The sequence below is a fragment of the Vicia villosa genome, unplaced genomic scaffold (assembly GCF_029867415.1).
Source record: "Vicia villosa cultivar HV-30 ecotype Madison, WI unplaced genomic scaffold, Vvil1.0 ctg.003593F_1_1, whole genome shotgun sequence".
Classification (NCBI taxonomy): Eukaryota; Viridiplantae; Streptophyta; class Magnoliopsida; order Fabales; family Fabaceae; genus Vicia; species Vicia villosa.
Window position 1 is genome coordinate 87,251 of NW_026706249.1, and position 72,089 is coordinate 159,339.

The following is a 72,089-nucleotide window of genomic DNA, read 5'->3' on the forward strand; positions in this document are numbered from 1 at the left end:
AAAAAGAGCAGTACCCTGGAAGCAAAACAAAACAGCCCTTCCCCAACCTAATAAAAATTGCATAATCCCCCTGCCGACAACAAGCCAATTAACCTTAAAAAACTAGAACATATAAACCAACCAACAACCAAAAATCAAGCCTTGTCCCACTAAGTGGGGTCGGCTACATGGATCAACTTGCGCCATAATGTTCTATCCATAACCATGCTTTTATCCAAATTGTTAAACTCGAAATTTTTCTTAATAAATTCTCTTATAGTCTTTCTAGGTCTTCCTCTACCTCTAGTTGTTTGACCTCTCTTCATCTGATCTACTCTCCTTACCACATAATCTACAGGTTTTCTCTCTACATGCTTAAACCACGTAAGTCTACTATAGGTGTTACCTCAATACTCTCTCTAATATTTTCATTTCTAATCTTATCATTTCCAGTCTTACCACACATCCAACACAACATCCTCATCTGCACTTACTAGAACAGAAACCAAAAAAAAAAAGAAATAAACCACAAAGTTGTGGTGGACCGAATCAAGGAGTCGCAAAGCTAATAAAGCACCAATGGAAACCAAATCCATTCGCAACACAAACAGAATCTTCCCTCTATATCAGACCTCCCCCAAAGCACATACAACAGCCATCCAAAAACAACCATACCATCCTAAGCTTCCAAACACCTAATCGGATCTAAGTCTCAGTTACAAAAAAGACAAGGACTGTTCGCAAGATTTCCTAAAAAAACATTACCAAGACATCACCTTTACTTTGTTCATAACAACCACCACTAACTCCATCCTATTGTTACAAAACCGATTGTTCCTAGCTTTACACAACAATCAAAACTAAAAATCAAACCGTGGCTAAAACCAAAAACACTTAATTGCAGGTAGACTAAAATCATATGTTTAAAGCTAATACTAATCCAAGGCCAAGCTTCATTTCATACACATTTTTTTAATAATCAAACAGAGTAATAATTCTTGAAAAAATAACAGGGAAAAATAACAATGGCGTTACAATCATCAAAAAGAGATTAAACAGAAGAAGCACCTTGAGAAAGCCAGCTCCAGCAAGTGGAATCAGAGGCGATATTAGAAGTGAGTCTAGCATCAGCAATGGCACTATGAAGAGGCATCAATGATTCAACACTTCCAACAACCGATAAAATCCTTCAAAACAAAAACATCAATGACATCAAAATTCAACTCCATAAGCACAACTGAAAAAATTGAAGAAGAAATGTGTTGCTCTACCTTGAAACACGAGGAACTTGCGAGGAAAAAAGAAGAGGAATCGACGGTTTCTGAGCGAAGGTTCTAGAACGATTGGCGAAGGAGCTGGAGGCTACTCTCGCCGCTGATTTACAGAACGCGGAAGCCATCGCCGATGACAGTTACCGATTGCACAGCCAACACTACCAGTAGTAGCTTGAACCCTAAACTCAACTATCACTGGGCCGGCCCAATAACTCACTTTTAAAAATAAAATAAAATAAAATAATTTCTTTTTAAACCCCCTAGTCTTCTTAGGAGCCTCTGGGGAAATTTTCTTTTTACCCCCAGAATTTGGAGATACATCTCCAAACGCACCACATTTCATTTTTAAGGGTACTTTCAGATATGTATTTCTGAATTCATCTATTGGTGGATTTCGGAATTACATCTCCGAAATAATAATTTCTAGTAACAAAACCTAAAAATCAGAGAAGCTTAACATAAATAGTCCAAATTACATAGATATTGAAACAAAAATTTAAAATTACATGTTTTTATTAGTTGAGGACGTTGCAAAATTTTAATGACATCTTATTCAAATCTCTTAATCATCGCATTGACTTCAATCGGACCCTTAGTGCAGTATCGGCGAAAAGTACTCCACATAACCTTTAAATCATCATCCGTCTTCAGTGCAAACTGGGTGAACTGCACCTTTTATTCGATGTCAGGTGATGGTGAATGATACTCGATCTTGACTATCTTCCAGTTTTCTAGATATTGTAGGAGAGAATTGAGTATGATAATCAGCTCGGCGAGCGGCGTGTCCTCGGAGAACCTAAATTCAAGTGGCGGTTTCACCCCATTGAAGTAAACAAAAGCAAGATGAGGCTATCTTTCAGTTAGAGACATATCTTTGATTTATGGTGTGTAATATTGAAGAATTGGTTAGAGACCCTATTTATAGAAGATTTGGAACAATTTGGTCCTAAGATTTTATCTTGTGTCAGGGCATGTTTCGGAGATACACTTCCGTATTCACCCCTTATTTTTTAACGAAAAAAAAGAAGGTGTTTTCGGAGATGCATATCTGAAATATTCCGTAATAGTTTTTTAAAAAAACATTTCGGATATGCATTTCCGAATTATGCAGAAACATAAATATAAATTATTTAGGCAGAATCAACACCATGGAAACGTAGAAAATAATTAAATCGGTAAAAGCAGGCAGCGGTAAAATGTTGAATAGATATGTTATACATGTATTGAATCGTATATAATTTACATTGTATACAACAATACATACAAAAATGGTTCAATTACATTCTAATTTATACCAAATGAATTGTCACCGCTTAAATCTAAAACCGATTCTTTCTTTGACTTCTCCCTATTTGATTATCTCTCAATCTCTGTCAACTTCGTGAATTCTTCCATCCTTTCCAAAAAGTGATCCGGCCAACTTTCCGTCTCTTTTGCGGAATGAGATGTCCACTCCACTGGCGTAGCCGGAATAGGACACCCTGATTTCAAATAAACCTGAATAAAATGGAGCAATCTAAGATACCCAATACAAATGATGCGGTCGGATTGATCTTGAGGTGGCCAACTCCGAAGTGGGGAAAATGTCTCCAAAAAACCATATTTCGTCAGATCGATACGCATTCTGTCATATGCACTTGCTATAAGATAGCCCATTTCAGGGAAGCACATCCACTTTTCAGGTGGTGCAGAATCAATAACGCATGGAACAAAGGCATTGTGAATTTTATCAAATCCTTACTTATTCCCATATAGTCGTGTGTAATCTTCCATAGGCACCGTCAACTCCGAAATAAGTGTTTGTCGCATAAGAGTGTGGTCCTCTTCTCCTTTACCAAGTAAACCGGACACAGCCCGAAATCCGCAATTACCATGACCCCCACATCTTAGATCCTTTCAATGTGTTTGTGCATAAAAAACAGCATCTCATCAATGTGAATAATCGGTGGTGGAATTGGTGGTTTCTTCATGTACGAGGTGGTTTAGAAATGTGAGCTCCCTCGAAAACACTTTTTTGGGATTTTAGGGTTGGAGAATCCGGGAAATGTGAATTAACAACTTCATGGTAAGACAGAGTCCGCTTTGTTGAACTATCATCTTGTATACTTTTCACCTTTTTTGGGGCACCTTTGGTTTTTATCAGTTGCAAAGGAGGTTTAAAATCAGTGGTTTCAAGATAGGCAATTTTTCGGAGTTGTTCTTTAATGAGCAATCTCATAGTGTAATCCGCTTTAGAAAATATATACATGATCACTTCCAACTCGATTACGACGATTATACTCGATGTACCGTCCTTCGTCGGACCGTAGTCATCAAATCAGAGTCTTTTCCAATGAGTGTAGACCTTGTCCATGCATGTGAGGGTATTTAACTTCATTTTTTAGACAAGAGACAAGCACATGGAAGCCCGTAAGTTTTCCTAAATGTACATCGACACTTCGAACTATCCAACCCAATTGTCTTCGCACGCTTCGCTTCATGAAAAATAAAATTCAATCTCAATCGGGATATGTTAAGAACCAATTATGCTCCGACCAAAAGTTGTTTGAATTTCTTTATGTTGGTTTTAAAGCATTTGGTTCACTGTGTCCCATTCTCTACACAAATCTCTCTTGCTATCACCCAATCATTTCTTCAACGCTGCATGTGCAGATTCGACTCTATTAGTTGTTGTGTTTCCTAATTGTCTAACCCGGTCCGTCCAAGCATACACAAATTTCTCTTTCACCCGATCAAGAATAGTAGATCCCACATATTTTAGAAATTTTGGATACTTGACACGCAAACTCCTGAAATGTACAACATTCTCAACATATCACTCTTTTGTAGACGAATTTAAAATATTTACCCATGCATCCATTATATTCTCCACCACAACACAAGATTTGAGCATGTTTCTGTCTTCTCCCTTGAAATCTTGGGTGTCGACCGTAGGTTTGAGCTTGGCTCTCATATTTTTTTGTTATATGATACCGACAAAGTAATCCATAGGATGTAGGAAACACACTAACAACCACATTCATATGGGCTTCATATCGATCGGTTATAATGACACTATGCATATTTTGTGGATCCTTCAACAAACGTTTGCATATGTCCAATGCCTATGTAACATTGTCTTCTTTCTCACATTCAAGAAATGCAAATCCAACCGAAAATGTCTTCTCCATAGAAGTGACACCAATAATTTCTAGAAGCGAAAGTCTATACTTGTTAGTCTTGTACGTTGAATCAATTATAAGGATGGTTGGAAAATTTGTTGAACAACTTAATACTTTCTATATGAGTCCAAAAAATGTCACAGACACTGACTTTATCATCACACACTCTGTACCTTGAAACATAGTGGTTATCATCCAAAAGTTTCAAAAGTTGTTGCATTTCTGACCTTGGACCTCTGCTCGTAATGTTCTGTTTATAACGTTTATTGTATACCGGCTTGATATTTGACACATTTTGTGGTCTTTTCCGTTTCAAAATTGTAAGTATGTTTCTCGGCGCAACTTTGATTATCGACATTTCCAAAATAATTTCTTTCTCCTCCGGCTTAATTCGACCTACAATTGGATGACCTTGTAGCTTGTTGTCCAACGCATAATTATGTTTACCACAAATGACACTAAACTACCACGTATCATCCACTCTACATGATCTGCGCAATTTAAACGGACACTCACGTTTTCTCGATTTGGTGTCATCATGTTTTAACTGCCGAACTTTTGAAACATATTTTCCACCTCTCTCATATCATCGTTACAAATGCTTGTCTTCTATTGTGACATTGTCGGACCTTCCAATCACAACACCAAACCCGAGTTTGCTAGCTTCCATTCGGACTCATTCAAAATCTGATTCGAATTAAATCAGACAGTCCTTACCGGAAAATGCAGAAAAAGTATCTGAATTCGAATCAGGTTCAAAATTTGGTTCGAATTAAATTGAGTAGAAAAACATAGGAGGTGTTTTATTTTAATTATTTTCAATTTTTTATTCGAATCACGTAGTTGAAAACTTCCTTGAACATTTATGTCCATTTTGATTCGAATCGGAAAGCTAGTTTAAATCTTATGAGTTAAATCGATCAACTAAAATCCCAAATTTTGAAGTTTTCAAGAGCCTTTGAGAATTTACATATCGCTTTCTACAAATAAAAAAACACGAGATGTTCTCATTCCACCCGCTCATGCAAATGACTAAAAACCTCATTATCCCGATTGATTATTATCAAGGATTCATGCATGCTAAAAGATTTACGAAACGATTTCAACCTTACTCACGGTGTGTAATTTGTGAGGAATACTCAATAAAAGATTATAAACAAAAATGATAAGACACACAACAAAATAATCGTATTCAAGAAATTCCCCCTGCATATGATACGGACATGCAACCAACTCCCCCTAGGGGTATGCAGTTACATAATTTTGACAATTTTACATATATTCATTAAGTACAATCATAATTTGAATAATTCTAAAAATAAAGATCTTGGACCATAACTTGTGACAATGAATCCTTGTGAAATCTTTACTCGACTTTAACTTCAATCTTCCAACTTCAAGAATGTTGCTCCAAGCTTTCATTCTGGAACGACCTTTACTCAAACATACTAGTTCCTTGAGCCTTGAACTATTTGAAGATGAGCAAAACTCTAAATTTTCCTGTAGGCTTCCACACAGTTCTATCGAAGTAATTATGGAGAGAAGAATCTCCTTTTTTCTGGATGGATTATTGATCCATACCACAACACTACACAACAATGTCAATCCCTGAAATCTTCAAGAATTTTCACAAAGCATTAACACAAGAAAGATCCTCCTCACATATATCTGACACCCTAATATGAGAACTCAATAAAAAATATAATGGAACGTGCAAGAAGATGGAGACGAAGATAAATTTCGGGTCCAAAAATCAACAGTATTCAAAATCCTTTTTGAAAGTTGAGAAAAAAATGTGTGTTGTGAGTTCTAAATCATAGAATGTTATAAAATTAGTGAGAGGGTTTTTTAGAAAACAATATACATGTGTTAGAGCTCAAGCACAAAATGAGATAAAGATGCCATTTGATTCAAGTCATAAGTAAAAAGTATGAGACTAGTTAAGAGAATGAATGATTTGAATGAAGATCCAAGAAACAATAAAATTTCTCCCATGATTCTAATAAACCCTTTTTTATGATTTAAATCATGTGATTCGAGTCAACTAGATTTATGATTCGAATTAGGATAACATATCCAAAATCTAAAATTTGTTATTTGAGTCAAACATGTTTGTGATTTGAACCAAACCTTTCTAATTCGAGTTATATATTTTTGTTATTTGAATTAAAATTACATAGGAAAAATCATGTTTCTCTTAAATGTGATTGATTCGAGTTAGACAATTCTTGTAATTCGAATCAGACTCATGCAAGCCAAATTTCAATTTTACATAAAAATTTGATTCGAGTCATGATATCCTATGATTTCAATCACATTTTCAAATTTTCCTTAAAAGTGATATTATGAATTGAGACTTGGCACGACTTAAACCATTCTCAAATGTGCTTCTTAATTCAAACATTTAACTATTTACAACAAGCATATTACTAAGACTTTAATCAAACAAATTATGCTTGCGTAAAATGATTAAGCAATCAACCCTATAATGAAAAACTATGTGAGGAGGCTTAATTTCGACAAATAAACCAAAAACTAAACTGACAAGCAATAAAACATAAATATGTAAATCCTATGAGGCAGAGACAACTTCATCGTCCCCTTTTTATATGTTTAGTGTGTGAATGTAGCACGAATTCTTAGCAAGACTTATAGCACTAGTGTTATCGCATTTAATTGGAATGTAGTTGGGATTTAAATTATAATTCAATAATTGTTGCTCTAGCCATATGACTTGATCTCAACAATTATCAGTGACTATATATTCAACCTCAATGGTAGAAAGAGCAATGCTATGTCGCTTCTTATTGTACCAAGAAACTAAATGATTTCCAAAGAAATTACAAAAACCATTAGTACTATTCATATCCGATTTGGAACTAGTAAAATCAGAATTTGAGAATCCTACTAAGATACACTTGTTTCCCTTGGGAAACCAAAGACTATGATACGAGGTTCTGTTAAGATACCCCAAAATTATTTTAACAATCTTTAAGTGGGATTCCATTAAAGACGTTTGAAATCGAGCATACATGAACATACTAAACATTATATTGGGCCTATTCGTAGTTAAATGGAGTAAAGATACTATGGTACCTCTATATTTGGTAATATCGATCTCAACACCTTGTTCATCTTTATCTATCAACAAATTTAAAGTTGTAGAATATATATATATATATATATATATATATATATATATATATATATATATATATATATATATATATATATATATATATATATATGCTTTTTGAATCTTTCATATAATTTGTATTTAAGAGCTCCGAGCAATACTTTGTCTGGATGATGAACATGCCATCTTTTTTTTGCTTGATCTAAAATCCTAAGTAATTTAGTTCTTCCTTCAATGACATTTCGAACCCTCTACATCATACTAGCAAATTCTTTTCAAAGATATTCGTTAGTGGATCCAAATATAACATAAATTTGAACTAATGAGATATGATTTACTTTATGTTTCATAAATAAAGTAGTATATACCTTACGATGATTAAATCATTTCTTAATCAAAATCCACTCAGATGGTCGTAACAAGCTTTAGGATCTTGTTTAAGACCAGAGAGTGCTCGTTTAATTTAAAAAAAAATAAAAAATTTGTGGTCCTAAAAAATTAGGATCAAGTGCAAATCTCTTTGCTTTTGGTGATCACTTTTGAGGTACGTAAAACCCTAATATTTCTCTCTCTCTCTCTCTCTCTCTCTCTCTCTAAATCTCAAAGAGTCTGTAGATCATGCTGATCTACTCATTTGATACTCCAAAATTGCATAAATAATCTCAACTTCCTCTATGTTAATCACACCATTCTCTATGATCCAACAACAAAGGGTCATAGAGTCTCTCTCATAGTGGCATATATGTATGTGACCTCTTGTCTCATTTACTATGTGATGACAACCTGTGAAGATTCAAGTATGAAAAGTGGTTAAATGTACAAGCAGACAAATTATGGTTCGATGATCACTACAAACATCCTCTGATGATGGCATTTAACTTAAAGGTATCTCAAACTCATCTCCAAGAAGACTCAACCAAGTGCTTGTATGATCAGTATACTCGTTATGTCTTGAAGCTTTAAAGTGTTAAATAGAGGAAGTGTGAAAGCTCGCCCAATTGTGTGTGAGTGAATCATGTTTTGTAAAAACAAAAGGGCATTCTCATAAAGTAGCATGGCTAAGTCACACACGCACACACTAAAACATGTTTTTAAGTCTTTGCTTCTCAAAATAAATAACATAAAAATAATTTTTAGCGTAGCCAGTTGAATTAGGAACTCTCCGAATTTTTTGGACAAAGTTTTGAACTATCCAATTGATTGAAACCTTTACCCAATCGATTTGGTCAGTACAATCATTGTCCATAAATGATTGTGAAGGTGTCTTAATGCATGGCAACACTTTGGTATCCATTCATTCCATTTTGAGCCTTTGCAAACGATTATTTTAGGCTCTCAATCAATTGGTCTAAGGTCCTAATCGATTGGATCATCTATTTTGGCTCATGGATCTTTCCTTTCTTGTGCCAACCTCTAGCCTATAAATATAGGCCTCTCCCTTTACATTTTTACACCCATAAAACAAGAGTTCCCTATCCCATTCCTTATTCTCTCGTATAAATATTTCTTTACTTTCTCTCTATATTGTTTAGGCATAGCACTTTGAGAAAGTCATTGTGTTTAAGTGAGGTCATTTGTATTCTAGAAAAGGGTGTTATTGTAAATTCATGAAGGAGTTTTTTTGGTTGAGTAATTTATCCTTATGGTAGTCTTTGTTCGTGTTCAGAGCTAAACTTGTCAAAAGTTTTGTTTGGGGACTTAGTTTTGAAGTCGTTTGTTCGACTTAGAGGATTTAGTTTGAGATTAACCCAGTGTAAAATATCAACTCAATTTTGAGGATATCTAGTAAAAATTCTACTTTGGTTCGAGATTAGCATGGTGTAAAATCTCAATTCAGTATGTGGTCATCCCCATGGACAGATGTATGTAGAGACATGGTGTGGCTATAGCCACACTAAAATATTTGTATTTATGTACCACCACCTTAGTAATATCGTAACTAGCTTTCAGCGAGCTTAATTGCAACACATTTATAACCATCAGATTGGTTATTAAGTTAAATTAAAAACATAATTAAAATTTGAAACTAGTCTCAATTAATATTTACAAAATCTAAATCATCTTTATTTATAGATAAAAAACACATTATTACCGGTTTTTCTTTATAATAATATTTTAGATTAATGGTTCATGTTAAATATATTTTTGGTTTAACTCTTAATTTCCTGCAATTTAATTATATCACTATATAATTTTTTATGTTATATATTTTAAGTAAGTATTTTAAAATGAAATATCATTGACAAGACCTTAAAGTATTATTAGTTCACGATCAATATAATTCTATATAATTTAATTGTTATAAAGTTAATTATTCTATATAATTTAATTATTATAAAGTTATATTGAAGAATACAATCAATATTTTGCTAGGAATGTTATTTATTTTAAAATTGTTTAAATTATGGATGAATTAAAAGTTTAAATAATTAAATTGCTAAACTTATAATAGTTTAATAATTGAATTTTGTATGACTTTGAAATTATTTAGGTTAATAAATTAATAAATTTTAAATAATTGACTTACTAAATTTATTTTAATAATTAAATTATCTAATTTTAATTACAATTTTGGCTACTTAATTTATCGAATTCAAGAAATTAGTTCTTATATTAAAGTGCAAAGGATTCAGAAGAGGGTTAAATTGTTTGAAAAATTTTAAACTACAGACAAATTAATACAATTTAAATAATTAGATAATTAAACTTATAATAGTTTAATAATTAAATTATATAATTTTTTAAAAGTATAGATAAATTAGTAAAGTTTAAATAATTAAATTATTAGACAAATATTATTTTAAGGCTGTGTCAAGGATATTTCATTTTAAAAAGTTCACTTAAAATATTTAACATATAATTTGTATAGTGAATAAATTAAATTGCAAAGAAATTTAGAACCTAACCAAAAATATATTCAACCTGAAACATTAATTTAAAATATTATTACCAAAAAATAATTGTGAATGATGTATTGCATTAAAAAAATATTATTTTTTTATTTTTAGTATAATTTAATTTTTAGTTTCTTTCATATTTAGCCACACCAGTATGTAATATTCGGATCCGTCTCTGGTCAGCCCGTGTAAAAACTCGGTTTGATTCAGATGACAACCAACTAAAAACTCCGCATTTAGTTCGAGATAACTCCGTACAAAATCTCAGTTTAGTTTCGAGACTAACCACTTCAAGTTCATGTTTAGAAGTAAGACTAATTGCTTCAGTGTGTATTTGGAAGGAAGACTAACCTCTTCAGTTCGTATTTGGAAAAAAGACTGTCCGTTTTAGTATGTTGTTCTTTGTCTAGTTGTAAGTTATACTCTCAAAATTAAGTCTTAGGGACATGACTAGGTCTTCTTGGCCGAACCTGTTAATTCTGTGGTGAACTAGGAGAGATATTGTGCTAGGGGAGGATAGGAAAATTTGGGCGAATGTTGAACTAGAAAGATTGAACATGTTCAAAAGTTTTAGGATTTTTGCTTCAGTTCGGAAAAGTTTGAGGGAGAATATGAATCATGATATTTTGTTATGGGTAGATGTATTTAGGTTTTTTTAAGTGTCAATTTAATATTATATTAAATTAATAAATGACATAGAATTAGTTTGTCCAAGTGGAATAAAAAATAGAAAAATATTTTTAAAAAAATACATAGTTTGTGCGCCACATAAACACATTAGATGAGTTAGCTCAGTAAAAGGTTTAAAATAGAATCTTCAAATGACAAGGTTGAAATCTCAACTTTTTGTATAGGACTAAAGTATAAGTCACCTATATGGCAAGAGAAAATGTTATTAACCTATAACCTAATGCATATAAATTTAAACATGTAGCCGTCTTAGCTCAGCTGGTAGAGCGCGTGGCTTTTAACCACGTGGTCGTGGGTTCGATTCCCACAGACGGCGATAATGATAATGTTTTATTTTTTATTTATTTTCAGCCTTTATTTTAATTAAATATACTAGTTATTTACATTTAATTGTCTTGCTTTAATATGTTTTTTTTCTAAACTTCTTTTTTGATAAAAATTCATAAGACTACACGCTCTAATGAAGCCCCTTATAGATTAGCAAGATCTTATATTAGATAGTTGATAATGATTAACTTTTATATGGTCTAGAGTGCACTAACATTTTCTATGATCGTGAATGTGGCATCAGATGATGATGGTCCAATATCAATCATACTATAAGGGATGCAACGGGGATGTGAAATCTTACTCAACAACTCTAAGTTCCTCACGAAACACTAACTAAAACCTCTTTTTTGGGCACAAATTCAGAGTACACACTTCGACAAAGTGACATGTAGATCCACAAGATTCAATAGTAAACATTGATGATGATTCACTTTTATATGGTTAAAATTGCACTTATATTTTATAGGCAAAATTATAGTCAAAGTCCTTTAAGTTGTTTTATTGTAACAAGATTGTCCTTTATGCTTTTTCACTACAAGTTGCTCCTTTATGTTAACTAATATATGCATCGTTGACATTTTTTCTGCTTTATTTTATTCTATAAATTTTATTTTAATTTGTTTTTAACTTCTAAAGTTCATATTTAATATGTTTTTGGTCCAAAAATTCCTAAAAATATTTCTTCTCATTTTACACTTTGTGTAATTTTCTGAGAATTTTATTTTATGTTTTACTATTTTTCTTTAATTTCTTTCCTTTGCATGCATTTTAATTATTTTGAAAATATTTTTATGCATTAAAAATTACTGAAAATTTTATTATATGTTCCAATGATGGTCTCTGACCTACGTTAAGTGATACATCAACACCATTAGTGCCACTTCAACTTTTTTGGAACGGAGTTTTTGAAAAAGATTAATGGTGCAAATGTTAGTTAACATAAATAACTAACTTGTAGCAAACAAAGCATAAAAGGACCAACTTGTTACAATAAAATAACTTAAAGGATCATGAGTATATTTTTACCTATTTTATATGATTGTGATTGCAACATAATATGGTGGGGGCTCCAATATCGGCTACACCATAAGGGATGCAACGAGGATGTGATATCATGCATGACCATTACAAGTACCCCTTAAAATAATAGTGAAAGAACTTCACTTGTGTTGCATTTACTCGCAATACACTACCACAAATCAACATGTTTTGTCAAAACCTTGTATTAACGTTACCCAAAATATGAGGGTTTGGTCATGGAATACCATCTACATACCCTAATTGGAGGATATAATTTTATGGAGGGTATACATCATAATTATGCACTGGCATTAATAACTAGATAATAGAGAAGTGACAATAATTTATGGGTGATCCATGTGGTCTGCATATGAAATATGGATGATATCATCCATCCTGAATACCATTGAACACAAAATGTTTGCATGACCATTTAGTCACCCTGGGGAGTCATCAATGACAGGCCTACGATCATTCCTATCACATAGCGTTATAAAATGCTTGTAGATCCAACTTTGTATTAGGAAATAATAACTAAATACTATATTACTCTACATAATTTTATTACGATAAATGATGATAAAATATTCATACGTGTAACATATATATTCCAGATTGCACGGTATCAAGGTTAAACGCCTCTCTTAAGTAGTGGTAAAACCTTTTCAAAGTAACACGTCATCATGCTCATTTGTGATATCCGAGTTCATATAACAATCCAACATATTTCACATCAATAATGATGGAACTTATCTGCCAACATAGCATAACTAACCAAACATAGCAAATAAGTCTCATACGTAACATCCTACCTCACATGCGCCAGTAACTGTGTATGTATCTCTCGTAACAAAACCTATAATCTACAAGTATAAGTCCATTGGCTAACATTAATAGTGAAATGTTGTGTGTTATATGAATGTTTTACCCGCCATTACTCAATAATAGGCCAACATGGTGTCTATTAACCACTAATAAACACCTCCTCAAAGTAACAGCCTCCTAGAAAATGGGCATTACATAATATTTCCATCAATTTAGCTTAGCTGTAGACGTGGGCATCATATTCATTAAGTAACTTCCTATTCATTCAGACATAGTGAACATAAGTTTGTCCCTTGAAACTAGTATTGTGGTATTAAATGACTCAAATATATTATTCATCAAGATATCATACTTTGGGTAGATGTTAAAAGCATGTTTGCATAATTTTTTTGTTGGAATACCCATCAACCACTTCCATGCCCTATCAACATTCTTAACTTCTCTTAACTTTTCCTCTCATGCTTGATAATATGCTGCTTTAGAAGCTCCCATCATCAAATCCATGATTAGAGTACCTTCATCAAATTTCTTCTGGAAATTTGCATATAAGTGTCTAAGGCACGACCTATGTTCAATTCTATCAAACATTTTTTTTCAAATATACTGACTAAACCGTGTGACATAACATAATTACTTTGGTTTAACAACATAACATAGTATAAAACATGGTCTAACAACATAACATCATTAACATATCACATGAAATATGACACATAACATGACTTAACAACATAACAGAGCACAACATGATTTTCCTAGAACTTGACACAAAATAAAGAACATAAAGGCAGCTTTTGTTGATTTCAAATTTATTTTCTTACCCTAAATATTTCATTATTGTAAAAAACATCTCTATTTTCCTTTAATTTATGTTTAACAACACCAAATGCTAATGGAAAATATTGGTCAGTTGGGTATATGCCTACAACTATTAACAAGTGACCACCACATTTGTTCTTAAAATTACAGCCATTAACACCTACATAATGCGTGCATGCCCTAATAAATCCTTTTTTGCAGTCATCAAAACATAAATAAAAATATCAAAATCTTGGTTGAGTCAATATATTTGGTTTGTCTAATCATTGAATATTGTCTATTAACATCTGCTCGGAGTAATCCCAACTGAGTAATTCTTCCTCATGTCTTAGATACGGTAAACAATTATAACCTTTTTCAATTGTCTGCATCTTGTTTACCATAAACTTTGCAACCTAGTTAGACTTTGCAAATCTATTATTCAAAATCCTAGCACATGTGTGGGTGCCTATCAAAATTTGTAATTGATAGGTGTGACTACCATCTACTTTATAACTTAGGGCCAAAAACCGTATTTGCCCCGGCTTACTATTCTAACCCTATAACTTTCATTCTTAGTGAAGGGAATATTCATTCCATTTAAACTGGCCACTTAATTATTGCATCCTTTAAATCACTTAAGGAATTAAATTACATATCTAATTTAAATTCATAGTTCTTAATTAGTCATTCCTTTCTATATTTTTCATACTTTTGACAATTTTCATCATTAGTTTCATTTGGGTCTAAGTTACCCAATTCACCACTCAAGTATTGGTTTTTTCCTTCATCCTTTATTTTAGAATCATTACTTGTAGCAACCACAACAAGTTCAATCAATTCTAACTTTTTATTGGAAGTTAATATCTTCACGGGTGACACTATGACACATATTTTAATTCTATATGACTTCCCTTTTATTTTGACTATGTTTGAAACATCTTTGGGCCTATCAACCTTAACGAATTTAAATTCATTATTCAATGCAATGGTTCTCTCTTCCTCACCATGATCAAACCTAACCATTATTGCATCATCATCAATTTCTTCTGGTTCTTGTTCTCCATCACTCGATTAAATGCTTTCATTTAAATCAATTCATATTGACTTAACTACTTTTAATTGATGTCATTCACACTGTAGTCAACATATAAATTGTTGTCAATCTTGTTTCTCAATAAATGTATTACAACATCCATATCACCTTCACTCATTTCTCATACAATCACAACTAACACCAAATTAACAACCTCGTAGACACCCTGTCTTTTGGAATTTTAATCATATATATTGGTTTGAACCCCACCTCTATAAAACATGGTTTTATCTTTAGCAAACTCTCTTATGTGGTGAAAGACAACACTAAACAAACTCATTCACTCTTTCAAATAGACATGCAACACATGAATTACTTCCTACACTAAAATAAAAAAGTGAATATAATGGTAATACAACTTACCTTCAATCATATTTCTTGGTTGATTAGAGCTAATCGACTAATGATTCGGGTTTTGTTCAAAAATTTCACAAACCTCGATCTTCTTCTTCTTTGATGCTTAGTTCGTTAATGAAGGTCTCATGTGTTTCTATGTTAGGGCAAATTAGGAGGACCTGAATACAATATCAAATTAATTATACATATCATAATTACTTAATAAAACAATATGATAATTAAATAATAAAGAACTAATTTTAGTTGGTCGAGTGGAATGAATTTTTTTGAAAAACAAATAAAAAATACATAATCAACATGCCATAGAGACATATTAGGTGAATCACATCACTAAAAGGTCTAAAAATAAAATAATCTTCATATGATAAGGTTGAAATTTCAACTTTTTTACACAACGGTAACAAGGCAATTAGATCCTATAACTTTAATTCCCTCTCTCTCTCTCTCTCTCCCCCCTTATATATATTATTCTCTTTTAATTTACTTTATCTGACTTATTTCCCCTCTAAAATAAACACCACCATTACTCTCATTTCATCTAAATTTTGCCTAAAGTTGTTGAAAAAGAATTTCAAGTGTGAGTATTGTGGAGAAGTCATACACTGCTTAGGAATGTGAAGACTTGAGTATTTATAATTGGGAGAACCCACTCACCTATCACCTTAAGGATTTGGGTGAATTAGTGGCGTGTCTCTCACAAAAATGTGTTGCTCAAAAGGAAAAATCCCCAAAGTACCTCAAAGTATGCTCCTCGTTTGACCCCCGAATTGCGCCAATAAATGGTATCAGACCCTGATTTCGAGAAAAGGACCGACTTACTAGTTTCGAAATACCTATAGGAGATGTCCCGTTGAAGGGGGAGCATTGTGGATAGACTCACACTTGAGGGGAGTGTGGAAAAAGAATTATAAGTGTGAGTAGTGTGGGGAAGTCCCACACTAGTTAGAAATTTGGAGACTTGAATATTTATAAGTGGGTGAACCCACTCACATATCATCTAAGGTTCTGGGTGAGTTAATTGTGTGTCTCTCACAAAGGTGTGTTGCTCAAAAGGAAAAATCCCCAAAATACCTCAAAGTATGTTCCTCGTTTGACCCTCTGAATTACGTCAACCAAAATCCCAGTGAAAATGTTATTAACCTTTAATTATTATTAATTGTGTTTTATTAAGAAGGAGAATGAAACACATAAGATTTTATATGTGACAATAAATTTCTACAAGGGTGTGTTGTTATTCATTGCTGGAAAGTACAAACTTTAATTAACATGTTAAATATAAACATGTTAAAAATTAACTACTTATTTATTGTTCTGTTCATCAAATGCTTTACGTGGTTGGTTCATGTAGCAATCAATCCTTTTCTCTTCAAAAGACAGTCATGCTTATTTAAAATAAACACTAAAAGTCATTATATCAACACATACAAACTCATAGTATTGTTGTGTTAAATTGGGTACTCATTCAAGTCCCATATCGAGTAATGTAAAGAAAAAAAGAGTAAAAGGTTATTATAAATATGGAGAGTAAGTTTGAGTTTACTTATCACAACAATTTTAGTCTTTTGGGTGTATTGGGGATTTGGGTAGTTGTGAGTCTAAAGAGGGTTTACAATTTTTTCGTACAAAAATTGTGGTTGAGAGGGTTTTCTATTTTTCCGTTCAAAAATAGTTGTTGAGAGGGTTTGCAATTTTTCCGTCCAAAAATTGCAAGTTAGTAATAAATTTTTTGATTGTGAGTTTATTTTATTTGTTTTAATTTTTGGAGATTTACTAGGGTTTTATTCCCAACAACTGGCATTAGAGCAAAGGTTCCGATCAAGGGAGGAAATCACAGGTTCGATATCATCTTATTTGATTTAAGTTTTATTTTTCTTAAACAATATTATGACTACGTTGAAGTTGGATATTCCTTTGTTTGATGGGAGAATGGATTTCCCCTTATGGCAATGCACAATACAAGACTATTTGGTTCAACAAGGTCTTGATTGTGCTTTGGAAAAGGAAAAACCAAGTGAGATAAAAGAATCAGATTGGAGTTCAATACAAAAAAGGCAGTGAGTACAATTCGGTTGGCACTTGCTCCACAAATTAAAGTGACTGTGTTGAAACAAACCTCTCCAAATAAATTGTGGGATTCGTTAGAAAGCAAGTTTGTATCAACCACATTAACCAATCGGTTGATGTTGAAAATGAATTTATATTCATTGAAGCTCGAAGATGGAAGTTATGTATTTGACCATATTAATAAATTTAATGATCTGGTATCTAGAATCATGAATGCAGGGGAAGATATCAAAGATGAAGAGTAGGCACTACTTTTGTTAGCTTCATTACCCAAATCTTACAAATCATTAGTGCAATCAATGTTAGCAGGGAAGGGCGCACTACAATTAGATGAAGTAGTAAATTTTTTGAAAGAAAGTCAACAAATGATGGGTATTGATCAATCTTCTGAAGAAAATCAGGTACTAGTAGCCAAAGGTGGACACAGAAAGAATTATGGAGATCAATATGGTAAAGGTTTTCAACTAAGAGATATGAATTATGTCAAGTGTCATTATTGTCAACAATTTAGTCGCATGCAATCTAGATGTTCATAATTTATAGAGGATGTGCATAAAGAAGAAGACAGAAGAATTGAAAAGCGTTCCTTCTGCAAATATGGTTAGTTGTGAAGACGATCTTTTAGTTTGTGAGGGTGAAGGTGGCTATGAAGTGAATAGATGTGAGACTTTGAATGAAGGGAGGATATGTTGTGTTAAATTGGGTACTCATTCAAGTCCCACATCGAGTAATGTGAAGAAAAAAGGAGTAAAAGATTATTATAAATATAGAGAGTTAGTTTGAGTTTATTTACCACAACAATTTTAGTCTTTTGGGTGTATTGGGGATTTGGGTAGTTGTGAGTCTAGAGAGGGTTTATAATTTTTTCGTACAAAAATAGTTGTTGAGAGAGTTTGCAATTTTTCCGTCAAAAAATTGCAACTTAGTAATAAATTTTTTGATTGTGAGTTTATTTTATTTGTTTTAATATTTGGAGATTTACTAGGGGTTTATTTCCAACAAGTATTACAAGTATCACTCATACTCCATCCGCACAATTAAAATACATCATCTTGCTCTAATATGACGTACAAACTCAAAGTATTACAAGTATCACTCATACATCATCCACACTATTGCCTCTTAGACTAAACAAGCAATTTTCATTTTTGTTAATACTTTTGATCAATATGAGATTGATACAACATGTTAAGTAATGTTGAAAAACAATTTTGATTGCATTCATAAAGGCAAATCTTGACCAGTTTCCATTACCTTGAAAATCAACTTATTGGATGTGAACAATTGTCTAACCTTGTCCAGTGATAAAAAACAGTTTGTTATTTATGTTCCTAGTAAGCAAACACAACCAAAAAAGTAAACTCTACCAACATAACACCAATGATATCAAGTAATAGAAGCCGATACATGCTGGTTATGTATGTGTTGTCAAAAATTAACATCAAATGGAACATGTTCAAAAGCTTCACTAAATTTGGATGAGTCCAAATTATATCGCCCATTGCATCCGAGTTGTACTTGTTTCTTGTCCAATACATATACTTCTATTTTTAATAAAATTCATTAGGTGTTGCATTTATGTGTATGTACCTCTCATAGTAGTATAATATACACCTCATGTTGTGTATAATTGTGCGACGCTTTTTAAATTGTATGCATTCCAATCTTTTAATGCTTCCATTATGAATCTCAATGTCTTGTGGTGCTTCATCATATCATTCATAATTGGGGTTTCCTTGCTTTTAAACGTTTGATGATATCACGACCTTCATTTCTCTTCTATATACTATCTTTGTGAATACCATACTGAACCAACACCATTGAAACTAAACATTAGTCTCAACGGAAAAGGATAATAAACTATTTTGCTATATATGACAATTGAACCTCTGTTGTTTTTATAATTTCCCCATTTCACAACCGAGTACTACATTGTCATCGCTGGCAAAGGCGGACCTACGTTTGGGTCAGGGGATGCAAGTGCACCCCTACAATTTTGAAATTTTAGCTCAATATCATCAATTATAGCCACTATGCACCCCCTGAAATAATATAATTTGCACCAGTGTCTGCTTTTTCTCTCTCTCACACACACTTATTTTAGAAGTTTTTCTCTATCGCATTAGTTTTTATATGCCACTAATTATAATTATAATAAATGTTCTCTCTCCATGTTAGTTTATGTATCCTACTTTCTCCCTTACACACTGATTTTCCATAATCACATATTATAATAACTTTAACATTTTCCCAAAAATTGAAGGAAGGAAAATACAACCATGACATTTTAAATTTAAACCATTAACCTTATACAACACATATTATGTCATTTTGTAAATAATCTGTAATATATCTATAACTTAATTAACAATTTATTTTAATTGATAAAAATAACATCAAAATATTTTTCGTAATATTTTGTTTTAAAAAAAATATCCTGCACCCCTTGCACCGGGGTCCCGACTGTGCCATTGATGTCTTGCTCTTCTTCTAATAACTAGTTTATCATAACAAATAGTTAATAGTCTTAAAATATCGTCCAAAACCCCATTCATCCAAAATCTTAAGGGTCTGTTTGGTTCAAATAAGGGGTTGGGAAGAGGAGGGATATTAATGGAGGGGAGGGAAGAGAATTTTTTAAATTATTTATATGTTTGGTTCAAACGAGAGGAGGGGAGGGGAGGTGAGAGATTTTTATTTAAAATATGTTTGGTTCACAAGAGGAGGGGAAGAATTTTATTAATAATTTATATTTTTATCCTTATAATTTTATTCATGTGATATGATATTCAAAGGTGGAAATTTCATAAATATTTTTTTGGAAATAATATTTGTAATATTGAGTGATTAAAAAGTCATAACTTACCACATATCATTAAAAAAATTGAGTACACTTGATACATATTATAACTCTCGATACAAAATAAACTATTTGTTGATAACAATTTTTTAATCCATAAAATAACTTATTATTAAATATATATATATATAATAATAATAAACAAAATAAACAAATTGGTTTAAAATTTTATATTTTAAAAATGATTTAATAGCATACATAACAAAATTAGAAAAAAGTTAACATAAATAAACATAAAAATAAAAATCATAATAAAAAATAAAAAATTACAATGATTATAATTTTTATTTTCAAAATAAAAAAAATTATAATAAGTTGATGGAAGCAATAGAGAAAAATCACAAAAACGAAAAACAAGAACATAAAAGAAAATAATAAATTTAAAATAATAAATTAAAACTGAGGATATTTTAGTAAATATATTAATTTATTAAATATTAAAAGTCATGTTCCCTCCCCTCTCCTTCGAATCTCCCCAATTTAGGAGACACAAAAAGTGTGATTTGGATGGATTTTGCTCCCCTCCTTTCCTCTCCTAAAAATTGAACCAAACACATTTTATTATAAATATTTCCTCTTCTCTCCTCCATCTACCTCCAACCAAACACACTCCAAGGGTCTGTTTTGTTCAAATGAGGGGGAGGGAAGGAATTTTAATAGAGGGAAGGAGAGATGTTTTTATTAATTATATATATGTTTGGTTCAAACAAGGGGAGGAGAGGGATATTGGTTAAATATATGTTTGGTTCATGAGGAAAGGGGAGGAGTTTTATTAATAATTTACATTTTTATCCTTATGATTTTATATAACTGATATGATATTTAAAGGTGAAAATTTCATAAATAATTTTTTGTAAAAAACATTTATAATATTGAGTGATTAAAAATTTATAATTTAACACATATTTAAAAAAATTGAGTACACTTGATACGTATTATAACTCTCGGCACAAAATTATCTATGCGTTGATAACAACTTTTGAATACATAAAATAAAATATTATATATATATATATAATAAAATTAGGAAAAAATTAATATAAATAAATATAAAAATTAAATAATAGTGTTAAAAAAATTAAAAATTGCAATGATTATAATTTTTATTAAATAAGAATAATTATTTGAAGGTAAAAAATAATTATAATAAATTGATAGAAGCAATAGAGAAAAATCACAAAAAAGAAGAATGAGACGAAAGAAATAATAATTTTAAAATAATAAAATAAAATTGAAGATATTTTAGTAAATATATTAATTTATTAAACATCAACTGTCACATTCCCTCCCCTCCCCTCTGAATCCCCTGATTTGGAGGAATGCAAAAAATATAATTTGGAGGGATTTTGCCCCCTCTTCCCTCCTCTCCCCTCCTAAAAACTGAACCAAATAATTTTGTTATAAATATCTCCTCCCCTCCTCTCCATCTACCTCAAACCAAACACACCTAAGATAATAGGCGAGTGAGTTCAGGCCCGGCCCAAGGGCAAGACAAGCTAGGTCATTGTCTTGGGCCTCATTTTTGTGGACTACATATAAGGCCTCAAAATAAATTAAGTAGCACTTATATTAAAGGGAAAGCATAACTTCTACAATATTTATATAAAATCCAAGCGGTAATGAAACGTCTAATTTTCTTTAGAGCCACTTGTTCGAATCTTGGCAGTGTTAATTTTGGCATCTCACTTTTTCTTTAATCAATTCTTGTAAAAAAAATATCCCCTTATCTTTGTGTTGATGATGGAGTACCTAACTGGGTATTTGAATACTCTTGAAAAAATTCCTGACTTCAATTACCATTCCAGGTGTGAGAGGCTGAAGATTACAAGTCTCAGCTTTGCTGATGATCTTCTCATGTTTGCCCGTGGAGATAGCAAGTTAGTGGAGCTTATGATGGACTGTTTTTGCAGGTTCTCAAAATCCACAGGCTTGAGAGTGAATGTTCACAAATGCTCCATTTATTTTGGAGCAATGGAGGATAGTGTGAAATCAGATATACTGCAACAGACTGGATTCAGAGAGGGTACTTTTCCCTTCAAATACATGGGCATCCCCATCACTAACAAGAAGCTTGCTATCAAACATTACCTTCCTTTGATAGAAAGAATAGTCAATAGAGTTACTCATTGGAGTGCTAAGCTCCTCACATGTGGTGGCAGGCTCCAATTGGTCCAGAGTGTGATTTTGGCCACAATTAACTTTTGGATGCAATGTCTCCCCCTTCCAAAAGCTGTTATTCAGAAGATTGATGCAGTATGCAGAAGCTTCATTTGGTCAGGAAGTAACACAGTTACTAGAAAGTCCCCTGTAGCTTGGCATAAATTATGCAGTCCCAATAAGTATGGTGGTATGAATTTGATTGACCTAACTGTCTGGAATAGGGTTCATGTGATGAAAATGCTTTGGAACATCCACAAAAAATCTGATAATCTATGGATCAAATGGATCCATGCTTATTATATAAAGAATGGTAATGTGATGCAGCTGGATAGTAGGCCCAGCTTTTCTTGGATTGTGAAAGGAATTCTTAAGCTTAGAGAGTAATACAATCAGGTGGTAGCTGGTATACAAGTGGAAAAATTCAAATCGAAGGATGTGTATATGGCCATAAAAAGTGTTGAGTCGGTTGTACCATGGTGCAAATTGTTGTGGAACAATCTTGCAAGACCTCGTGCTCAATTCATTCTTTGGCTAGCTCGCCATGATATGTTGGCTACAAAGGAAAGACTACATAGATTCCAACTAATTGATAACCCCCTGTGTGTATTCTGTAGTAAAGTGGAAATTGTCCACCACTTATTTTTTTATTGTCCAGGTACTAAGCCTATTTGGGATCAAATTCTTAAATGGCTTCAGGTGGTGCACCAACCATCTACATGGCAGGAGGAACTCATCTGGCTGAAATGGCTTCAGGTGGTGCACCAACCATCTACCTGGCAGGAGGAACTCATCTGGCTGGTAAGGAACTGCAAGGGTAGAGAGGTTGGAGAAGCTTAGTGCTTAAATGTGCTGCTGCGAAAACGGTCTACCAAACGTGGAAGTATAAGAATGCTAAGATTTTTAGAAAGGATAGTCACAGTAACAACATAGTAAAAGAGATTATAGATGCCTTGTGTATAGATTGTGGGAAAATAGAAAAGTTAGAAAACATTTAGCCATTCTTATGGTTTAGTTTTGGTTGTTCTCTGTTGTTAGGTTGGTATTATGGTTGGATCGTGTTATGATCGCCTTGTGTATATAGTTTTTTGAATTAATATATCCTTTTTGGTGTATAATATATTTTATTTTATAATATTTATTAATAGAAATTGTAAAATTAAAATTATAAACAATTACTAAATTTGGTTTAATAGCAATTACTAAATCTATGTATATCCTGACAACTACTACAACTTTATAAATTAAATTAATATTTAAATTTTTTTTGTTAATTCGTATAAATTTTTATATACATTTTGTAACCGTAGCTATATAATATTTATTTGATATTTATATCGAATTTATGCGACCCGTGCGAACGCATGGATCCTATACTAGTTTACAACTAAAAAACACGGGTTTGAACCAAATCCAAACGGGTTTAAATCCATTTCTCAAACATAAACCGGTTTTCTAAAATAACTGGTTGGTTTTTAACCCGTAACATTCAAATTGGGCTAGCCCAAATAAAACATCAGTTACTACCATCGTGCACCTTTTGGTATTGAGATTAGAAGACACTGTTCTGTGCGGCGGCGCTTAGTTTAACAATGGCGGAAGAAGCAGTTCTCGGCTACCTGGAAAACAACGATGAGATTAGAGATTCCGGCGAATTCGCATCCGAACGCGGGATTGACCACAATGAAATGGTCAACATCATCAAGAGTCTCCATGGGTTCAGATACGTTGATGCTGAGGTAGGTAACTTTACCTCAAATCCTAATTCAAATTGGAAATGTTTAAATTTTTTTGTAAGAGATTAGGTTTTGTTTATGGTTGATAGGATATTAAGAGGGAGACATGGATTTTAACCGATGAAGGGAACGTTTACACTACTCTCGGATCCCCTGAAGCTCAACTAATTTCGGCTATTCCGCCGGAAGGTATCTCCAGAGAAGAACTTCAGGTGGATTTTTTATTGAATTATTGCCGGTGTTTGTGTTAGTGTCAGTATCGTGTTTGATAAATGTGATTGGAGAGTGCTTCAAAGGTGAAATGTAGTTTAATTGTTGTTTTATGGTCGCAGAAAAAGCTGGGTCCTTCGGTTTTCAAGATTGGTTGTGCTCAGGCGGCTAAGAATAAATGGGTTGAGATGGGAAAACAACTTATATCTAAGAAGGTATGTTAATGATTCTAGCATGCAATGTGACAAAATAACTAACTGTATTGTATCTTGATGTTCAGTTTACTTTTTCCTTTGAGATGAGGATTACTTAATGGATACTGAAATATTTGTTGTAAACAAATTTACTGATGCAGGTACAGCATGTGGAAGACAAAGTCAAAAACTTGCTTCTTCAGATACAACAGGGACAGGTGTGTTCTACTAGCATGAATTGTTTTGTTGATGAATTTCTTAATTTTGTTGAGACTTGAGAGGAGGAAACTGGATGGAGAACTGTAATTGGTTTTTCTTTCTTTGGACGGGTAGGGGGTTTGCAATGCTAATGTTCTTATAACTTTGAACTAAGATGTAGTCAACTTTGTCAATTCTTAAATCAGATAGATAGTTGTAATGTAAGTAATTATGTCTTTTTTAAAACCAACCTCCTCCTGTTGTTCGATTCGACTTTCAGAAAGAGGATTGTTGATAGTTTCTATTCATGCTAGTTTATAATATGCTATTAACATGTCTTTTCATCCCTAAATGCAATAGGAAACAGTAAACTCTCTCATTCTTACTATACTTAATACTTACAATTTGGTAACATGTACTTGTTGATGTGGCGAGAAGGTAGGGTAATCTGATTTGTTGATACTTGATAGCAACCTTCTTTCAACTTTTTGTTTTTGTGATAGCATATCGGCTCGGTCTTGAATCTTGGGTTTGTGATAATACCTAGGAAAGTGGAAGGTTTTGTGCTCTTCAGATTCAACTCAATATATAAGATTGGTATAGGAAAAGTTGGAAAGGGGGTTTGACCCAGTGTTGTCAATTGTCGGCGAAAAATAGCGTATTGCTAAAAGTCCTCTGTGCAATAGTGGTATAGTGCTGCCATAGTGGCCATTTGACAACTTTTTGTATTAAATAGCGCATTGGTGAACAATATCGGTTTGTCCAAATTCCGCTATGCAATAGCGATATAGCGCCGCTAACAACATTGGGTTGACCTTTCATCATCTTTGCTATGTAGTTATGAGATGTGTCTGCACTCTATTTCATGTGTGAATAGGGATGAACAACAGTTCTTATAATAACTATATACAAGCTACTTATCATTTTCTAGTCAGTTTTCCCTGTGAATTCTTGTATCTCATTAGAAATTTTACTATGTTTTGCAAATGCAGAGCATTGGTCCTGATGATATCAAAGCACTCAAAGCAAGAAAGCTCATTGTACCACAGTAATAATAATTTAACTCGATTGCTCTTCAAAGTTTGTCCGATTTGATGAATATGTGTAGATTACTTGACTACTCCTTCATTATTGAAATTCTTATACTCTAGGACATGGAAGGGTTACTCGGTGAAAAAGGGTCCTAACTATGCTCCAAAAAGAAAAAAAGTTGTCACTGATTTAACTCGAGATAATTTTCAGAGGTACTCTTTTTCTCCCTTAAACTAAATGTAAACTTGGGGTAGGGTGGGTTTTTAAACTCTGTTCAAGCTTCTATGTGCAAGACATTTTAGTGGATTTGCATCATATCTTATGACATCTGACCATACTGTGTTACTTGTTGCAGTGGCGAGTGGAAGGAAATAGAATTCAAAGAGTACAATTACAGTGCTAAAGGCCAGCCTCTTGAAGGTGGCAGTCTTCATCCACTGTTAAAGGCAATAATATATTTCCAATAACCCTCCTTCTCCCTGTGCTATAGAAAAATTCATATTCAGGAATACATGATCAAAATCAGTTTGTTTTTGAATATTTAAGTTTGTAGATTGGTATGGACTATGGAGTGCATTGATCATACTCTTGATTTATATCAATAAGGCATATACATTTTTTTGTGTGTTTCTTTTTATGAATTTTTTAGTAGTTTCAGTATGTTCTCTATACTATTAGTATAAACATATTATGATTTTAATTATGGCGATGCCTGCATCCAAAAAGATTCCTCAACTTATGTCATGTTTTGTTTCCTATCTTCATATTGCTGGCCATAAGCCTGGACAAACGAGACAACCTGCATAAACCTTTACTGAAAAACTGAACACTCTGTTGTTGTTATATATCCCAAACATATTTGATCATTAGTGTATTTAATAGTTCTGGATATTTTTCATTTTTAGGTCCGGTGTCAAATAAAACAGATCTTCCACTGTATGGGGTGAGTCTTATATTTGTCATTTTGAAGCCTGATGTCTTGTGTGGTAAATATTTGTGTCAACCTCTGAGATAAACATTTTGTAATGGTAATCTAATGTTTCAGGTTTGAAGAGATGCCCACAAACAATTATGTTGAGAGCAGGTAATTGTTGATTTCATTCCAATTCCTTTCTAGTGTTTGTGATTTATAGTTTTTGGTGTACTGGAAATGAGGTTTGGAACTATAATCTCATATAAACCATCCAAGCCTCTTGCCCCTAGTCCAATCCTAGTGGCTACGAAGTTTGCACAAGATGTATAAATAAATAATAATAAATTTCATAATGTCTGAGTAAAAGATTAATAATTGAAGAGAGAAAAAACACTCTCTAAGTTCCCATGTAAAGCTTTATAACCCCCTCCTGCCCCCCAAATAAATAAATTGAACTTGGTTCTCTTTGAAGATGCTTTCAAGCAAGCAGGGAAAAAAAATGCTTGGAAGTTATTGCTCTTTTAACCCCCTAGTAGAACTGTTGATCAAATAAATCTCAAACTTTCGGATAGGCTAGGTAGTGCTTGCAGCCCTAAAATGTAAAAGTCAAATCCAAAACCCTTGGTGCACTAAATTGATAGCCTCGAGATAATTTTTAGAGGTACTTATTCTTTGATTTGAATGATGGCAAAGTGATAATTGAGCAATTTTTCTTGTTTATGATTGAGAATGCCACACGTTCTGGGAAGAAAGGTTCCTTCAGTAGTGACTGTTATAAATGCATCATAACATCATGATTAAAATAACTGTTCTATGAATTGCATGAATCATACTGTTAATCTGCATAATCTATTGATTCTTGCTTGTTTATTTTTGTGCTAGATTTATCTTTAAAAATTACTGAAACTCAACAGAGTAGACTCATTGTGTTTAGTATGGTGTGTAGTAGCATATGTCTGCTCTCTTTGTAAACTTTACATCTCAATATTTTAAATGGCAGCTTCTGGAACTTTGATTCCTTGTTCCAGCCCCAACAACATCCAGCCCGTGATTCTCATGACACATTCTTTTTGGAAGGTTAGTAAAATATTGATTTTTTTAATGCTACTCAAATCTTCTTTACTTCCTCTTGAGTGCATATTATTCATATGCAGCTCCTTCAACAACAAAGAAACTTCCTGAAGATTATGTTCAGAGAGTAAAGCAAGTTCATGAATTTGGTGGTTATGAGTCTAGAGGGTATGTGCCTGAGCACCCTCTATACAGATCTTAATAGTAGGCTATTTATCAATAGAGAGATAAGTTTCAAATTGCTTTGTGTGTAACCTTATAATTCTATTACTTGGTAGATATACATACGACTGGAAAAGAGAGGAAGCAAATAAAAACCTTCTGCGGACCCACACAACTGCTGTTTCTTCCAGGATGCTTTACAAGCTGGCACAGGTCTGTATCTGTGTCTGAATTTGCTGGTCGGATTTTTGTGAATGCATATGATTGTGTTGTGTTTTGGGCCATTGAACCTCCTATGTCATTTTTATTTTTCCTAAAGATTTTGGATGGAAATTTATGTATTTATGTTTTAGAGGTGGATTTAGCTATTTTAGTCTGTGCTTCTGTATTCTGGTTTTTTCCTTTTCCCTATTTCCAAAGATAATTGATTATAGGTTGTTGCTACTCATTATATTTCTTCTATGCCTTTTCAGAAACCATTTGTTCCAAAAAAATATTTCTCTATAGATCGTGTCTTCCGGAATGAAGCGGTGGACCGAACACATCTTGCTGAGTTCCACCAGATAGAAGGTACGTGAGCTAGTAAGTTTCTGAGATCAGGGTTTTCCACGTCACTTTTTTGCATTTGATGCACCAGGGGTTTAATCTCAGAACTATTTTTCCACATTCAAATTTATTGATTCTTATGATACCCTTGATTTTGCATTTCAATTCAGGCCTTGTATGCGATCGAGGACTCACTCTCTGTGACTTAATAGGAGTTCTACATGACTTCTTCTCACGCTTAGGTAATGCTCTCTAATGAGTAACTCTTAATGAGCTAAATGTTGAATGTAAGTTCTAGTTAAAAATGATTAATGCCAACTCAAGTTTATTAAAGATAAGTTTTAGGATTATATTCTATTATTGATTATTGATTGATATTAGATGAAAATTTTGTTTTTGAATTCAGGCATGACCAAGCTGAAATTCAAGCCTGCTTACAATCCTTACACAGAACCTAGCATGGAGATTTTCAGGTCAGTATTTCTGTAATGTTATAATTTATTTGGCTTGTCGTTATCTTAAAGATATTACCTATTAATCAAGTGCTCGTATATCAGTTATCATGAAGGCTTTAAAAAATGGGTAGAGGTAGGAAACTCTGGCATGTTCAGACCTGAAATGTTGCGGCCGATGGGACTTCCTGAAGATGTCCAAGTTATTGCATGGGGCCTTTCTCTTGAAAGGTGAGAGAACAAACACTGAGAACACCGATCATTGCTAACAGTAAAATTATTTGATTTATAAAATCTAAATTCTTAACAACTTTCCAACCAAATCTAATGAATTTTTAGAGGAAATAAAATGCATTTTTATGGAGGGTCATTGAATTTATCTTGTTATTTTTGTAAACAGGCCAACAATGATTATGTATGGAATAGATAACATCAGGGATCTCTTTGGACACAAGGTACTGTTAGCCATTTTGAGTTGAAAAAACCACTGTTTATTTGGTCTTTTTAAGTGTAAAAACTTGATTGATGGGTTCATATTTTCAATTTCCAAAGGCTGTTTTTGAAACTGCCTAGTGATATTAATATATTAACCTAAATCATGTATGTTTTCAGGTGGATCTTGGCCTCATTAAGAAAAACTCAATATGTCGACTTGGGATTGAATGAAGTGAGCATTCACTTTTGATAGATTTCTTGTCCATAATATTTGTTGCATGTGGATTAGTTCGATTTATGTACGAAGAATTTTGATTGTTGTAATAGCATTTTTCTTTTGGTTGGGAAATATTTATGACATGGGAAAGTTACTCCTTTGTAATTTCTTTTGGTGTGGAAAAATTATGATAGTGAATAGGAAAGACATTCCCAGCTGTGGTGTGGTGATAGATTTTTATTCCTTCCATGAAACCGGTGCTTGATTGCATTGCTATTCATCTGTTCCATGCGCAACGTAATTGTTTGAGCTTCAAAAATTGACCAAGTTAATAAGATTGAGGATTATCATGACCCTAAGAGCCTTTCACAACCATAAGTAGTCTTGGGGTTCAATTTGGTTTGTTTATTGAGTAAGTAAACATATACTTTAACTATAATAAATATACAAAGTTTTACCCAAAGATGACATTGGCACAAGGTATAGAACTTGTTTGTTGCACGAATATAAATTAAAACAAATTAAAAATGCGCTAAAATTTTAATTACAATTGTTGCCTTGTTAAAATGATAAACAATTTTTGACAACAGTGCCATTTTATTGGACTAAAAACATTGTGTCAACAAAAAGTCAAATTAATAATGTGGCAAGTTTAATTATCACATTGAGTGAGTAAAATAGCAGGATGTGCTCAGAGTGTGATGGATGATTGTTTGTGTAATTGTAAGAGCAGGGTGTGCTCAAAGCGTGATTGATGATTGTTTGTGTAATTCTAAATTAGAGAATTGTTAATAAAGGTTGGCAAATATAATACAAATGATTAAATTTCTCTTTTGAATTACTATATAATACAATTGATTAAATTTCTCTTTTGAATTACTATATAATACAAATGATTAAATTTCTCTTTTGAATTACCCCTTTTTAGATGTGAAAATTTCTATAACAAAACTGATTTAATTATGACGTTTAACAAAACATGAAATAACATTCTTGCAACCCCATAATCGATTATGGCAATGTTATAATTAACTATGTAATGACAACATTATAATCAACTATGTTTAAATCAGATTACTCAGGGAGACATGTCTCATAATAAATTATAGTGCAATCATAATAAATTATACACCATAATTGATTGTATTTCAATTAAAAAGATTTTTGGCTTTTTCAATGAGCCTTTGAAAAATAGTTTTTGTGAATGTGTATATATTTCTATACACTAGTATATTGCAAAATATCCTAAATAAAATAAAATAATTAAACTTCAAATTAGAGGCGTACTTTAACAAACATGTTTGTTCCGAAATGATGTTGATAGTATTTGATCTTTGCTAAGTCAATCATAAACAAATTTATTTTGCGCTTTTCAATGCAGATCTATTATTTGAAGATGTTCATAATTGATACGGTTTAATCAATCATCAAAACATACTTACACATAGATCACAAGATCATCACCGACGAGGAGAAGAACTAGCGTAACATTGTCTGGGCAGATGAATAGAGACGGTAAATGTAACGCTCTAGCCACAAGCTAACCTTGAACTAGCCATTATACAATTATACAATTGAGAGTAGTTACAATTGTGGGAATAAAAAGATTCAAAAAAACAAAAGTCGAATTTCATATACAACAACGACACTGTCAAGGAAAAGATTAAAAAAAAACAAAAGCTGATTTTCATATGCAACATCGTCACCGTCAAATCATATATTGAAATAAAAGACTACTGATCCAGTGATGGAGACCACCATGGAATGCTTATGGTTCGGTTGAGACGATTATCCAGTGAACGAGGAAGGTACCTGCAAAAAGGTTTAACACTCTGACGTTGAAGTTAGTAAAAGGTTGAGGTGAATTTTTTTTAGCTTGTAATAAATTGTATCCAAATGTGACTAAGAGTTATATTTATATAGGATAGGTCGTTGTAACCTTCTCCAGATTGTTCGATGTGAAACACATATGACCGTCAAATGATAATCCAGTTGCTCAAAGTGAAGGGGAGGTGTGCTGGTGTGCACTCATCCACATGTGCAGTAGTACCATGAGTTTCTGACAAGGATGAGACGATTTAACATGTCACCCCAGTTAAACATATCACCCCCAAACACAATGAAAAGACCAAAATGTCCAAAATATAAAATTTACAAAACATTTCCAAATTTACGTGACATCTCCACATAACGGAAATTTACTCAACACCACATGCCCCTATTTATACACATGACGGATAATCCTAGGCCATATAATTTGTAGGTGCAATTGTAGCCCTTCAAAAGTGTCGGCAAAATTCAGACCGTTTAAAAGAAAAATCCTAAAAATGAAACTACTAGAAATTTCAGTATATCAGAAATTTTCGATATCACGTAAATTTGAAATTTCCGGTATCACGTAAATTTGAAATTTACGGTATCACGTAAATTTGAAATTTATGGTATTCCATAAATTTAACAGGTGGTACCAGAAATTTGGATTCTACCGAAAATTTCAAAAGTGTCTACAAAATTTTTTGTCCGGATATTATTTGTGTTTCATTAGAGATATTTCGGAAATAAAAAAAACGAGGATGCTATATATAATTTTAGAGGTGACATGTTAAATAGTCCAAGGATGAAACTATGTAGATTGAGTCGGTCTAATGAGCCAACTCGAAAATGTTGTAATTATTTTTCTTATTTAAAAGTTGAATATATTAGTTCTAACGGTATCTTTTTTACTTGTTTTATTTCCCTTAAAAAGCACTATTTTTTACTTTTGTGAAAAACAGCGTCTCTAGTAAAATTGTGCCGGCTATGTCACCGCTGAGAAAGATGCTTCGGAATAAAATATTATAATAGTCCATCACTGATTGAAAAAACATAATGCTAGATAACGTTGATTGAAAAAACATAATGCTAGATAATGTTATTTATAGATTAAAATGATTAAAGAATTAATCCGTAATATATCTTTTATCTCAGGTCAACAATGATTTGTCATGCTCTGAATAGTCTACTCATTCAAGCATACTCCGATCTGTACAGATAATTTTGGGATAGTTATGGACTTATGGGTCCGTTTATTTTAGTTTTTTTAAAAAAATAATTTTTATATTGTTATATTAAAAAAAATTATAAAAATTTTCTTTAATTTGAATAATTATTTTTAAAATGTTATTTTAAATATTTCATTTATTTATGGAAACCTTTTTTTTACTGATCAAATATCAAAATTTTAAAAAATTTATTAATTTTGAAGTAATCTCAAATAGATTTTCATAAACATCATTTTTGAAATACATTTTTTTTTTAAAAAATTGCGATTTTGATCTTCAATAATGTAAATTTAGATTATAGGATGTCAAAATTAATATTTCATTTAAAAAAAAACGAATATAAAAAAACTTGTAATATTTTAAAAAATTTATTTTAAAAAATACAAAGAAAAAATTCAGCTAAAACAAAGAGACCCTAAAGCTGTTTTGTGTGGGAAATTTCTTTGGCCACCTCCCAACCTTCTAGCCCACCTCTGCTGAAAAACCCAAACTACCCCTGACTTCGGAAATGCATTTTCGAAATGCAAGAAAAAGGTGTTTTCGGAGATGCATCTCTGAAAGCGCTTTTTTTTAAAAAAAAAATTGACTTATTTCGGAAATGAACTTCCGAAAACACCATTTCGGAAGTTCATTTCCGAAATATTGCGCGTTTTGCAGATTAAGCAAAACAGCCCCCTCCCCCCAAATCACTTACCCTAAATCAATATCAAACTCAACTCCTCTGAGATTTTCTGTTAACACACTTCCAAGGCTACATTCAAAAGCCCTCAAATCACTCAATTTGTAAGTTTTATATTTGTTAGATCCATATTTCAAATGCATGTTAGGGTTGTTTTCAATTGCATAAATGATATATGGGTAGGTTGTTAGTAGTATTTAGGTTGTTTAGAAGCATTATGGGTTGTTTTGAAGTTTGATTTTGGGGTCTGCCATTGGAGGTTGCAGAGAAGTTCTGCGCAGGAGTGTTTCGGAAGTTCATTTCCGAAAACACCTCCATCCCAGTTTTCGGAAATGAACTTCCGAACTGTATCAGAAGTGCAATTTTTTTTGTTTTTTCTTTTGTCTCGCATATTAATCGATTTCAATTGTTTACAGGAACATGTTAGGCAACCAACCAGCACGCATCAGACAGGATAGAGAGTCCCGGACTGCGTCGGCTAGACGAGAGCGGGCGGCGGCGCAGCTGGCGTCGACCAAGGGACGGGGGCTGGGCCGGGGACGACGTGTGCGAGTTCCCGTGGACGTGGGAGAGGGTACCTCTTCATCTGGATCTAGGAGTCGGCTGGCTCGAGTATCTTCTTCCCGCCAGCGAGAGGAGGAGGAGGAGGAGCAGGAGGAGGAGGTGGCAGTGGCATACCACGAGCCGGAGGGGGTACCGGATGTTGACCCTCCATCCGGGGAGGAGGATGAGCAGGAGGACAGCTACCCGGGAGGGCCCTTTGACACTTCCGTGCTAATATCCTACCGCGATCACGTCGCTCGGCGTATCTGGGAGGGAGAGGTATTTTTTTTAATTTAACCGTTTATAATTTAGACGTTTATTCGATATTTTCTTAACGGTCTATTTAACATATGCTTTTATTTGTTTTTTTTGTAACAGGAGAGAGATCCTTTGAAAATGGTGAACCACGCCCGGAAGATTTTCAGTCTGTTTAAACCAGCAGCTGAGTGGTTTAACGACGCGGTGCGAGGTTCAGGGCTTAGCGGGCTCTGCATGACGGGGTACACCACCATCAGCCACGGCATGCAGGGGGCTTTTGTAGAGCGCTGGCACAAGGAGACGTCTTCTTTCCACTTGCCGGTTGGGATAGATGACGATCACCTTGCATGACGTGCAGTGTCTTCTCCACCTGCCGATCAGGGGTCCGCTGTTGGCCCACACCCGGATCTAGAGGGTCGAAGCCAGTCAGTGGATGGCGCTCTATTTGGGCATGGAGCCCGAAGCTGCTGACTATGAGTGCATCACGACATCTGGGCCTCATATCCGGTTCACCACACTGAGCGCTTATTTCAAGCACCACTTGGACGCGGCACCCGAGGCTGAGGAGGCGGGTGACGATCTATTCACACAGTTTCACCGCGGCTGCGCTCTCCGGTGCTGGTACATGCATGTGGTAGGCGCTGCATGCTTTGTGTACAAGAGTGCAAGGTACGTCGACGTGACCTACCTCCGCTACTTCATGGACCTGGATACCGTTCACCAGTGGAACTGGGGGGCAGCTACTCTAGCATACCTTTACCAGAAGCTGAATGAGGCCTCCAACTGGAGGACGAGGCAGTTGGTTGGATCCTGCACACTACTCACGGTACGTTTCATTTTAATTGTTTCGTATTTACTTATGTTTCGTATTTATTTATGTTTCAGAGCGGGATCATCTCCTGCTTCTCCCGCATCCACGGTTTCCACATCGATCCTGCGTACGTTGACGCCATGCCCAGGGCCGCCAGATACGTTCTCCAGAGGGGGAACAATGCCGTGGGACCATATCGTGGGTACCTGGACCGCACGATGCACGACGACATCACCTGGAGGCCGTTCAACGACTACACTCAGATTGTCCCCTTTGACGGCATATCTCTATATTCTGGCTGGTTGGCATGCGGGACTACCATCATGGTCCGGTATCTCCCTGAGCGGTGCATGCGTCAGTTCGGATTCGTGCAGCAGATACCCAGGTCACCCTTTGATGCTGCTCCCGACACAGTGACCCGAGTGCAGCTCACTGCCATATGGGAGGACTAGCAGCATCATGTGGTACCGCAGGAGTACCATCGCACTCGGGTCACATAGGACTGGCACAGTGTGGAGGGATACGTCACATGGTTCTACCGGGTGTCACATCCTCTGCTGAGACCCGACGTTCCCGGCGCTCCTAGGCCAGCACACGAGGAGATCTTGGAGAACCAGCAGGCCGAGGATGACCACGCCATTGATCTCATGCCGATCTGCCAGCGGATAGAGATGCTTGGGCGGGACGCGTTGGATCGAGGTATCGTTCATCAGGGTGGTCCAGAGGCAGTCGCCGTGATGGAGATGATCGTCACTGATGCGGGCCGTGCGGCGGCATACAGGCGGCAGAGGAGGGCCCAGGGTGAGAGGGTTAGGCACACCCAGTAGTGGTCGGGTTTATTTATTTTTTGTTTTCGGATTGTATCTTTAGCACACTATTTTTTTTTTTGGATTTGGATCGGCTTGTATATATTACTTTTTTATCATATTAGTTTTTTCTGTTTATATGTCATTTATTTTATTTCCCGGTTTCCTTTAATTAAAAATACGAGACTGTTAAGAAAAACATAAAAAAAAAACACAGTTTCTGCATAATTCGGAAGTTCATTTCCGAAACCCCCCAAAATCTGAACAAAGGTGTTTTCGGAAGTTCATCTCCGAAAACACCCCCATGAGGTGTTTTCGGAGATGCACTTCCGAATTGTGGAAAAAATTTTAAAAAAAAAAGTGTTTCGGAAGTTCATTTCCGAAGCAGGGGTAATTTGGGTTTTTCGCTGGGGGTGACCCCCATAGGGAGGTGGCTAAAGAAAAAACCTTTGTGTGAGTCTGTTAGAGCAAGATCAAACAGTTTATATGATTATATCATCTTGACAGCGCGAATGCGTGAAAAGCCGAGAGGAGGGGATTCAAATTCCACATAACATTGTTCACCTTATAAAAAGAAAGCAAATTGATGAACTTTGTGTATTCAGAGGGCTTGTTGCAATACTGCTGTTCACAGAAATCCTGAGCAAGATAGATTTAGAAGGGTTTATATATATATATATATATATATATATATATATATATATATATATATATATATATATATATATATATATATATATATATATATATATATATATATATATATATATTCCAGCGTTGATTTTTCAGGAGATAGGATGAGTTTGATGTTCAACCAGTATATAGGACTCAAGGCATCATACCAGGAAAAATAACAAGTCTAGAATATCATGGAAAAAGATGAGCAGGAATAAATTAGAGTTTGTGTGGAAGTTGAAACAGATAACCGGCTTAATTTAGAGGGCTTACAGCATGAACATTTATCTTACAAGTGCTTATTTATAAGCGGTTTCAATAACAAATGACAAATTAAGTTCAAATTATTTTCATATAAACGATACATTATAAACTATCTTAGATAGTTTATGAAAAAAAGCTGAAAACAACTTACGGACAGTCACAAACTTTTTCCATGAGCTCTCCTATACAAATCTCACAAGTGTGTATGTCAGTAGATAAATTTAAATAAGTCAATCGAACCAGACTATCTGTGAAAGCAAAGTCCTTTGACAAAAATAAATATGATAACTAGTACAACATGTACATCTAAGTGTGTTTAGAGCATATACCTTAAAGCATATCTGACATTGCAAAAAGTACACAAGTCTGGTATCCACAATTCTATTCATTGGCACACTTCACAGTGGCATGTTTCATTGACACACTCTGCAGCTATTCTATCTTCACAAGTGTTGCAGTGAATGACAAGTTGCAAGCTTTTTTTTTTTCTTTTACCATGACAGAGGCACTCCTTTACTGAGATGTTTCTCCGGTACGTTGCTACAGAGTCATTTAACATCCCGTCTTTGAGAAAAATAATCACGATTTTACGACAATTACTAGTCTGACTGATGAAGTAATAAGACAAAGTTAGCACATTGCTTTACTTCTCGAAACTCAATCACGCTATGTTTCCCACAGAGCTATCAGTTTTGCTTTTTACGTCTGGCGTGTAGTAATATCCCCAGTAGCGTGAGACTGGGGATGCGGAGTATTCCCCTTCATGACAGTAGATTGAAATTTGTGGCGTTTTTGAATCATATTCTTGACCATTTTGTTAAATTCTTCATCTGTACAAGCTAACATGCATTTTAGCTTGACATTTATCTGATTCTCCACCAGAACCTTGTGTCTTGGGATTATTCGACCCTCGAGGGAATAGCTGAAAAACCTGATAACAACAAAGTAATTCAAGCCGGCAACACAATGGATTAAAAAACATTAAAAATTAAACAAGATTTGTACAAACTGTGTATCTATGGTCAAAATATCACGGTGATACCTCGGAAACTGAATGAGATCTTGTAAAGTTCGGACCATAGTTTTCCGCAAATAAATATACTTAGGACGAAGAACATCTATATTATATCTCAGCAGCATTGGGAAATCAGCGACCATTTCACCCAGTTGCCGAAGACGTATGCCAAGAGACAAATGATATTTTACATTTACTTCGAGCTTATGTACTATGCTGCATCCCAAGAGCTCAGGTCCAAGAGCTACAACCTTTGCAATAGATTCTTCAGTGACTCCAGCCTTGGTCATCAAGAATATGACCTATACAACATGCAGATGAGTCAATTGAGGTCTCTAGATCACCAGTAAATTGAAATGTAATTATAGTGATAAACTATTGTAGTAGCGAGGCTTTGAAAAATTAACTTCATGGTAACAAAATTTGTAGCGGAAAAGGAAAGGGACATACCACAGGCCTAATCTTCTTGTGCAGGCTGTAGGTGAGTAGGGTAGGAAATTTTACAAGCATGTTAGCAATCCCGTCATTTCGAACCCCCAGGTCCTGAAAAAACTTTACCTTCATGACAAAATATGCAACAAAACTGTCAGTAATATCATCACAAAACGAGAGAAATCATTGTAAACTTTATTTCTGAATCTATTAGACACCAATATTTAACAACAGTACAATAGAAGTTTCAACTTACAAGAGAAATGAATAAAAATAGTTTTTGCACACCTTTGGCACAATAGTCATCTCCAAGTCAACACAAAAGACCATTGGTTTAATAGTAAGCATTCTCTTCATCCCACCTCGGGTAATCCCATAATAGTACAGATACTTAACAAGAGGTTTCCATTGTTCTTCAATGCTGCACGCCATTAATTGTGGCCTAAATGCAAGCAACTTACCAACATCCTTACTATCAAGCCCAAATTCTTTCAAGTAATCAACCTGAAAATTACAATTGCTGCATCATACTTTATCTTTATCTGTATATCAGAAACAATTACCAACACACATGCTACTAAAGCTGAACAAACTATCAAAACATTAGAGAAGACAACAAGGATATATTAGAATGTGACTCTGACATCCTATAAAGTTTGTTAAAATAAATTAATCTACCTTTCGGTTCATTTCTTCCAGAGTATAGTAACCAAGTGCTTTAGGAAAATCGAAAACCATGGTACCGAAATCCTTCTCATCTAGACCCATATCCAGATAGAACTGCACACGAATCTTCACTTCTTCCAAGCTGTACGATAACAACTTCGGACACCGACTCACAACATAACCCATCCATTCCCTCCTTACACCATTGGACTCTAAACACTCAACAATCTCATCAAGTTCCCGATCACTCCGCAGCAAAATATTATCTCCACCCTTCAACATTGCCTCCCCAATAAAGTCCCCCTTAACAAGCACCGACTTCAACCACTCACTACGGTTCCTTATGGACTCAAGTTTCCCCCTCGACATCAAAATCAGCTTAGCTATTTGAGGATACGATAGAGAATTATGCTTCAACCATCTAGACAATCAAAGAAATAAACAGTCAAGGATTCAAAATACAACTTAAAAACTAACCAAGTTGGTTTGGTTTCACAGGAGCAATAAATCAAACAGGTTATCAACAACTTGAAAACAGTAAAAACTAACAACATACCTAACAAGTTGCACAACTTGTGAATCTTCAATAACAGTTTTGGCGCGTAAATTAAAAGTAGAATGAGAATATTGAGGCAATCTTTTCAAGTTAGCAGCTTCAATCATAACAAAATCAATGAAACCACCCAACCTAGAAACCAAATTCTCTATATAAGTAATTCCAAATTTACCCTTTATCATAGCTTCTTTGAAAACCTCTTGAGTAACCTTCCTACGAATTTCAAGAGCTTTCATAATCATGACCTCTTCTTCTTCTTCATCACGCGATTTAAAAAGGGTACGAAGAGGAGGAAGAGAAGAACCCACATCAGAGTCGGAAGGGGATTGGGCATAAATTGAACCAGGAAATTGTGGGGTTCTTTTTCTTACTAAGGAAAGTTCTAAAAGCTTCACTTTTTCTTCGTGCGGTGTTGGGTCTTGTAGCTCGGTAGGTGAAGGGTGAGGATTGTCGCTGTTTTTGTGTGAAAGATGGTGGATGAGAAATGAAGTGGATTTTGAATTGTGTCGTCTGGGAATGGGTTGGTTTTGGTTTTGTTCATTTGGGTTTTGGCAATTGGTTATAATGTTGGGTTTTGAGTTCTTTGAGAAATGGATAGAAGAAGAAGAAAGGTAAAGAGTGTGATTTTGACATGAAAGAAGCATTTTTTTGAAAAGTGAAAATGGTGATAGGTGGAGTATTAAAAATGGATAAGAGTTAACAGTTGTGACACTTCTGGTTACGCTTGCGAAGAAGAAGAACTCGAATATCTACGAGGAGGAATTTATTTTCAGAGAAAAATATTAATTGGTTAAATTGATTCATATGTAAACCGTTATCAACAAGGTCCCATGGTCTAGCGGTTAGGACATCAGACTCTGAATCTGGTAACCCGAGTTCAATTCTCGGTGGGACCTTAAATTTTTTTTCTTAATTCATCTTTCATTCAAACCAAAACTAATATTGTTAATCTATTCAAGTTCAAACATGTAATTAATTGAGCATAACTCTTTTTCTAATTTCTTTTATTCTAATTTTTTTAATTAAATGAAACCAAAATTTTAAAAAATAATGTTGTTTATCGTTGTTACTAGGGATGAAAATAGATATGATACTATAATACTCGTTTTTATATTCACAGTTTGAAAAAAATTCACATATCCAAGTTTATATTCGTATGAACACCTACCTTTATATTAGTATCTATACTTTATGAGTACCTAAGTACATGTATCTATACCAGTTACTCTAAATTTATCAATTTAAAAATAATAAGGTGATTTTAAATTTTAACAAAATTAATGAAAAATTCAAAGATTTTACTGTTGAATTATGAGGTTATATTAAAATGTGTAATAGTTTAATTATAATGTATAGTGTTAAAGGGGTAGACATACATTTTTTATACGATAATATAAATTAAAATATATAAATATACATTGTGCGGATATTATGGGACGAGATCGGTATTAAGGTACTTGTACCCGCATTCATAGCCGCTTATTTTAATGAATAATTATCTGTGTCTGTGCCCATATTCATTTTGCGGATTTTTATTTTATCCGTTGTGGTATTTTTTGTGAATACCCCGTTGATAGGGTTGTTAAAAAAAATTATGAACTAAACTATACTGGCAAACCGAACCGTACTGAAATTAAAATAACTGAAACGTTAAGTTTGGTTAGTGAACCAAACCATATTCTACAAACAGTTCTAGAACCAAACCAAAACTATAACCGAACTTAACCGAAACTGAAAAAAATAGAAAAATAAAATAAAAATAGTTTAATGGTTCGATTTGGAAAAAAATTAACTTTTAACGATTCGATACATTTTGAAATTTCAAAACGGTATATCAAACCAATTATTATGATTTGCTTCGATTCTGAATAAATTGAAACGGTTCGATTTAGTTCGAGTAAATTTTTTTATAATTTGGTTTGGTTACCATAAAGAGCCCTACCCATTAAATCTAAATACAAATGTCATCCTTAACTGTTACCTTTTTGTTTCACTTTATGGATTGTTATAACAATTTCTCCTTTCTTTTTATGAATACTTTGGGTAAAAGTTAGAGATGCTATGTAAGTGAGATTAATAGAGGATGTCATCTCACAATTTCATTTTCTAAACTCGTTGATTTTTTCAAAAATTGGAAAAACTTTAAGATTTTTTAGGTTAAAATCCTTTGTTTCTTCAAGAAGCGAAAGACCATGCTAGGGAGTTTGGGTTTTGTCATGTAGTAAAAACTCCATCCTCACTTTTAATCATAGCATATTTCAACCTATCACTTTTATCACATCTAATGTTGTGGCTTATTGGTAATGTTGAGCTACTTATGCTTCTCTTACTTATATTATTAGGCTTTGGTTTAAAGAACACCAGATACATTTACATAACTCGATCATGGGTCTTTAAATTATGATTTATGATATAATGGAGGTCACTAATTGCATAGAGGTTTTAAGAAGATACTACATTTTATCCTACTATAATTTATTGTCTTGGATGATCGATGTGTGCAGTAACATGGACATTGACACAATTGAAAAGATTTTTATTTTGAGGAGAAGTGTCAATTATGGTGGGCATGTTTGTAAAAATTTGGATATATATGTCTATTGATGTGTATTAGAGGATAGATTTTCCTTGTTCTCTAGTTGAGATTTTTCTTATGTGTGACTTGCATCACAATTCCATCTTTTTTAAAGTAGAAAATAGATATATTAATAAGGGAGATAAACTCTAAAGTATATGAGAAAAATCCATAAAACTTAAGAAGTTTCAAGTGTCTTGATATAACTAAAGATAAACAAGTTACAATAAATATCCATAAATGTTGTGAAAACGATACCAATAACAAAGTATAGTAGGGAATTAGAGAGAATAAGACACAAGAATTGGTTATAACTGCTATTCTTTCACTTTCTCTTAGAACAAGATTACAAGTTTACAAGAATAACAAATAACCTCTCTCACCCTAAATTAGGATTTGCAGCTTAGCAATGATGAGAGACTAGTATGCTATTTATAATAAAACCTAACATACTAACTAATGGGCTTCTTCAGCAAGGCCCATTACACAAGCCAACTTAATAAACAAGTTAACTTAACAAATTAGGGTTTAAACACTAAAACCTAATTTAACATGCTAACAACCCTAGCATCTTCGACATCTGCATGCTAGACCCATCTTCGACTACAGCATGCACACTTCGACACCAGCATGTGAACAATCCTTCGACTTCATGCTTAACTCTGTCGAACTGTCGAACCAAGAAGCTACCCTTCGACAATACTAGAGTTCGATCCAATATCTCACAAATCTCCACCTTGGACCTAACTCTACAACGTCAAGGAACAAACTAGCTTTCTTCATGCAGCTTTATCAACTGCATACAGTGGAAAAACTTGCAACTCGGCAATGTCTTGGTGATCATATCAGCAGCATTGTCTTCAGTCGAAACCTTCAGCACTTGGACTTCTCCACGCTCGATTACTCCTCTAACTAAATGCAGCCTCACATCAATGTACTTAGTTCGCTCATGATAGGCTGAATTCTTCGACAGGTGTATTGCACTTTGACTATCACATTTAACAGTGATACCTCGACCTTGAAGTTTCAGCTCCTTCGCAAAACCTTCAAGCCACAATGCTTCTTTCACAACTTCAGTGAGAGCAATATATTCCGCTTCAGTGGTTGATAGAGCAACAACCTTCTGAAGAGTTGCTTTCCAACTAATTGCTGTGCCAAACATAGTGAAAACATATCCAGAAATAGACTTTCTAGAATCCATACAACCTGCATAATCAGAGTCGACATATCCTTCTATTGCTGCTTTACTATCTTCACCCAAGGCTCCACCATAAATTAAGACTCTGTTTAGAGATCCATTTATGTACCTTAAAATCCACTTCAATGCTTGCCAGTGAGCCTTTCCAGGATTCGCCATGTACCTGCTTACAAGATTTACTGCGTATGCTATGTCGGGTCTAGTACAGACCATAGCATACATCAAAGAACCGACTATATTAGCATATGGGATGCTATTCATATAGGCTCTTTCGACATCAGTACTGGGACACTGATCAATACTCAGCTTGAATTGAGGGTTTGTTGGAGTCACAACTGGCTTCGAATTTGACATACCAAACTTTTCAAGAATCTTCCGTAGATATGCCTCTTGAGATAAGCATATCTTCGACTTCTTTCTATCTCTCCGAATGTCAATTCCAAGAATCCTGGAAGCAGCTCCCAGATCCTTCATATCGAACTCCTTATTGAGTTCAGCCTTCACCCTCATCACATCTTCAACACTGTTGCTTGCTATGAGAATATCATCCACATAAAGCAACAAAATAACAAATGAATTACCAGGTCGAAATCTGAAGTAAACGCAGTGGTCGAACTGACTTCTAATGAAACTTATGCGTGCCATGAACTTGTCGAATCTCCTATTCCACTGTCGAGGAGATTGTTTCAGCCCATACAAAGATCTCTTTAACTTGCACACATAATCTTCCTTCCCCTTTTCGACATACCCTTCAGGTTGCCTCATCAGGATCGTTTCATCTAGATCACCATACAAGAACGCAGTCTTCACATCCATCTATTCCAGTTCAAGATCGAACTGTGCCACCATGGCAAGCAACATTCGAATGGACCTATGCTTCACAACAGGAGAAAACACATCATTGAAGTCGACACCTTCTTTCTAAGTGAAACCCCTTGCAACTAACCTTGCCTTGTATCTTTTCGACGTCACTCCTTCAATTCCTTCCTTAACTTTAAAAATCCATTTACAGCTGACTAACCTTGCCCCAACAGGTTTCTTGATCAGTTCCCAAGTATGATTATCATGAAGAGATTTCATCTCATCATCCATGGCCTTCAGCCATTCAGTCTTATTTCGACTCCTCATAACTTCCTTATAGTCTCTAGGTTCTTCGTCTAGAACCTCACTTGCAGAGATTAAGGCATAAGCTATAAGATCTGCATATCCAAGTCTCTAAGGTGGCTTGATGACTCTTCTCGACCTATCTCTCGACAATAGGTAGTCATCGTCAGTTTCCTCAACTTCAGCATCTTCTGCTTCTTCTTCGACTTCATCTGGGATATGCAATTCAGCATCAACATGCTCCACCTCAACAGGAATCTCTACCTGTTCCAGCTCTTCGTCAGATGTTTCTGTACTTCGACCAACATCATCAGTTTTCTTAAAAGCCATTTCAGCTTCATTGAAAACTACATCTCGACTGGTGATACACCTCCTGTGACTTGGCTCTAGGCACCATAGCCTATAAGCTTTGACTCCTTCAGGGTATCCCATGAACATGCATTTCAGAGCTCTAGGTTCGACCTTGTCTTGCCTAATGTGAGCATAGGCTACGCATCCAAATACTCTCAGTTTGTCGAGATCTGGTGGATGTCCCGACCAAACTTCTTCAGGTGTCTTCATATCTAACGCTGTCGAAGGACATCTGTTTATCAGATATGTTGCTGTCGAAACAGCCTCAGCCCAGAACACCTTCGTTAACCCCGCACTAGTCAACATGCATCTGACTCTCTCCAAAATAGTTCGATTAAACCTTTCAGCCAAACCATTTTGCTGTGGAGTACTCGCAGTAGTTCTATGCCTTGTAATACCAGAGGCAGCACAAAAACTGTCGAATGCCTCATTGCAAAATTCAAGGCCATTGTCGGTTCTCAACCTCTTGACCTTTCTGCCAGTCTGATTTTCAACCAGAGTCTTCCAACTTTTGAAATTCTCAAAAGTTTCATCCTTAGTCTTCTGGATGAATACCCATAATTTTCTGGAATAATCATCTACTATGGATAGAAAATACCTTGCTTCTGAATGTGATGGACACCTTGCAGGCCCCCAAAGATCAGCATGGATGTAATCAAGGGATCCATGTGTTCTTTGTTTGCCTTTGTTGAACTTCACTCTGCAAGATTTTCCAAGTACACAGGGCTCACAAAACTTCAGCTTTTCGACTTTGTCTCCACCAAGCAGATTTTGTTTCCCTAATTCGACCAGACCCCTTTCACTGACATGGCCCAATCTCATGTGCCAGATTTCTGTTTTCGACAAAGGTTTCGTGGATGCAACATTTGTCGAACCACTTACAACTTCAGCCTCAAGGGTATACAAGCCTTGTTTCTTCACGCCTCTCAAGACTTCCTTCGAACCCTTCATGACTCTTAGGATACTTTTCTCTCCTTGGAAAACATATCCTTTCTTGTCGAATTCACCAAGAGAAAGCTGATTTCTCTTCAAATCAGGAACATACCTGACTTCAGTCAACAACCTTATTGACTCATCATGGAGCTTGAATCTCACAGATCCAACACCTGCAATCTTGCAAGCCTTGTTGTTTCCCAGCAATACTGATCCACCATCTTGATCACATAATTCCTCGAACAAGTCTTTGTTTGGAGTCATGTGCCAAGTGCAACCTGAATCCATAATCCACTCCTTCTTAGAGTCACTGCTTGAAACCACAAGAACATCAGATGATTCGAAATCATCTTGAACAATGGCAGCGTTGCCATTATCCTTACCTCCATGATATTTCAGGCGTTCAGGGCACGCCTTTCTTGTGTGACCCTCCTTCTTACAATGGTAGCATCGAATGCCAGATGCTTCGCCACTGTAAGACTTCGACTGACTTTTGCCTTTCTTCTTGTCGAACTTACCATCCTTTCGTAAGAGTTTTCCTTTAACGGCCAAACCTTCGCCAACAGTCGAAGGTTTATGCTCCTTTCGTTCATTCAAGTCCTTAGAGTACAAGGCTGATTGAACTTCTTCAAACGTCAGGGACTCCCTTCCATACAAGAGAGTTTCTTTGAAGTGAGCATGTGATCGAGGCAAAGAACACAATAGTAACAGCGCTTGATCTTCATCATCGATCTTCACATCAATATTTTCAAGATCAAGAATCAGCTTGTTGAACATATCCAACTGCTCAGCCAACACTTTGTCTTCAATCATCTTGAATGAATACAAAGCTTGCTTCAGGTAGAGTCGATTTACCAGCGATTTGGTCATATACAAACTTTCAAGTTTCACCCATAACCCTGATGTCGTCGTCTCCTTTGATACCTGCCGGAGAACCTTATCACCAAGGCTCAACAAAATTGCGTTGTGTGCTTTCTCGATCATATTCGTCTTCTCCGCTGCCGTCAATTCTGCATTCATGGCTGCCTCTCCCTTCAACGCTTCCAAACAACCCTGCTGAACCAGTAGGGCTTTCATCTTCAAGCGCCACAGACCGAAATCATTCACTCCGGTGAACTTTTCAATCTCATACTTTGTTGAAGGCATCTTCTCCACGCTCACAGCACCAATTTGTTGTGAAAACGATACCAATAACAAAGTATAGTAGGGAATTAGAGAGAATAAGACACAAGAATTGGTTATAACTGCTATTCTTTCACTTTCTCTTATAACAAGATTACAAGTTTACAAGAATAACAAATAACCTCTCTCACCCTAAATTAGGATTTGCAGCTTAGCAATGATGAGAGACTAGTATGCTATTTATAATAAAACCTAACATACTAACTAATGGGCTTCTTCAGCAAGGCCCATTACACAAGCCAACTTAATAAGCAAGCTAACTTAACAAATTAGGGTTTAAACACTAAAACCTAATTTAACATGCTAACAACCCTAGCATCTTCGACATCTGCATGCTAGACCCATCTTCGACTACAGCATGCACACTTCGACACCAGCATGTGAACAATCCTTCGACTTCATGCTTAACTCTGTCGAACTGTCGAACCAAGAAGCTACCCTTCGACAATACTAGAATTCGATCCAATATCTCACAATAAATAATACAAACAGCCAAATAACTCTACTGTGAAGGAAACCATCTAAGACCGACCACAACTACTAAAAATCCACCTCGGTACTCACATGTTAAATCTCAAACCAACCAGATCCACCATCAACATATCATATCCCATCAAAATAGAACCAAAAGACCACCTCTAACATCGGAAACAAGGCAAACACTCGATCCGATATATGTGCAAGTAGAGGATAAAGTTCTGAATGTAATCCGTGATGTTGCAAGGAAAGTCAATTAGTTAGGGGATATGAGCTTCTTCGTCCCCGTACCAAGTATAAGTGGAAAAAATTTAGACACCAACTTATACAAGGATCCAACAAGACAAATAGGTCTAAAACATCCTAAGTGAGAATGAGATTTAATCTTCGGGATTAGAGTCACAAAATAAGATGCAAAGCTACGAGGTAATTAAGCTCCTGAAGGCTAAAGGGGACCGATAAAAAAAGTTATCATCATTTGAAAGAGAAAGGAAGCCTACACCATCCAGACGAGGTCTATCAACATATGATTCTTTAAAAATCTCAGTGAAATAATTCATAATCTCTTGTCTAATATGAGGCGCCCCTTTAATCCAAACCTCTCCAACTTTTAGTGTTACGAAGTCATTTCTTCTGCTCTTACTCTTAACAAAAGCGTGAAAGTAACCAGAATTGGTATTATCCTCCATGAGCCATTTATAACTAGATATCTAAAATGATTGAGATTCTTTAATCATAAGAATAGGCCATATGTCCGCAATCACTTTGAATCTAGACCCAATCTATCAAACTGATAAGGCTCTTAGATCGGCCAAAGAACCCGCCTTATTAACTTCCTCTATCAACCTATTTATCCCGACGCCAAGATCATCAAAAACCTCTCTATTTCAAGATTTTAGGACCACTTTGAGGGCTTTAAACTTCTCCAATAAAGAAAAAGCTTTCCAACCAAGAACGTCAGTATCATGGCAGAAGGAAGCCACTAGCTTAGGAAGACTACTGTGGAACAACTAAATATTATTGAATGTAAAAGGTTTGGGGACCCTTAGTTGATTGTCATACTTCGGGATAATATGATAATGGTCAGAGACGTCCCTTGGAAGAACCCATTGAGATGCCCAAGTATCCCACCACCCATTAGAAAACATAATACAGTCAATCATACTCGCTTCCCCCACCTTTAGGTTGGAACCAAGTGAACTTTCTCCAAAATAGAAGTAAGTCCAAAAGCTCCATCTAAGAGATAAAATTATAAAATTCTAAGCAATCCACTATCCCTGATGAACTATGATATATTTTTACACCAAACCTCACCGCAAAAGAATAGATGGAGTTAAAATCATCCATAACACACTAAATGGTGCCTCCAAAACTCATTTTCCTGTAGATTAGGTCAACCCACATAACTATTTTATCTGCCAATGTACAATTGAATTACACACTTATAACAAAACACACAGAATTAGAAGAACTTTACTATAAACAAACACCCATAAACCCTACTTCCAATAGATAAACAAAAAATCCATTTAGAAAACGAATTACCCCACAGGGGATGGACCAGAGAGGGGGAAACCTTATAGAGTTTAGTCTCTTGGATAAATATAAAGTCTAAAAGGTTATATCTAATAATATAATTCATTTTACTCTTCTTGATCCTCCCCCAAAACTTTATAATTAAAAAAATATATACTAACATTGCCGAGAACCCTCAAACGACCTAACTAACTACTTTTATCTTATCATTCTTCACTAAAGAGCACCCTAAATATTTGGTAAATCTAAAAATTATAGTTTCCACTCTCTTCTCTAAAGCATCATAAACCTTACTAATGATGGAATTAGAGTCACAAAATGAGGAGGCAGAAGAGAATAAGCACCTTAAAGGCAAAGCGATAAAAAAAATCCATGTGAACTCAAGCAATCCTCTAATACAAGCATAGGAACTTTATCCTGCATACAAAAAAACAATAGAGGTACAACGTTTGACAATACATGTTTCAAGAGGATGAGCAGCTAAAGAATATGTTGCCTGGTCCTTGATAAAATGTAAGCTTGAGTCTGATATCCAAACTTAACAATTAGAATCTAAAGCAACAAGGTCCAAATCCTGATGACCTATAGAAGGTTAAGAAGGTATATAGTAACACTTGAGGCCATTAAGGGCGGGGAGTGGTCGTCAGTGCATAAGGCATGACAATGAGCAGCTCCTAGCAACTTCTAGGTAAAAAATAGAATTCACATCGAAATGAGAGGGATCATAAGGATGTGCATGTATGGGATAGCATGGTTGAAGGAAAGATTGTAAGGATTGATTGGTACTACCTATACCAACAAGATATTTACTTTTCGGTAGCTAATCAAACAAGAACTCCATATTTAAAAGTGCTTGACTTGGAGTAGTATTTGGATGGGTGACCTTATAGGAAGTTACCTAGAAAGCGCGCGAGTAAGGACAAAGCTTGTTGAAAAGACCCGTGTTGTTTTGTGGGGTCGGTTGGTAATCCTGAAAGCAATATGAGGAGTTACAAATGGTATCATAGTATGCCTTTCCGAATATGATATTGTACAAGGATGAACCAAGCGGAAGCCGATGGGCATGTAATGTAACACCCCAATTATACCCGACAAATTATTCGGTAACTATAACAAAAAATCAGAGTTATTCAAAATTTTCATCAACAATTGAGATGCCACATTTCGTCATTTAAATCATATACGGCATTCACGCCTTCACATAGATACATAGCACATACAATAAAACGGACAAATAATAACATTTAATTTAATCCTCAAAATCACTTCATTAAACCAAATTATTTTATCTCGTAGTGGAATCCACAAAACTTCACAATTTTTCAATTTAATCATAACATTTTCGCAATATAGCTTTAAGGTACAATTCAACCATAAACATCATAAAAATTTTGCAAGTAACAAATAATTAAAATATGCGTTTATCCCCCCGAGTGCTACGTATCAGAGCGACCACTGACTCGACTCACAGCATTTAAATCTTCATCAAAGCTATCACCTGCACGTTACCAGTATAAAGGTAACGGCAAAACAAATAAAGGGGTGAGATATCAAACAATATAAACAGGGTGATGATAAACAATATATATACGGTTCAAGTCATAATAATCATCACTTTGCGGTATAATCATTACCGTCTAATTTACTTCATTGTTTCAATCAAAACAACACACGTCATAATATCTCACATAAATTCATACTCAGATTACACAACAATTCACATAAGTCCACACATCAAATCACATAAACTCATAATCACACAAATGAAATGCGACTCTAACAAATGCACATATATGTGGTACCCAGGGCTTCAGCCCCCGTCGCCAATAAATAGAGGCATCAAAACAGGCATAAGCCTTCGTCGCTGTTTGTCAATCCAGGCCATCACAAAAATGCAATCATGAGACTCAATTAATGCATAATCACAAACAAATTACAACAACATCGTCACAAGACATACGCCTATATCACAAATGTTACCAATAATTAGAGGTAACTCAACGTCACTTTATTTACTGCATTTCGCAATATTCACCAACACGTCACCAAACATCGTCACAAAGGCATTTGCCTACATCACCAAAATATATCAATAATTATTGATAAATAAACGTCATTTTAATTTCCTGCGAAATCACACAACTCGCAATATTTCATAATATGCGTTACGTAACAAAATCTCCAAAAACGTCACCAAATACGGTTACCAAATTATTCCCGGACTCGCTAAATTTACTCTACTCGGTTGAATTAGTTACGATCGGTATTCATTTATTACAGTCTACTAAGTATTTCCCTTTTTTGCTACAGAGTTACTAATAGAATTAATACTGCTACTTCCCAAAATGTACACTGCTACTGTTAGAAGGGCTCTGCTATTGTCAAAGAAATTACTCTTTTAATTACTAGAATTATGCTCTTCTAGTATTTTTCTTGTCTCTGCTATAAAGCTACTAATATATTTTCCTGGTATTATTCTACTTCTGTCATTACTACTATATTAGTCAATTACAACTCTGCTAATTAATTCATAGTTGCTAAAGGATTTGGTAATAGTTGGGTTTAATCCTGCAACTTCATCATGGATGTCATTTACATACCGTATATCAATTTCAATTAATGATAGTTTACTTGCAATTCAATTACCAAGTGGTACCTAATATACTAATATAACACTCAACTTTAATTGATTCACTAAAAAGTGACACAATTTTAAAAGGGACTCGTCCCCTACACACACAACACGTCCCACAAAGGGTTGGTCCAAAAACAATTTCCAATCTCAGTAAAATTTATCGTCACAACATCACCAATTAATTCACAACACAGAATACATATATCTATCATCATCGATCACAAATCCAATTCAATCATCGCAGACAACACAACCAACAATATTCACACACAGTAATATAGTTTTTCATACAATTCCAAAAAAATTCACACAACGACATCACAGACACCAAAAATTATACCAACACATAGATATAATATTAATCCCCTAAACCCCACATACGGTCCATCATATCCCCATTTATAGAGCAAGAACCCCACCCTTACCTTATATTCGGAGTCCGCTCTACAGTCAGGGCCGGTTATACCCCTGTGCGGTCTGGTCCACTGCACAGGGCCTCCAAAAGTACTAGGGCCTCCAAATTCAAGGCTTGTGCACATAGTAAATTCTAAGAAAATTAATTTCGACTTTTTCTAAAACTTGTGATTTTGTGATTAGATAACAGTAGTAATAAAGTTACATAATAAATTCAATCAATCAATCAAACTTATAAAAATTTTCATGGAACAACCAATAAACAAAAACATGTACACATTTCATTTTTTTTCTATCAATTTCTAAATAACAAACTCATATACTTAATTCCTATTATTACTAATATACATAATATGAATTGTAATGATTTAAAAATCATATCTTTTATTGAATTTTTTATGGATATCAATACAATATCTTAATTATTTATTTTCTCATCAATATATCCTACCTTATTCAAACTTAATTTATTAATATATCTAAAAATTTAAATATTTAAGATGTATTGTGAGATTTTGCTATAATATATTGTGGAAGATGGATTTGCGAAGGTTGAAATTAACACTGATTCTACAGCAACAATTAAAGTGATCAATAGGGCAAGGCGGTATGCCACTTGTTTTTCAAAATTGGAGTATGACATTCTCCACTTGTTGGATAAGATTGAAATTGTTGAGGTTTCGTACGCCCCGAGAGAAACGAATGGTTGTGCGCATGAACTTGCAACAGATGGTAGGACTAGACAGGGTGGTCTTCAGATTTTCCAAGAGATTCCAGAATTTTTACAGAAGCAATTGAAGCTTGATCTTAACGGTTTGTCCGTGTCGGGTGTTGGTGTTGAGTAGTTGTTCTTCTTTTGGGCCTAGGCCCTCCTTTGTACCAAAAAAAAAAAGTTGTTCTTATGAAATATTGAACTTTTATATTTTTTAATATTATACTTTTATTATTTTGCATGGACACATCAGAATTTAAAAATTCAAGTGTATATTATATATTATAATATAATTTTTAATCTTTCTATTTTATAAATTTATTTTTAAATTCTTTTTTATTGTTAATTTTAATTTGCGATTTTATCTACAAATTGATAATCATCTCAATATTTAAAAGCTTAATCCTGAATATGGAAAAAAATCAAAAATTGATAAATTAACTTAATTTCAAAATATACATATATAAAACTCACAACTCTTTTGTTGAAATTCAAAATGTTAGTATTTGTTAATCTATGATTTTTTTTTCATTTTTTAATAGAGATTTTTTAAAATATTAGAACAGGGCCTCCAAATTACTTGAGACGGCCCTGTCTACAGTTTCCAGTCGAATTCCTAACTTCCGACTTCGCATTATTCTTTCGGTTTCCTCTTCCGTAGCTCCTCTACTTTTGTCTGCTACTTCTTCTTCTCTGTGACTCTTTTCCAAACCTTGTCTCTATAGCAGCTATCCCCAAAAATAACTACTGATACCTCAAATTTCTTCTTTTCATCAAATATAACCAATTAGCACTATTACTCCTTATTGGGCTCAACGTTAGCACCTTCACTTTTGCTAATCCTCACCTCACAAAATAACCAACTCAATTAAATAATTAATTTAATATAATAATATTATTTCTAATATTATTTCTCCGACTAAACCGACTAATTTAATCCGACTTTCCATTCAACCGCTCAAACAATATAATAATTCACTTACGTCCCTTAAATTAATACCGATAAATTCCTTATTTTGACAATTTCCAACAATTGAATCCTTAATTAATTTAATTAACCAATTAATTAAATTCGTGGCGTTACATGTAACACCCAAGGCTGGCGAGGGCGGGGAATGGTCGTCAATGCACAAGGCATAATAATGAGTGGCTCCTGGCAGCTTTTAGGCAAAAATCAAATTCACATTGGAATGAGAGGGATCTTGAGGTTGTGCATGTATGGGATTGCATGGTAAAGGGAGGCTTATAAGGATTGATTGGTACTACCTATACCAACAAGATACGTTTTCTTTTCAGTAGCCTAATAAATAAGAACTCCATAGTTAATTGTGCTTGACTTGGAGTAGTATTTGGATGGCCGACCTTTTGGGAAGTTTCCCAGAAAGCGCATGAGTAAGGACAAAGTATGCTGAGAAGACATGTGTTAGGTTTGTAGGGTCAGTCGATAATCCTGAAAGCAGTATGAGGCGTCACATATATCAACGTGAGCTTGATCCATAAGATCTGGTATTTGTGGAACTATGTGCTCGTAGGTTTAATCAAGATGTGATTAAAGCTTATAGATAAGCAAGACGTATTTGGCCTTGGAAACATTATGGTTTTGATGATGACAACACATAAAGATGTAAAATACTTTATAGTGAAAAGCTATTGCTAAAGCTGGTTTAAGCGGACAAATAAGCACAAGATAGATGACCAAGTTATTCCTCTGAATCAAGCTGAAGAACTAGGCTTTTATGATCACCAGATATATCCTATAATTTTGGCATCTAACTTAAAGATATCTCAAGCCTCATTTCTAAATAAGATTCAAGTGAAATGCTTATATGATTGGTTTATCTGACAGAGGACTTGAAGATTCAAAGTATGAAAGAGAGGAAGTGTGAAAGTCTGTCTGATCGTGTCTAGTGAGTGATAAATGTCTTGTAAAAACACAAGGGCTTTGTAAAGTAGTATGGCCAAATCACACAGACTAAAACTATTTTTTCAGCCTCTAAGTTTTTTGGATCCTAGCTAGATGAATTAGGAACTTCCAGATGAATTAGGGCAAGTTTTTGAATTGGCTAATCAATTAAACCAAGTGCATAATTGATTCGATAAAGGAAAAATAAGTTTATAATCAATTATGTCAGTGTCTTAATGAATGGTAACAAATCTCTGTCAAAACCTTCCAATTCAGACTAACCACTTCATTCCTTTGTTCACTGTTTGGCGTGAAGACTAACCAATTCACTCTATTATTTGTTGTTTGGTTGTATATAAACCTAGAACTTTATTTTTCTTGTGTGAGGGGGTTTGTATGCTTAAACTTCTAAAAGCTATCAAGAATTATTGAATACTATCAAGATAACTTCTTATGGAGAGGATAAGTCACTTCTTTAAGACCGAACCTCTATAAATATCTGGTGTTATCTCTCTTCCCTTAACTTTTTCGTTTTCGCTTATTTTCTTTACCTTAATTTTCCGTTGCATATCCTAATGCTTTTTAGAAATTGTTTTTAAACTTTGATTTAGAAAATAATTTTATTTTAAACTAATATTTTTCAAACCCCAATAATTCACTCCCCTTTTGTGTGTGAAGTTACACGTTCAACAATTTTGATACCTCAACAATGAAAGAGATAATGGTAAGCCCTGGTCGCTTAGGTAAAGGAGACAAACTACTTTTGAGCACCGAGAAAATACAAGAAAAATGGTCCAACCCTTGTTAGATCTCTTCTTTGGAACCGAAGGTACAAACCAAACAATCAAGGGAACCAAGAGAGGCAGCAAGCAAGCAAGAGGTCTACGATTTTTTAAATGATTAGTAAATAAATGCCATAACACTACTTGTTTGATTGGATTCACATTCTTTGTCAGACTCATCATCCTAAAAGGTCGCATTGTAGTGTTTTCTTTGATTTCTTAGATAATTAGGACAACCAACTCAAATATGCCCCAATTCTTCACATTCATGACATTAGATTTCATTGAATCTGTTATGATAGTTAGGGTTTTATCTTTCTCCATTTCTACATCTACGCTAAAAGTTACAACTTCTTAGAGTTTGTTGTTGATTGTCTTTGACATTGAGAAAAACTTTGTTCCAAGTCTTCTGTTAAGTCTTCTCATAACCCTGCTACTTTTTTTTCAAGCATAACAATAGATTAATATTTCACCAATGCCATTTGATATCTTGTCTCCATGATTAATAATATTTTCTTTAAATGTCACTCCTTTGTTTTTTATCGGGTTTGCCATTAATATTCATCTCAAAAGTGAGCAAGGAGCCAAAAAAATTCATTAACTTTCACTATGGAAACATGTCGTGTTTCCTCAAAGGCAATAACCTTCATGTCAGACCTCTTCGTTAGAAATCCCAAAATGTTTCTCACAAGCCTCTCTTCTAACATCTTTTCACCGAAAGCAAAAGAGTTATTGGGAATGTCATGGAGGTGAACATTGAACTCAAAAATAGTTCACATCTCATGAATCTTTTAGTTTTCAAATTTGGTTGTGAGGAGTTGAAACTTTGACATCCAAACTCTGGAAGTTCCCTTATGAGCCTCTTCAAGAGTTTCCCATGCATCTTTAGCTCTAACTCATGTGTTAATGATTATGAAAATGTTATTGTTAAGTCCATTATAAATAAAATTAAGAGCTAGATAATTTCCAAGAGCAACTTCATATTTACCAGGTTCTTAATCTTTTTCAAGTTTCACAGATTCAGAACCATCACCCACTTTGATTGTAGGAGTTATCCATCCATTGGTAACCACTTTCCAAATCTTGTTGTACATGGACTTTAGAAAAACAATCATGTGAGACTTATAGTAGTATAATTCATTCCATCAATAATTGGTGGACGGTTAATAAATCCTCATTCTTGATATTGTCCATCTTAAATCGAAAAGGTTAGTCACACTAGAAAATACCCAAATTGAATAGGGTGCACTGCTCTAATTCCAATTGAAAATTTGTTTTATCAAAGAAAAGATATCACACACAATGTTAAACTAATGAATGAGACAAAATGGTCTAAAATAATAGATGAACGATTAAAAAAGATAAACAAAAGATATAAGAGATTGTTAATCCAGTTTGGTGCAATTGTCACCTACGTATGAAGGGTAGTAGCCTAATGGAAATGAAATCCACTAATAATAAGAAGTCAATAGTACACGAAAGTCTTATTTGAACTATCCCAATTTCAAGGCACTTTTCCTAATACTAGATGTGAATTTTAACTCATGTTTCCCTTGAATCTAAGATCACCTTCTTGTTTTCCCCCATTTTCCTAATGTCACCCATGTACTTGTACAATAGTAGGATTGTGGATGTATTTAGAGGTATAATAGTTTTCTTCTCAGACTATTGAGTATGTTGGTGTTGGTTTGAGTTCAATGTGGTTAGTTGGTGTGATATGAAACATAAGACGGACTCTAATTCCAAAATTTGGAATTTTATTAAAAAATTGTTGGGTTATTAGCGGCATTTTCTCCCCTTGAACTAGAATATATAGATAATCGAGTTGGTTATATGTTTATCAACTGCAAGGTCCCATGGTCTAGCGGTTAGGACATTAGACTCTGAATCTAGTAACCCGAGTTCAATTCTCGGTGGGACCTTTAATTACTTTTCCACTTTCATTTTTCAATTGAAATGTATTTATGGCACTATATTTGAGAATTTAGTTGCATTTCATCTCTTTTTCAAAATTATTTTTAAGATTAAAGAAATATTTGATTCCAATAAATATATTATTTTTTGCTTTTAATCGCTCTAAAAATAATCATGCATAAATTATATTTTAAGGATTATTATTTGAAGAACAAAATTCAATTAGTAAAAAGAAAAAATAATATATAACTATAGAGATTAAAAACTTATTTTTATAAAGCATTTCAGTCTTTAGTTTTGTGAAAGAGAGAGATTTATACTAATTTTCAATGAATTATTAACTATGAAATAAAGTTTTAATTCATCTTTCAGTCATACTCAAAGAGAAAATATCAAATGGAAGCATTAATCTCATTTTTCTTCCACCGACTATTTCACTCACATTCAATAAATTTTAAGGATTGTTTGAAAAGAAAAAAGTCAACATTAAAAGAATATTATAGTTTCATTTTTGTTTGACTATATGGATTGTTACGACAAATTCTAATTTCTTTCTTAGAATACTCATGTTCCCTAGGGTAAAAGCTATAGATGTCATGTACTTGAGATTATTAGAGGATATCATCTAACTCATTTTTTATATCCGTGCATATTTTTAGAAAGTTAAATTACTGAGATTTGTTAAGTCATCATCCTTTGTTTTTTTATGGTGTGTTTGGGAGTTTGAAGGGGGAAAGGAGGGGAGATTTAAAAAAAAAAGAAGGAAGATTGAGTTGAAAGAATTGAACAATTTTGGTTGAGAGGATTTTGGAGGATTTATTTTTATTCATAGCACCAGAATCCCATAATTTATGGAACTCAAAATTTGTATTGAACGAGGGTTTTGGAGGGTTTATATAAATTTTTCAAATATCTTTATATTGTTATAGTATTTTGAAAATTAAAAATATAGTAATGATTAACACTCTTTTATCATTCTATACAAAATCATTTTTTCAAAAAATGTTAAATATTTTTCTATAATTTTTAAAAAATTCGTTTTCAAAACTTTCCCCTATCCTTCCCTCCAAACTCGAAAAAAAAGTTTTAGGCTTTGTTTGCGAGTTTGGAGGGAATGGGGGGGGGGGAGTCTTCCGAAAACGAAATTTTAAAAAAATATAGAAAAATATTTGACATTTTTTGAAAAAATGATTTTGTTTAGAATGATAAAAGAGTCATTATCATTAATATATTTTTAATTTTTCGAATACTATAACAACATATTTAAAAAAATTATATAAGCCCTCCAAAACCCTCTTTCAATGCAATTTTTGAGTTCCACCATTTTATGGGGTTTTTGGTGTTATGAATAAAATCAAATCCTCCAAAATCCTCCTACCTAAAATCTTTCTACTCTTTTCACCCAATTCTTCCTATTTTCCAAAGCCCTCTCCTCCCTTCCTCTATAAACTCGAAAACAAAGCCTTAAGAAACCAAAGACTGTGATGGTGGGATTTTGTCTTGAAGTAAAGATTTCAATGTCACTATTATTTTTAGTATGCATCAACCTATCACTTTTACCATATCTAAAGATGCGGCTTGTTTGAAATGTTGGCTATTTATGCTTCTCTTACTTATATTTTTAGGCTTAGTCTTTAGAAGCATGTGATAGATTAGGTACCTCGATAATCTTTGCATTATAATTTACGACTTTAACAAGGTCGGTAGGTGCAAAGAGGTTTTAGGAAGATATTACATTTTATATCATGATAGTCTATTGTCTTAACTGATGGATAAGTGTAGTGTCATCATGGACATTGATACAATTGAAGGATTTTTCACCTGGAGGAGTAGTGTCATGAAAATGTTTGTTAAAAGTTAAATATATGTCTAGCTGATGTGCATTGAAGAATAAAATTTTCTCATTCTCTAATTGAGATTTTAACAATGCATGACTCACATCACAATTCAATATTAGTTAATAGCGAAAGGCAGCAAGTAAGCAAGAGGTCTAAGAGTTTTCATCCTAAGTAGCTTGGCTTCAACATCTAAACCATGGACCTTTTGTTTATTCTACTCTGAGTGGTTTTAGTTCTTTTTTGATTGCCTATTTGGATTGGTTGTAGTTTTTAAAACAACAACATCGAGAATTGTTTAAAGTGTTCAAGATTAATCTAACTTGTTTAAGTTTTATGGAGGTGTATAAGGGATACGTGCTGGACAAAATATCCCAACATGTTGGTATGACATTTGAGTCTTACGCAACAGGTCAATGTTGCCGCGTTTTGGAAGATTTTCTAATCTTAGATTGAATAAGATTTTATTGCCACTGGTTTAACAATATGATTAGATAATTTGTTTGACACTTGAATGAAGATCAATTCAGATTTAAATGGAGATTTAAATTTGAACTGTAACAAATCATATTTTGTTGGAGAGATTTATGGAACAAATAATATCCAACAGATTCTGCATTATTTTTGGACGAAATCATATCAAATATCTAAGGAGAAAATCTCATAATTATTATGCTACATAAGTAGCTCAAAACCTACATTGAAATGCAAGCATTCATATTCAAGATTTTACAGTGCTAGGTTTACAAGAGTCCTTCTTATTTTATATATACCACACTATGTTTCGGTAACTTGACCTAATTATAGGTTTGTCTGAATGAGTTATAAATTCAACATCATTCATATTTTTGATTGAAGTTAATCAATAGGGTTTAGTTATTAAAACATTGAGGGGTTAGTGTTTAAGAGAAAAGAAAGCAAAAGGGTGTCTCATATTTAAGGGGAGTCCTAAATAGAAAGTCATTGTGTAGTATTAGGAAGACGCATCGAACAACATAAGGTATGTTGTTGCTTGTAAGAATGAGTATAATGAATTTCCTTTCTTGGGTTGGAAGCCAACCCTCCAGACGTAAGTGTTGTTTCATCAAACTAGTTTACAATTTGTTGTGTTATTTACTACTTTTCTGCTCCATCAACTTGTACTAGTTAAATTGTGTTAATTCAGGTGATTCTGGTTTAATTTGTCGAACCAGTTGTTAGGACATCGCGTTCGACATCTGTCCCCTAAGGAACATAATTTCAATTGGCATCATAGCATGCATCCTAGCCTATTGGGTGAGCTTTAGAGAAGATAATTATGCTCAAATAGACACAATGAAATATGGAGGACTACTTAATAAACCACCTATTTTGGATGCCACCAACTTGATTCTTGGAAGGTTATGATGGTGGCTTTTCTCAAATCCTTGGGAAATAAAGCATAGAAAGTTGTGATAAAAGGGTGGAAACATCCAATGGTTACTTCTGAAGATGGCACAACTAGCCTGAAACCAATGGCTGAGTAGACTGATGTTGAAGATGACGAAGCCCTTGGCAAATCTAAGGCTATGGATGCTATTTTCAATGGTGTGGACAAGAACATGTTCAGGTTGATCAACACATACCCAGAAGTTAAAGAAGCATGAGAGATTCTCAATTCTGCACATGAAGGCACATCCAAAGTTCGTATGTCAGTGTTGCAGTTCCTAACAACAAAGTTTGAGAATCCGAGAATGAATGAAGATGAGTCTGTGAGTGAGTTCCATATCTGTTTGCGTGATATTTCCAACACCTATTTTTCCGTAGGAGACAAAATATGTGAAGAAAAGCTTGCCAACAAGATTCTTGTATCGTTACCTAAGAGGTTTGACATGAAAGTGACAACTATTGAAGAAGCTTAGGAGTTGAGCAACATTAAGGTTGATGAACTCATTTGTTCCTTACAAACCTTTGAGATGTCCATCAATGACAAGACTGAGAAAAAGAACAAAAATATAGCTTTTGTTTCTAACACGTAAGGAGATGGAAGGCGAGGTGATGAAGAAGAGAGCTTGTCAGATGTTATAGCTTTGTTTGGGAAAAAGTTCAATAAATCCTTAATAACATGGACAAAAATGGAAGACAAATGTCCAAGACAGGGGATCGACATTAATTCCTAAAATAAGGGCAAAGAGACCCAATGTTTTGAGTATGAAGGGTATGGCCATATTAAAGCTGAGTGTCATACTTTCTTTAAGAAACATAAAAAAGGCTTGTCAATCACTTTGTCTAAATCTGAAAGGGATGAAGAAACTTCTAACAAGACGATGGCTTACATTGGTAAGTGTGTCGCGGAGAGTGAGTCTAGTGATAGTGACTTAATTAATGAAGAAATAGCTGCTACTTATAGACTATCGTAACCAAGTAGGAAGAAGCATGCATGGAAATTGATAAATAGGAGAAAACTATAAGTGATATTCATCAAGAGAAGGAAAAGCTTGCTACTGCAGTCACAAGTATGGTAGAGGAAAATTATGTGTTAACATTCAAGCTGGAGAATATGGTAAAATCTATTAGGATGTTTAATAAAGGCTGTGAAATGTTATATAAGATTGTGGAAGATGGGGAAAAGTCAAGGTTGAAGACTTGTGCTAAATTGCTATAAGAAATCTAGGTAGAAGATAAGAAGTCAAGAAATTCAGTAGCTATAGGTTTTGATTACAATTGTATGAACAAGAGGGACCACATGCTCCATCATCGTCCTTGATGTGTGCACCCCTAATACAAGAATTACAAGAACTTTGATAGGAAATGTCATCACTGTGTCAAATATTGACACATAAGGCCTAAATGCTATAAATTGTATGATTATGCTCAACCCTATAGTTAATCAAGGCCCAAAAGAAAATAGAATAAGGTTAAGTAAATAAGGTGTGGAAATCCAAAGTGGAAGTCCAAAGCCTCATAGCTCATACATCACTCAGAGTATCCTCTAGAGAAGATTAGTACTTTAATGGATATTCCAGACATATGACAGGGGAAAAGACTTATTTTGATGAGCTTAAACCCTGCTCAAATAATTATGTTACTTTTGGTGATGGTGCAAAAGGAAGAATCAAAGGCATATGCCAACTGATGTATCCTGGTCTTCCTAGTCTTGATAATGTGCTACTAGTTAAAGACATGGCTACCAATTTGATCAGTATAAGTCAGATGTGTGATCAAGATCTTAAAGTGAGCTTCAACAAATTAGAATGTCTTATTTCCAGCCAAGGACAATGAGTGATTATGAAAGGATCAAAGTCTAAGGATAATTTTTATCTATTGATATCTAAGAACAAAGGAGATCCTTTAATGTGTCTGATGACAAAAACTAATGAAACCAAACTATGGCACGAAAAACTTGGTTATCTCAATCTCAAAAGCATGAAGAAAATTATGTTTGAAAAAGATGTAAAGGGATTGTCTAAGCTCAATATTGAAGAAGGAAAAGTCTGTGGAGAATGTCAAATAAGCAAGCAAACTAAAATGCCTCATAATAAGCTTCAGTATCTTGCCACCTCAAAGGTTCTTGAACTACTACACATGGACTTGATATGGCCTATGCAAGTAGAAAGCCTAGGAGGGAAAAATATGTCTTTGTATGTGTGAAAGACTTCTTAAGGTACAATCGGGTTAAACTCATTAGAGAAAAATGTGACACATTTGAAGTTTTCAAATAGCTATGTCAACTTCTTCAAAGAGAAAAGGGGACTGCAATAGTAAAAATCAGAAGTGACCATGGCACTGAGTTTAGGAATTCAAAATTCTCTTAGTTTTGTGCTTCTGAAGGTATTAGCCATGAGTTCTCAACCTCGATCACTCCACAACAAAATGGGGGTGGTGGAAAGGAAGAACGGAACTCTGCAAGAATCATCCAGATGCTGCATGCCAATAAACTTCCATATTATTTTTGGGATGAAGTTATGAACACATTGTACCACATTCATAATAGAGAAACCATCGTATTTGATACTAAATAAACACAATATGAGTTATGGTAAGGGAGGAAGTCAAATTTCAAGTACTTTCATTTCTTTGGAAGTAAGTATACATCTTGTCAAATAAATAGCGAAGGAGAAAAATGGATCCCAATAGTGAGGAAGGAATATTCCTTGGTTAGTCCACAAATAGAAGAGCATAAAAAGTGTATAACAAGAACACCAATACCATGATGAAGTCTATAAATGTTGTCATTGATGATGCTCCTGAAGATAAGGAAGAGGAAAAAGGTGAAGATGATGTTCCCACACAATAGATTGATGTTCCACACAAGGAGTATAATATTGAGTGTAAAATAACAAATTCAGGTAATCCTCAAGTGAATAAGGGACCATGAATCAAAGTTCAAAAAGATCATCCTTTTGAGAATATCATAGAAAATATGAATAAGGGAGTAGTAATAAAATCTAGAAAGAGTATTGCCAACTCATGCTTCATCTCTAAGGTCGAGCCTAAGAAAGTCAAGGAAGCATTGACTTATCAATTATGGATAAATGCTATGCAAGAAGAACTTTGCCAATTTAAAATAAATAAGTTATGAAAGTTAGTTCCTAGACTTGAAGATGTGAATTTCATTGGCACCAAATGGGTTTTCAAAAACAAATCTGATGAAAGTGTTAATGTGACTAGGAATCAGGCAAGGTTAGTTGCTCAATGATACACTTAAATAAATGGAGTGGAATTTGATGAGGCATATGCCCCAATTGCAAGACTTGAATCCATCGGGTTATTGTTAGGTATTTAATACATGATGAAATTCAGATTATTTCAAATGGATGTCAAGAGTGCCTTTCTGAATGGGTATCTTGATAAAGAAGTCTATGTAGAGCAACCAAAGGGGTTCTCTGATCCTAACTTTCCAGATCCTGTGTACAAACTGGAGAAATTTCTCTATGGTTTTCAAGTAGAGCAAATAGAAGACAATATATTTTAATATCAAAGCAAGTATGCTAAGAATATAGTGAAGAAGTTTGGTCTTAACAATGCAAGCCATAAGAGAACTCTTGTTGCAACTCATTTGAAACTTTCTAAGGATGAAAATGGAGTTGATGTTGATCAAAGCATCTACAAAAGTATGATATGAAGTTTACTATATCTCACAACAGGCCTGATATTACATTTATTGTAGGTGTGTGTGATAGGTACCAAGCAAAACCAAAGGCTAGTCACCTGATTCAAGTGAAAAGAATCTTGAAGTACATAAGTGGAACTTATGAGTATGGAATCTTGTACTCTCATGATACAAATTCCATACTTGTAGGATATTATGATGCTAATTGGGCTGGTAGTGCTGATGATAAAAAAAGTACATCAGATGGATGTTTCTTTCCTGGCAATAATCTGATTTCTTAGTTAGTAAGAAGCAAAATTGTGTCTCATTATCTATTGTTGAAGCTGAGCATATTATTGTTGAAGCAGTTGCACTCAATTTCTCTAGATGAAACAAATGTTAAAGGAATACAATGTCGAACAAGATGTCATGAAATTATTTTGTGACAACATGAGTGTCATTAATATTAGGAAACTCCATCCCTGTTACTATTCCCTCACTACTACTAGTATTCGTAGTAGAAAACTCCATCTCAAATTGAGTTTTCTATGCCATAATTTCTAAATGGTTTATCCATTGGTTTTTACTTTTCTTCCTCTGAAGAAATTATTTGCCAACCAAGTAAGCTTCTTTGACATCATCCCTACCCAAAAACTCAATAACAACCCAGTGATCACATGCATTTTTATCCCTTGTTTTCAGCAAAATTCATTATACACTTCTAAAACAACCTCCATGCATTCATAATACCTTGACCTCAAATCCTATATCTCTTTCTTGTCATGAAAGCCTCCACTAGTTAATGATGAATGGACAACAATATTTGAACCTTCTAAAATATATAGACCACATATTTTAGACACTTTATCAATAATCACTTCATCATGCGAAATCTTCAACACTACATGTTCAACTCTAGTGCAAATAGCTTAGATAATCAAATATGCTTATAGATAATAAATTTTTCCTGCGTTCTAGAACATACCTCACGTTGTGAAGAAGAAACTCACGATCATCAAACATTTTAAGTTTGATCGTACTGATACCATGAATCTAGCAAGCCTTATTGTCACAACGATGAACTATTCCACCTTGCACCAGCTTCAAAGTCTTAAAGTATTATATTCTTAGACACATGTGATAAGAGCAACCTAAGTTTATGACCTCACTATCTTCAGTCTCCAAACTCGATACCACTACTTCATTAGAATTCTCTTAACCTTCATCATCTAAGGTAACCGCAACTTAAACAAAATCATCATTGACCTTTCTCTCAGGATAATCCTTCTTGAAGCGACTAGTTTCTGACAATTAAAATATTTTATCTTTGACTTATCAAACCTCTTTTATTTAGACGCTCCTCTACGCTCAGTTTCTCCTTTTGTGAGAAAATATTCTTTTATTCTTTAAGAATCTTTTTAGTTGGAAAAACATTTTTAATTTTGGTGGATGTTACCACCTATTTAAGCACTAAACCGCCGTCCTTTATCTCCTTTAAAACAACTTTCAAATTATATTTTTTATCTCCCTTGAAACAACTCCAAAATTATATATTGCAATAACTCTTTGTTTCATTGAAAACTCTCTAATGTGATCCACTTTGTGCACTTCATCTATCACATCCAGTTTGCAATATATACATACCGGATTTTCCTAAATACCATTTACATTTTCTTTCAGAATTAAAATGAATTTCATTCAAACGTTTATAAAAGACGAGGATAAAATAGACTTTTCATTAAATTTGTCGTTATTGAAACCACTTGTAGAAAAATAGAGAAAATATCTGAGAAAAATATCTTCTGTGGCCCAGTAGTTCATGATACTCGAGTAAACCTAACTCAACACAATGGGCTCATTCATTCATATAAGTTAAACCCGGGTACTAACCCTAGTTAACTCAACCACTCATTCCTCAGCTATATAACAACCCTTTCGGTATGCTTTCAAAAATATCTCAAGCAATCTTTTGCCTTTATACCATCTCAGTCCCAGTTTCAGTGTTGTTTCTCTTCCATGGCTTCCTCAGATGTTGAGTACCGGTGCTTTGTTGGTGGTCTAGCATGGGCCACTGACAACGATGCCCTAGAGAAAGCCTTCTCTCAATACGGTGAAATCGTCGACTCGAAGGTCCGTTTGTTGCAGGCGGATCTGACACGATTTTGATTCGGATTCATCTCGATCCTATTCTGATCTGTGATCTGTTTCTGTTACTGTGTTACTTGATCTATTTTCTACTGTGATTGTGATTCTGTTACTGATTCTGTTACTATATCGTATGATTCTTTTATTGCTCACACCAATAGGTACGTTCATCTTCTTCTTTTAACAAGAGGCGAAGATTGATCGGTTACTATTCGGTTCTGGATCTGTGTTTACTATGATTTTTTTCACTAGATCTGATGTTATTTTGTTGATTTTTCTTCAGATTATTAACGATCGTGAGACTGGACGGTCAAGAGGTTTTGGATTTGTGACTTTTGCCAACGAGGAATCCATGAGAAACGCGATCGAAGGTATGAACGGTCAGGACATGGACGGACGTAACATCACCGTAAACGAAGCTCAGAGCCGTGGTAGTGGCGGAGGAGGCCGTGGTGGCGGTGGATATGGAGGTGGACGCGGTGGCGGAGGATACGGTGGAGGTGGAGGATATGGTGGCCGTCGTGAAGGCGGAGGAGGAGGATACGGAAGCGGAGGAGGAGGATATGGTGGTGGTGGTTATGGTGGAAGCAGGGATCGTGGATATGGAGGAAGTGGCGGTGGAGGTGGTTATTCTCGCGGTGGAGGTGGTGGTGGTGGAAACTGGAGGGAGTAGTGTTTTAGATGCTTATCGTTTATGATTATTTAAGTTTGATTCTAGATGTTGAGATCTACTGATTGATCTAGAATTGGGTTCTTGTTCTCTAATGGCTTTGTATTTCTGTGTTTTGGGTGTTTCTGAATCTGGTTATCTCTGAATCTGGTTGTGTATAACGATCAATTGAAGGAATAGTGAGATATTAGTGGCGACGGATTTTGATAATCACTTTGTTTTTCATTTACTTTCCTTATTTATGAATTAAGGTTAGGTAATATCAGTGGCGGATGTTGCCAAAAATATTTGGGGTGCCATAAATATTATTTAAAATATTATAACTATTATTTTTTAAAATTATAAATAATTTTATAAAAATAAATTAAAACAATCAGTTAAACATATATTTTTATAACAAAAATCAAATACATATATGTTTATATATAAAAATGAACTAATCAGTTTAATCCATATTTTCATAAATTTTAATTTTTTTTAATTAAAAATAAATCTAAATAAATAGTCAAATTTCTATCAAATGTTTCAATATGAACCTACGTTAATACTAAAACAGAAAAGTAAAAAACTCAATAAATCTATATATTATAAATCTTGTATTTGAGTGGTATATTGTAAAACTTCAAGAGACTTAGACTATGTAGTTTCATCTGCCGATGGACTACTAGGCTAGTTATATTGTATATTAGAAAGAAAAAAAAATTGTTTTTCTTGAGGGGTGCAGCTTCTCCTTTGGCCCCCACCAAAGATCCGCCAGATAATAATAGAGATTTATGAACTAGGGTAATAAAGATACCAATTTGAAAGCTTCAAGGAAAGTACGCGATAGCTTCAAGGAAAGGAGAAGTATAATAATGTATCTATTCAAAGGGGGCAAAAATTCCTCTTTTCATACAATATAAAACTATTTTTTCCTATATCAATCTCTACCAATAAGATGTTTATTTCATTGTTGATTTCAAGCGCCGAAGTGGACATGTTCATTTGTTTTAATTTTAATTTTGTTTTTAATTAGATTTATGAGGTGGTTATGTGTAAAACAATTTTTTTAGGTATGTGTCCAGTTAAGAGTTTTCTTAAAATAAAATGAGGAGGGTCATTTTATAATGTATTTTTTTAAATTCTATCTTCCTTTAATATAATATGAGACTTGAGTTTTTTTCAATATACCACTCACCCACAACTATTTACTTGAGTTGAGTTCTTTTCAATATACCACTCACCCACAAGGCCACAACTACTTACATGAATATAAAACCAACACTATTGACATGGTACATATGTAAATGATGGATGGCCTGAATATTTATGGTTTTGATATCTTAAAAGAATATTTGGGTTTTCCCCACTCACCCACCACTATTTACGTGAATATAAACTATGATATGAATTATCGATATGTGGCACTTGGTTTTTCCAATAGACCCTCTTTCTCCCAACACTATTGACTCGGTACACATATAAATGATGGATTACCTGAATCTTTATGGTTTTGATACCTTAAAAGAATATTTGGCTTTTTCCCAATAGAATGGGTGTTCCTCACCATTAATTCTTAGAGTGAAATTGTGGAAAAATTAGAGTAATTTCCTAGAGGCGACACTAAATGGTCTCAAATGGATATTTCTTGTTTACATAAAAAAATAAATTAAAATTTGATGGTCTCAAAAGGATATTTCTTGTTCACACCAAAGGGATAAAATAAAATTTGATGGTGAATTCGATAGATGATCTTGATGCTCCGGTCTCTGACGTCCAACTCAGTGGTGATTGTAAGTGAAATGTTTTAAGATTAGAACAATGCGTACTCGAGACTGATATTCAATTAATATTTCATAGTATTGAAAAAGTATTTTACGTAGAATATTGTGTCTCTAATGAGACCACACTATGATATATTTATATTCATACGAGTTGTATACAATAAGGTAATGCAATTAATACAATTGATACACATTGATTCTAATTGATACACATTGATTCTAGTTGATTCTTAACTCTCTCTCAAGCTGAATCATATATGTCATATGTGATCGCGACTTTGCGTGTCTATTAGTCGGGATAACTGCAAGTGCACAGTCGTGTCGTGTAGTTTTAAAAGATATCGAATCCAAAAGGACTATAAATCGACCTACCGTTATCTAAAGTTACTATGTAAAGCTAAGGCTAAGAATATTTGGGTTGTTTATAAAAGGGGAAAATAAAATCTTAAATCTAGGTAAAATATAAATGCGCGGATATCGGTATGTAGTTCGTTTAACTTAGGTGATCCGAAGTTTCATTTGCAAGATTCCTTATTAAATAAAAAACCTTTACTAACTATGTCATTTAAAAGCCCTCCTCTCAAACTCTCGCTCTATTGATTAAGACTACGATCCTAACTCATGATGTACGCTCTCGCCATCCCACCAGATTTAGAAACGCTTTTTGAAAACATCATATTTAATAAAATGCTCGCTTCATGAAGATGTTACCTACTTAAATCTCCTAGTCTCAAACTCTCGCTCTGTTGACTCGTATCATGCTAGTATTCCCTAACGTACGCTCTCGCTGTCCCGCGTCGGGTTTAAAAACACTTTTTGAAAATAAATAAATTCTAATTAGTCTTAATACGCTTTCGCCATCCTTAAAACTAATGTCCTATGTCTACTATCCAGTTAAGAATCTCAAACTCTCGCTCTGTTGATCCTAACCTTTATCAGTTCTAAAATCTCAAACTCTCGCTCTGTTGATTTTAGAACTTCAGCAAATTAAATTAGACACAAAACCAGAAACGAGTGATTTTTAATAAAACATAATTAAGCCAATTTATTTCGGATCCCTACGGTTAAATTACTTTACATACCGACATCTAAATAAATTAGCCAGACATACTTATTAGATTAAACATGCATAAATAATAATAGTTCATATATTTAGACATATTCAATGGCATACAATATATCATGCAAAGGAATATAATTAAAGCAGTAAATAAGAAACCTGAATATTATAAATCTGAAATAAAGTCTTGAATCTTGGAGTACTTGAACTTCCACCACAGGTTGGTTGGATCGTTCTTCAAAAATTATTACGGTAAATTAAACAAGGAAATTAAAAACCAAATCTAACGTAAGGTTAGACCTGTTAAAGATTCACAACAATTTCCGGTGTAGAAATTGTTGTGAGAAAATATGAACGAGAATAGAAATAAAAGCTGGAATTAAAATTGCTGGAATGAAAAGAAAATAATACTGAACGAGAAATTGTGGCTGGGACTAAAACATGGTCCAACCCTTTTTCACTTCGTAGAAGCCTCTTTTTATAATGAAGAATATGGTAACTGCTTCTTCACGTGTTCCTCTTTCTTCCCCGAGAATTTAGGAACAGTTTGACTTGGAAAGTGTTGGAGACGTGCGCCTTGCGTGAGAAAGAAGTGGAGAAAATAGTGGAGAGGTGGAGACGGACGTCTCAAGTGCTTGACGTGGCTCTCTTTCACCCTTGGGCCTAGGAGACGGACGTCTCCTCCTTGTAGTGGGCCTAGAGACGGGCGTCTCCCACTTGGAGACGTGCCTGGGATGATGGGGACGTGCGTCCCTTGTTTTGTGGAGGGTGAGATGACCGTCTCCCACTTGGAGACGTGGGGGCTTCAGCTTCACGTGGGCTGGGCCTCGCGTGTTCCACTTTGGATTCCTCTATTTGCACCTTACTTCACTAAAGTACCTCCAACTTGATTCTTTTGCCCTTTTTAATATGATTTCTTCTCGATTTCTTCTTCTTTTGCCAAATGCTTCTTGCATAAACATAATACCTGAAACAAAGGAAAATACCAGCATAATACCGTAATAAAATATAATTATAATAAAATAACGAAACAATTTATGTTATAATCGAGCCTAATATACGATATAATTACGTGTTATCAACACCCCACAATTAAACCATTGCTTGTCCTCAAGCAATCAACCAACATAGTAAAAGAAAATAATTAGGCTCGATTTGAAACAGGGGCATGACACGACTCTTAATCATATTTGTGTTAGGCAAATGTTACATCGATAGGTACTAGATATCAACACCAAGGATACCGTAATGACACAATGTTTCAGAGACTCTCTCTTTATGCAAACCAGTTCGAATTATGCCATTATAACTCAACCTTTATCCCTCGTTTCTCTTTCGCTCCTTTTCATTCAAGCGCAATCACATTAAGCCCGTTATCCGTACACTCACATCGTAGGGGAAATCGGTTAGCGACTATGATCCTTTTCCTTTAGCACGGGGTTCTGGTTTTTAAGTGGTGCAGCCCCATTTTTCCCAACTGCGGTTGCGGGGGATCGGACCGTAATCCACCCTACCAAGCCCAGTACCAGACCTCTAGGCCAACCAACAGTGGGTGCTAATTATTAAATCCTTATATGCGTAACAACCGTTGGGCTAAATGACCGGGTGAGGGTCACCTAACTTAGAGGGTTATTTTTCAATCAAATCATTTATCTATTAAAAACAGGATCATTCACTTATATTCATCGACTCCCTACGTAGTTTGTGCTTAAGATGGTGCCGACTGCTAATATAAACTACTTAAGAGCTACTTTGAAAACTTGAGCCTAAGGTCTCGACATAATGGGCATCCAAATTGATATCACATAATGAGGGGGTTTAGGGTGTCAGAACGGTATCGATGTTGTTGAAACATCTCCAAGTTTTTCTAACAATGCCTAAAGTGTGACAACTTCTATACTTTCAAAGTGTGTATGCTATGCATCAAAATTCAAATTTTTGTTGGAGGTTAAAATTTTCAAATTTTGGGGAAATTCATTAACAACAGAAAATCATGTATAAAGACTTGACAACATAACTAGAAAACAATAAAGCAACAAATGAAAGCGGTAAAGCTTCTCCCCCACACTTAAACCAAACATTATCCTCAATGTTTTGATTAAAGGTGGAGAAGAAAAGACAGAACCTATATGGATGCTACCGGCGGGATATCATGACCAAATCCACTCCGCGTCCGGAGGAATACCTTCTCCTATCATACTCATCAATTGCGTCACCACCAGCAGAAACACTCGTAGGAATGTGCGTGGAGACCCGCTCATCTTTGAGACGATCTTCTATAGATTTTTCGCCTA

The 72,089-nt window shown here is 34.4% G+C and overlaps 4 protein-coding genes and 3 non-coding genes across 9 annotated transcripts in view; 5 read left to right on the forward strand and 2 right to left on the reverse strand.

Annotated features, from left to right (window-relative positions):
• The window catches only part of LOC131641257 (protein NONRESPONDING TO OXYLIPINS 2, mitochondrial-like), a 3,203-nt gene extending 1,775 nt beyond the window's left edge, over positions 1-1,428 (reverse strand). Inside the window, exons 1-2 of one of the 2 annotated variants that reach the window (XM_058911565.1) lie at positions 1,251-1,428; positions 1,048-1,166 (exon numbers count right to left, since the gene is read on the reverse strand). In XM_058911565.1, the coding sequence (XP_058767548.1) occupies positions 1,048-1,166; positions 1,251-1,378 (247 nt within the window). In that variant the 5' untranslated portion in view covers positions 1,379-1,428. The remainder of the gene's footprint in view (positions 1-1,047; positions 1,167-1,250) is intronic. The other variant, XM_058911564.1, reaches the window with a different exon arrangement.
• Positions 1,429-11,380: 9,952 nt separating this feature from the next.
• TRNAK-UUU (transfer RNA lysine (anticodon UUU)) lies at positions 11,381-11,453 on the forward strand. The gene has a single exon. It is a non-coding gene; the product is annotated as a tRNA-Lys (tRNA).
• A 12,702-nt stretch (positions 11,454-24,155) lies between these two features.
• On the forward strand, positions 24,156-30,097 carry LOC131641250 (phenylalanine--tRNA ligase alpha subunit, cytoplasmic-like). The gene is made up of 18 exons (XM_058911554.1): positions 24,156-24,383; positions 24,470-24,592; positions 24,713-24,805; positions 24,946-25,002; positions 25,975-26,030; positions 26,134-26,226; positions 26,370-26,460; positions 26,920-26,957; positions 27,060-27,098; positions 27,928-28,004; positions 28,082-28,166; positions 28,277-28,373; positions 28,634-28,730; positions 28,877-28,948; positions 29,113-29,179; positions 29,264-29,389; positions 29,559-29,613; positions 29,771-30,097. Exons 1-18 carry the CDS (start codon positions 24,237-24,239, stop codon positions 29,822-29,824), a joined length of 1,467 nt encoding a protein of 488 aa, XP_058767537.1. The 5' UTR covers positions 24,156-24,236; the 3' UTR covers positions 29,825-30,097.
• A 6,845-nt stretch (positions 30,098-36,942) lies between these two features.
• Positions 36,943-40,275, reverse strand: LOC131641252 (transcription termination factor MTERF2, chloroplastic-like). Of its 2 annotated transcripts, XR_009295470.1 has the most exons (7): positions 39,557-40,275; positions 39,013-39,421; positions 38,623-38,838; positions 38,353-38,460; positions 37,930-38,204; positions 37,217-37,818; positions 36,943-37,069 (listed from the first exon to the last, which is right to left on the reverse strand). XR_009295470.1 is itself a non-coding variant. In XM_058911556.1 (6 exons), the coding sequence occupies exons 1-6, from the start codon at positions 40,198-40,200 to the stop codon at positions 37,587-37,589; spliced, it is 1,884 nt and encodes a 627-aa protein (XP_058767539.1). In that variant the 5' UTR covers positions 40,201-40,275; the 3' UTR covers positions 36,943-37,586. The 2 variants fall into 2 exon arrangements, 1 of the variants encoding a protein (XP_058767539.1); XM_058911556.1 differs by having other exon boundaries at positions 36,943-37,818.
• Positions 40,276-40,380: 105 nt separating this feature from the next.
• On the forward strand, positions 40,381-40,452 carry TRNAQ-CUG (transfer RNA glutamine (anticodon CUG)). Its single transcript has one exon. It is a non-coding gene; the product is annotated as a tRNA-Gln (tRNA).
• Positions 40,453-57,208: 16,756 nt separating this feature from the next.
• Positions 57,209-57,280, forward strand: TRNAQ-CUG (transfer RNA glutamine (anticodon CUG)). Its single transcript has one exon. It is a non-coding gene; the product is annotated as a tRNA-Gln (tRNA).
• Positions 57,281-66,097: 8,817 nt separating this feature from the next.
• Positions 66,098-67,182, forward strand: LOC131641247 (glycine-rich RNA-binding, abscisic acid-inducible protein-like). The gene is made up of 2 exons (XM_058911548.1): positions 66,098-66,287; positions 66,586-67,182. The coding sequence occupies exons 1-2, from the start codon at positions 66,174-66,176 to the stop codon at positions 66,973-66,975; spliced, it is 504 nt and encodes a 167-aa protein (XP_058767531.1). The 5' UTR covers positions 66,098-66,173; the 3' UTR covers positions 66,976-67,182.
• The last annotated feature ends 4,907 nt before the right edge of the window (positions 67,183-72,089 follow it).

Bases quoted from the DNA above. Each gene is read 5' to 3' on its own strand.
- LOC131641252 (XM_058911556.1), bottom strand. From the start codon at position 40,200: ATGCTTCTTTCATGTCAAAATCACACTCTTTACCTTTCTTCTTCTTCT. The intron at 38,461-38,622 runs GTGTGCAAAAAC...TTTGTCATGAAG, and splicing joins AGATGACTATTGTGCCAAAG to GTAAAGTTTTTTCAGGACCT. The intron at 37,819-37,929 runs GTATCACCGTGA...TGTTGTTATCAG, and splicing joins GATCTCATTCAGTTTCCGAG to GTTTTTCAGCTATTCCCTCG.
- LOC131641250 (XM_058911554.1), top strand. From the start codon at position 24,237: ATGGCGGAAGAAGCAGTTCTCGGCTACCTGGAAAACAACGATGAGATT. The intron at 26,227-26,369 runs GTACTCTTTTTC...TACTTGTTGCAG, and splicing joins ACTCGAGATAATTTTCAGAG to TGGCGAGTGGAAGGAAATAG. The intron at 28,731-28,876 runs GTACGTGAGCTA...ATTTCAATTCAG, and splicing joins TGAGTTCCACCAGATAGAAG to GCCTTGTATGCGATCGAGGA.
- LOC131641247 (XM_058911548.1), top strand. From the start codon at position 66,174: ATGGCTTCCTCAGATGTTGAGTACCGGTGCTTTGTTGGTGGTCTAGCA. The intron at 66,288-66,585 runs GTCCGTTTGTTG...ATTTTTCTTCAG, and splicing joins GTGAAATCGTCGACTCGAAG to ATTATTAACGATCGTGAGAC.